Raw genomic sequence first — 72,089 nt, 5'->3', positions numbered from 1 at the left:
AGATGGAAAAAACATACTTCACTTTCAATGTAAGTCAATGGAACCAGAATTAATTTTCCCATGTCATTTTGGGTCATTTCTTTAAGGCTATTCATCATAAAATTTACAAACAGTGTAAAGAGTAACAGATACTTTCAAATTATGTGAAAAACTGAAAAATGCCAAAAATGGAGATACAAGGTTTTCTTCCGACAGCAACAATATGCAGCCAACCAAGCAATGTCTTTTTAAGGGACGTCCCTGCTTATTTCAGCAAGACAATGCCAAGCCACATTCTACACGTGTTACAACAGCATGGCTTCGTAATAAAAGAGTGCGGGTACTAGACTGACCTGCCTGCAGTCCAGACCTGTCTCCCATTGAAAATGTGTGGTGCATTATGAAGCTCAACATACGACAACGGACTGTTGAGCAACTGAAGTTGTACATCAATCAAGAATGGGAAAGAATTCCACCTTCAAAGCTTCAACAATTAGTATTCACATTTTCCAAACGCTGTGTGTTAAAAGGAAAGGTGATGTAACACAGTGGTAAACACGCCCCTGTCCCAACTTCTTTGGAACATGTTGCAGGCATCAATTTCAAAATGAGTGAATATTTGCAAAAAACAATAAAGTTTATCCGTTTGAACATTAAATATCTTGTGTTTGTAGTGTATTCAATTGAATACAGGTTGAAAAGGATTTGCAAATCATTGTATTCTGTTTTTATTTATGTTTTACACAACGTCCCAACTTCATTGGAATTGGGGTTGCAAGATTGCATGTAATGTTGGCATGGTGGCAAGTTCATTATCGCTTCCAACCTGTCTAGTTTTGATTAGCATTATGGTTCAGTTATGCAGCACAGCATTTAAATTCATTATTACGCAGCAAATCTAAACACTAACTTAAATACATTAGGTTGAAAGGGTTTTTTGCCAGTGTTCAGGTTGTTCAACCATGCAAAAGTTACAATAAGGGTACACTTCGGCGAAGCATGAATAGGTCAGTTGTATTGCTTCTAAACAGATTGTGAAAGCAGCTCATTTACACATGCTTCAATAATCTGCATAGTGTTTCTAGGTAAGGTTTTGAAGCCAGAGTCAGACTAAATCTCCAGTCCTCATGACCTGCAGGCTTATCTATTAACCTGACAGCACAGGAGCTGCCAGAATCGACCTTTGTAACCCCAGGGCTAATTATAAACCTCATTACACGCTCCTGTCAAATTAGGAGAAGGTGCTGTCGCTGGAACGCTAGAGTGGGGAAATAGTGGTGTCAGAGGCCCTCTGAACACACATACATCAGTGCTGACAAGAGGACTGTTTTGTTAGACTTGAAGGCAGGTATGTTTCACATATGCTGTCTGGTAGCACTAAAAAGTGGACGGCTGAAACAGAAGTAGTCAGATATTTGTGGGTAAGTAACAGATGTTCTGAAGATGTGAAGTATGTGATTATTGAAAACCTTATTCTGGGCACAAAAAGGAAAGAGACAGATGAACAGGCTGCCATCAGTTCAGAGAAGTAAGGAGTGCTATATATAAGCATAGTAAATATACACAGTTACATCCAAGCAGATGTTTGAATAACCTAGGCCCTTTCAGAACTTTGCACTTTTTCTCAGTAAAAGTGAAAAAAAAAAGACATTTGAAGACTTGCAAAGGAAAGAAAGCATCAGTAAGAAACATCCAACTGTGATCCAGGCTCTAATTGCACTGGTGGAGCTTTACTGATAGCTTGCTGCATCTTTTTGTCACCGGTGTTTTTTGGGGGGCTCACAGAGCTGTAGGGTGGTCGGGTACACCGAGATGGAACCAAAGGCGCTAGTCACGCTGACCACACACTCACAGCACCATTACGCAATTACCAACGTGATTTAATTATTCCTGTATCTATTTATCTGTTTCTGCGCTCGGGCTGGAACACACACAATCTAACAGGCTCGCTTCATTACCCTCCATTAGGAGCAAGGCAGAAAACAACACGGCGAGGTTAATGTCTCGCATGCTGTTCCCAAATGAGAGCTGATTGAGCGCAGAGGCTCAGTGCTGGGACGCTGCGAGTCTGGCTTGCTACCCACCAGAGTGGCACCACTACTCTTGCTATCATATACTGCTCTGGCAACTTAGACAAGGCTACCAGTATTATATACACACACAGCAATGTCACAATTGTGTACTAAACATTCATTTTAAGTGTATTTGAGCCGATATTATGTAGTATGTCAACAAATGCCAATGCGGAATATGTATTCCGAAATACTTCAAATCAGTTGATTTTTGTAGGTAGGCAGAGCGTAGCCAGTTAAGTGTGCCTGGTTTGCCCAAATGGCCAAACACATACATCCTGCCTGGTACCAAAAAGCTTGTTTCTCCACAGACGTTTAACAGGCATGACGACCTTTTCATGACAAAAGAATTTAGTTTATTTGTTTGTCTTCTTATACTGTTTTCTAGTGAGCCTCTTTAAATCATCAAACAAGCAGCTTATTTTTACAGCGTCTTTTGGCTTTAACGTCATTGTTCACACATGAGTACAGAGCACAGTTCTCACCTTGTCACACACAAGCTCAAGCTGGCATCAATCTGCACCAGAATATATTTGAAGTCTGAACCAAACCCGTAACTCAGGACCCTGTACAATACTGGCATACCTTTACTACTAATATTTTCACATTTACATTCACATTTACAACAGTTGAACTGCACTTTGCTGGGATGCACACATTTATATTTGCCATAAAAGTTCTGTTAAACAGAACGGGATGTGCTCAGCATTTATGCCTATTAGCACTTTCTTGTGCAGAAATTACCACACAACACCATCTTGAAGAACAAAAAACCCAAAAAAACTTCACCATAATAAACAAAAGCCTCACTGAAACATTCCACTTTGCCAGCATTGCTGTGCTGCCTTTGCACAACAGAAGCCACGCCCTCTAGACGTAGCACTCTCAAGTAGCATGTCACTAGAATCACAAATAATACATAGCTTATAAAATAACCAAAGAGTTTATTTTTCCATGGTAACAGAAAGAAGCCAGTAATCACTCAAAAGAGTTGTAGAATGACCTGAAAGCAGCCTGAACAACAGTCATACAGAGAGCAATAAGCAATGAACTGCACAAGTAAGGTACTACACCGGCAGATATTAGAGGGAAATTTAATCTAATCCGCCAGAAATGGGGAGAACATTAATGTTTCATCAATGACCCAAAACATACAACCAACATAAGAAGTTTCTTGTATGGCCTAGCCAATCTCCTGAGAATTTATGGAGGATTTTGATATTGAGTGCAACAGAGGCATCCTTACAGCCTTGGGGAACTGAAGACAGTTTGTGAAAAGGAATGGGCTAAAACTGAACCAAAATGCTGCAAAATGCGAATCGCTTTTTACCATGGACGCCTCAAAACTGTAGCACTACTATTGTCCGTTTGTGGTTTTTGAATCATTTTTTTTTACCTTATTAAGTAAAGTGCCCACCTCCCAGCCACTTGAATAGTGCTAAGTGGCAGTTCTCTCTTGTTGTCTTTTCAATAAAAAATAACTTGCCTTTAAAGCTCAATGTTTCCCAAGTCTTCTTCACGGACGCCAGAGCATCTGTGTGAAATAGACATGTATATGCACTGAAGGTATTTTAAGTAACAAAAATATCTGATTACTTGTTTCCCTTCACAATATATTTTATTTAAAGAAAATTTGTACCGTTTGTAAAGGAAAAGATAGAAGGTTTTGAAAATTATTGAAGAATCTAAGTCTTGCTTTTACAACCCTAATTCCAGTGAAGTTGGGACGTTGTGTAAAACATAAATAAAAACAGAATACGATGATTTGCAAATCCTTTTCTACCTATATTCAATTGAATACACTACAAAGACAAGATATTTAATGTTCAAACGGATAAACTTTATTGTTTTTTGCAAATATTCACTCATTTTGAATTTGATGCCTGCAACACATTCAAGAAGTTGGGACAGGAGCAACAAAAGACTGGGAAAGTTGAGGAATGCTCAAAAAGGCACCTGTTTGGAACATTCCACAGGTGAACAGGTTAATTGGAAACAGGTGCGTGTCATGATTGGGTATAAAGGGAGCATCCCTGAAAGGCTCAGTCATTCACAAGCAAGGACGGGGCGAGGTTCACCACTTTGTGAACAACTGCATGAGCAAATAGTCCAACAGTTTAAGAACAACGTTTCTCAACGTGCAATTGCAAGGAACTTAGGGATTTCATCATCTACAGTCCATAATATCATCAAAAGGTTCAGAGAATCTGGAGAAATCTCTGCAAGTAAGCAGCAAGGCAGAAAACCAACATTGAATGCCCGTGACCTTCGATCCCTCAGGCGGCACTGCATTAAAAACCCGACATCATTCTGTAATGGATATTATCACATGGGCTCAGGAACACTTCAGAAAACCACTGTCAGTGAACACAGTTTGTCGCTCCATCTACAAGTGCAAGTTAAAACTCTGCCATGCAAAGCGAAAGCCATATATCAACAACACCCAGAAACGCCGCCAGCTTCTCTGGGCCCGAGCTCATCTGAGATGGACTGACGCAAAGTGGAAAAGTGTCCTGTGGTCTGATGAGTCCACATTTCAAACTGTTTTTGGAAATCATGGACGTTGTGTCCTCCGGGCCAAAGAGGAAAAGGACTGTCTGGATTGTTATCAGCGCAAAGTTCAAAAGCCAGCATCTCTGATGGTGTGGGGGTGTGTTAGTGCCCATGGCATGGGTAACTTCCCCATCTGTGAAGGCACCATTAATGCTGAAAGGTACCTACAGGTTCTGGAGCAACATCTGCTGCCATCCATGCAACGTCTTTTTCAGGGACGTCCAGCTTATTTCAGCAAGACAATGCCAAGCCACATTCTGCACGTGTTACAACAGCATGGCTTCGTAGTAAAAGAGTGCGGGTACTAGACTGGCCTGCCTGCAGTCCAGACCTGTGTCCCATTGAAAATGTGTGGCACATTATGAAGCGCAAAATACGACAACGGAGACCCCGGACAGTTGAGCAACTGAAGTTACAAAGCTTCAACAATTAGTGTCCTCAGTTCCCAAAGGCTTATTGAGTGTTGTTAAAAGGTAAGGTGATGTAACACAGTGGTAAACACGCCCCTGTGCCAATTTCTTTGGAATGTGTTGCAGGCATCAAATTCAAAATGAGTGAATATTTGCAAAAAACCATAAAGTTTATCCGTTTGAACATTAAATATCTTGTCTTTGTAGTGTATTCAATTGAATACAGGTTGAAAAGGATTTCCAAATCATCGTATTCTGTTTTTATTCATGTTTCACTCAACGTCCTAACTTCATTGGAATTGGGGTTGTATACTGATATGTTAAATTTGCTTCAAGATGATGATGTGAGATTTTGTGCTAACAAAGATATCCATAATAAATGTGGCCACACAGGAGAACAGTAGGCCTTGAGCCAACAATTAAATGTGGCAAAGCTGTAGTTATCCTTAAGTGACATAACAAAGCCACAGCCACTGATCCAGAAACAGCCAACTGTATCTGTTTGCAACTACATAAGATATTTAACAGAGAACTGAGTTTGTGGTGAACAGCTTTGGATTAACAAGTTTGCAACACTGCTAAAGTGAACAACAATAAAAGTGGAACATCAAGTTATGTAAAAATCCACTGTTCGCCTCACGTGTTCCCCAAAGACTGCTCAATAAATAAACCGTCATGTTTGACTCAGACAGAATACGCTCACTGCAGCTGTTGGCTGCTTCTATTTATCAACTGCGAGGGCAGCCAGGGGATCTAGGCCATGGCTAAACCAGAGGCTTTGTCCAACCCAACCTAGACTCTAAACAATTTTTCACTTTTTTAATTCTCTGAAAACTGCTTGAATTTTTTAGGTCGTAAATCCACCTCATGCAACAGGCAAGTGACTTTTATACAGGCTACTGACCTAACATGTCATTATATGCAGTACAATGGTAATATTGGTCCAGTCCAAATGTTGCCATTAAAGTCATTTGTTTTTGTGCTGGTGCAGCACAGGGTTAGAAATTTGATTTACTTAGACATCCATTAAAGTACTCTCTTTCTTTGGAAACAGGATATTTCTGCAGTTTCCTCTGCCAGTGCTTTTGCTCATGATGCAGGCCTTGCTGGTCTGAGTGATTTCATCTTTTTCAAGGGTTCTCAGCATCATGGATCATAAAAGAAATCCTTCTAAATGGAAATGAGGGCAGCATTACACCACTGCTAATGACACAGCAGGGCAGAATGCACTAATGAGGACCAAATATGAAATAAGGGCTGATCTTATCAGATAGCAGTGTTTAGTTTAAAGAAAAACAGCACTACAAATCATTGCAAAATTTTACCAGCTGTTAAATGCTAAAAGGAAAATAGATATATGTGTTGTGGAGTCTGGCCTGGACCATACTGCTGTTAGAAGCTTTGGGCGTGTGGCCATGCAAAGTGCCTCTTGGTGGGTGCCACACTCCTGGTTTTTAGAAAGGTACTGCTGATGCTGTTATCAAAGTAAAAGTGTAAATTGTGTCCCAGGAGGATGGACTTTGCTGTTAGTTTGTGCTTAAAAATGTTTTCCCTCCTCGTATGTTGTCCTACCGCGTTACTCCCTCTCCATGTTGTGTGTTGGATGTACGCTGGACTGGGCTTTCCTGCTGCTGGGTCAAAATAAAAGACTATATTTTCCACATCTTCTCCTACTCCAATGCTACAGTATATTCATGAATGTTTATCTGTGAAGATACAGGATAGGCCTTTACTGTAAATCAAGTGCATGTGACAGAAAACCTAAAAGATATGAAAAGTTAGGAGTATAACATATATAAATCCCATCAACATTATAATATATGAAAAATGTATTACTAGATACTATTATTAGAGATGCCTTGTGATATGATCCATGTTTATGTTTCAGATTCCATTTCATGCTTGGTGTACTCTGTCGTGTTTGCCCTAGTCAAATCCCTCTCTTTGTTATTTCATTAATTTTTTATGACTGAACTGCCTTCACCTCTTGCTGGGCTGCCATTGTACATAGGAATGTGATCTTAATTAGGCCTGGTTAAATAAAAGGGAAGAAATTGATAGGCCTGATGTTACTGCAGTGTGTGAGAAACATCAGGATTTTTCTGCTGTTGCTCCAGCCTGAATCAGAATGTGGGGCAACAGCCAGACATCGGCAACACCAATTTATTCCCTTTAACCTTTGTCAAACAGCCTGTATCATCCATTTCATACAGTTATAAATACTCCATCAAAATACCATAATATAACTACAAGGCTGTAATATTCAGATATTCCCTAAGACCTTGATTAGATGGATTTGGGTGGGTAGCGCTGTTGCCTCACAGCAAGGAGGTCCTGGGTTCGAGTCCCTGGCCGGGCGACCACAGTCCTCTCTGTGTGGAGTTTGCATGTTCTACCCGTGTCTGCATGGGTTTCTTCCGGGTTCTCCAGTTTCCTCCCACAGTCCAAAGACATGCAGCCAGGCTCTTTGGACATGCTAAATTGCCGAGTGAGGCTGATAATGTGCAGGAATTCAACTTGGTCATTTAAGGTTCAGGTTGAAAATCTCACCATCTAAACATGCACATCCACACCCTGCAGGGGCCTACACCTGTGCACTTTTTGCCTTTGACTGTACGAGTGCCCTGTCGGTTGGTGTGTATAATATACGTATTTTATATTGCCTTCGCCATTCTTTAAGATCTTTGTTGGTGAGATGAGCTTGTAGGTTGGCTTAGATTGTAAAGAGCTAAATCACTCTTGGGTGCCCCCTCTTAATCACCACCTGTGGTTCTCCTCAGTTATGTTGACCTTTTATGTTGGAAAAATTCAACACTATTTTGGTTTTATTTGAAGCGATCACACAGTCTCTCTTGATAAAAGTGATTGCAACATACAGTAAATTTAATTAAATCATGTTTCCCTTTTTCCTGCCTCCCAAAATGCCTGTGCATAAGCCTGCATTCAGTGCATAACCCTATCATTAAAGCAATAGCCCTCGGCACAGGGGGCACTAAGAGGGGTCACAGAAAATCTCAGAAGTTGTATCTTTACTTATTAAGTTTATAGTTTGTCTGCTTCAGGTATATCTAAAAAGTGGCTTGTATTTAAAAGGTAGATGTTACTGAATGTTATTAAAATGAAATATGTGCCAACCAATCACAATTCAGTGCCATACCATGCCCACTTAACAAGTTATCTGTAATCTCATAAAACATTGATCATATTTCTTGTGTATACAGGGCAGCAATTGAAGTGGACAAAGTTACAAAATGGTTTTGGTAAGACATGGTCCTTGTTCACAAGGATGACAAAGGGGAGCATGGAGGCAGTTAATATAGACAAAGGGTGTCTTAGACTAAAAAGGTTTGAGAACCGCTACCTTAAAGGACCCATATGATGTAAAAAACCAAACCATCACTCTGTAAAAATGTATCTTAGAAATGGTAGCTGTTCAAGAGAATGAAAAAAAATTACTTTTGATGTAAGAGAATTTATTCCAAGTAAGCTGCCACTTTGAATACACTATCTTTATAATGTCAAAAAACCAGTGCATTTTCATATATATCTGCATCAGTGCAGGTGTGGGCGCTTAAAAGATTTCTGGATCACAAATCTGCCAGCAGTGTTTAAGCTGTGTTGAACAAACTGAGACACATAAAGGTACAAATGATTACACCATGTGGAGTTAGAGACAGGAATGATCAGCCCCAGGCCCAATGTCTCTATTAACGCTTTTCCCTTGTTATCACATTACCCAGAATTGAACTCTGTTACTCATTCATTCACATAAAGACCAACAGGCAGCAAGCCCCATTCTCTTCCCAAGTCTATTACAAGACAAGTACTCAATAAACAGAGTGCTTAGGTATATAATGCGTTGATGTTTACCTGTTTAACCATGCCAATTACTGTAAATGGAGTTTCCATGCTTGGGGAAAAAATAACTCTACAGTCAATTAAGACTAAGAACATTTGTAAGATCTCTCAATGAGCTACTGTGGCTCCTACATCAGTTTCTTTATGTTTGTCCTCAAAGAACCAGCAGTACCATAAATCTCCTTTTCCAAGCAACAAACCTGGAGTAGCTCTGTGAGGGCTGATAATTCGCTGTCAGAAACAACACAGTTTTACTTTTCAGTCATTCTGTAGTCAGCTTTTTCACGCCTTTCTTATGCTCTGAAATACCATAGCATTTGCAGGATTACTTACAAATTTGGTGATCATTCAGTGTTTCACACTTTTGAAGCTTTTTTAAAACACAACCTACCTCGTGCTTTTCACTCAAACAGTGTGAATTTCCATTTGCAAAACAGAACGCTATCTTAGAAAAAAGCTCAAATTGATTTGGACAGCAAGGGATTGAGAAAAATCCATTATAGGGCACATTTTTCTCTCCTACACAGCGAGTCATGCTCCTCACCAAGGTTTGAGTGTGTGAGTGTCACGTGCAGCATTGTATTCTGACACAGAGCTCGAGGACCCATGGGTCCACCAACAGAACCTAAGACCTCTTATCCAAGGGCACATCATACTTATCACGATTAGATATGCAAATTGAACATGTCATGCATGGACAGCGTAATGACTAATTTAGTGCTTGACTTCTCCCCACAGCTATTGACACAACTAGTACAACCAAAGGACAAAGACTTCTTTCATTTAGCCCATCCCATCATGCATGTACCACGTTGACTTCCCTTGTATCAGTGAGGAAATGGAACAACGTCAGATGAAGGGACATCATGGCAACGTTAGTGTGATCCTTATTTTCTCTTATTTATTTATTGTAATGTGTAAAACACGCTGACTATTGATATCAGAAATTCACAGTTGGTAGTATCTAAATTGCCGACACCAATTATTGTCCCATTTCTTTACAATTATTTTCCCATTTCTTAACCATGGGTAAATATAGTGAATAACATGATAGCTGATAGGGTCTGATATTGTAGGTCATCAGAGCCAACAGCAAATGTTCTGAGGCTTTTATCCAATATTTTTCCAAATTACAAAAGTAAAGCAAAGAAGCCCCAAACATTGTTTCAAATATCTATCTTTAATGTTGAAGAGTTTGTCCACCAAAAACAGTGGTTCCAGCACAAGTGCTACCTTCAGAATCTGAACAAAGGATGAGCCACAAATGTTTTCTAACACTTCAATTCTCTCAATTCTCAACAGGCAGCAGCTTAGACTAACACAATCAGAGTTGTTACTTATCGGCTGAATGACACCGAGATGATGAAGAAAGTGTGTTGTTTTCAGATATAACAACATGGTTAGAAGCATTTTCAACCAATCGTTTTAAGCAGACCAATAACTAAACCCAAAACAATGCGCAAACCAAACCTTTTTTTGAGGGCTGTTGAGGCACAACTGTAGAATCTTCCACTGTATGTAATACCATGTATATGGTATGCCATTCAATTAAGCCTTCAAGATGACCAGTCTAGTTTGTATCTCTCATCAAAGAAGCAGTGATATAACTATAATATCCAGGAATGTGAAGTTCCGCAATACTGAAAATACAGAAGGTTGTAATATGTAAATGTGCTGTCTAAACAATCCCAGTGTTTTAACTGTGTGCTGTGAACATCTTCAACCAGTTTCAAATGGATGTTTCTATGGATGTTCTGCTGAATAAAGCTATTGATCCAACAAAGGTAAATAATTCAGGTCAAAATAATGCAGGCTAATTTTTACACAATGTCACATTGCTGATTCACCATGTATCACAATCTCAGAAGCAATCAGAACAATGCACTCTTAAAAATAAAGGGGCCAAAAATGCTGTAGATGCTGAAGAAGAACCGTTTTTGGTTCCCTAAAAATCTTTCAATGAGTAGACTTTTTTGTAAATGTAAATCCACATAATGTAAAGGCTCTGCACCCAGGGTTTTGTTAGAACCATGCTCCCTAGCCAAGAACGAAGTAGGAACCTTTTTATAACCCATCACCGAACCTGTAACTGAATTCCCTTTGATCCATTTGTTGAGCTTGTCTGAGCACAATTTTTTTCTAGTCAATCAAACCACACATTCTTAGCAAAAATGGTTCTATATAGTACTAAAAAAAGGGTTCTTTGACTCATAACAGTAATGTAAGCCTTTTTGGTGCTATTCAGAATAATTTTTTAAAGGGTTCTTAAAAGAACCACATAGAACCATTTTTTCATTATAGATAAGAACAATTTGACAATGCAAAGCACTTCTATGCATCTATGCATTCAAATGGTTCTTTGATTTCTTGTGGTTCTATTTAGAACCTTTGCTTTTACTAAAGAACCCTTGAAGAACCATTTTCAACAGCGTGTTGCTAAAGAATGAGCTACTACTTAATTTATCATATTACATTCAGTCTTTTGGACACATAGGACAAAAAGTGTTTAGATTTATGACAAAACAATACAAAATCTAAAAATACTGTGTGCTGGTAGATGTTCTCCCTGGTTTTTGCAACCAGCAATCTATGAAGATGACCATCATTTCATGGATATCGTGTAGAGATCTGCCTCTCTCTGCCAATAAAACCGTGAGGTAATTGCAATATCTAGGGATTTGAAGCTAAGTTAACAGGATGCAGTAACAGTAGATTAGAAGCCCTAAAAATACAATAATTATCTGCAACCTTCCTCTCACTGCAGGGGAACAGGAAGTCTGAAGTCTAAGCCACATGGCTACAGTATCCCGCTAACATCACCTCAAAGCTAATATGTGCTCTCACATAACACACATTAGCAATCAATATGTGTGAGCGTACACGTAGTGCAAAAGAGAAAAGGAGTGAAAGAAAGGCAGACAGGCAGATAGAGTGATAGGCAGGGATATAGAGATAATAAATAGGAGGTATAGTAATGTGACAATGGCTATCTTCTGCCAGACCACAGTTGTAAAATAATGATACTATGAGAAAATGTGCCTGGTGGGTATCTTACCTAATGTGAATTTGATGTAAATCTGATGTAGATCTAATGTAAATGTAATCTCTGTATGATTTAAAGGCAATGAAGCACAGGGAGGAGGATATATTAAATGTAAATCAGCTGCAGAGAGAGCCACACAGCACCCACATACGAGTGTCATACCTGAGAGACTGCTGAATGCCAGGAATTTGTATTCCAACAATTGAAAAGGACTCTACCTAGTAGAGCCAGCAATCAACTTCAGCTGCCTTGTCCACACACACACACACACACACACACACACACACACACACACACACACACACACACACCTTCACTCCATCCCCAATCCCTCCCAGATCTGATTTCTCTGTTTTATCAGCATGATAGTGCCAGTATAAGAAGATTACATGCATGGCAGGCCTAGGGCCTGGGAAACAGGCAGGACAATTATAGTGAGGAAGTCCAACGCCACAGTGGGACTACCGACTTGACACATTTATTGGGGTCAGTGCAAAGTACAGCTAGGATATTTTTATATGAAGTTGGTAAGACCCATATTGCATTTTAACAGCTTTGACTGTCAGGCATGTTTCTTAAGCTCATATGTCAAGGTAGAATTTTTCCTCACTAATTTTCTCTTGTGAATGGACCAGTTTTGTATCGCTTGTTAAAGAACAAGTTGATGTTGGTTAGTGGTTGGTTAGTGTAGTGGGTAACACCTCTGCCCTCTACACTGTAGATTGGAGTTCAGTCCGCCACCAGGGCAAGTGCCCTACACTATACCAATAAGAGTCCTTGGGCAAGACTCCTAACACCACCTTGGCCTACCTGTGTAAAATGATCAAATTGTAAGTCGCTCTGGATAAGAGTGTCAGCCAAATGCCATAAATGTAATGTTAGAACTTGGGAAGAAAGCAGGTTCACTGTACTTTCTTAGACACTTTAAGCATTTGTTCTAGTTATTCCAAATGCAAAGAATATTCCAGGTTTTCCTTCAGGGTCATAAAATAATAAAAGAATTTGGGGAAAAAAGTGAATAGTTATAGGAATACCACTGCTGCCATGAAATGTACCTACACTGAGTCTTTGTATCCCATTTTATAAGCACTGCTGCGATCTTAGCCTGTGCCGATAGTGCTGAATTTTATAATATGAGAATGAGCCCAAAATAAAAGAGAACAACATTTTTTATGAGGTATAATCTCAATCTCAGTTCCAGATTAATGTTTCTGTAAGTGTTTTGGTAAATAAAGGTATTCATGTAATACAATAATAGCTCATTATTGTGGTCAAATCTAAAGCTGGCCAGTCTTTAACTGCACACTTAAAAATGATGGTCCTTCAAGGTCCTTTAGTAAAGAAAAAAATGGCTCCATATAGAACAATGAGCATTCAGAGAACCCTTTCCGTTATTAATTGGTGCTTTGCACTGCGAAAGTGTTCTTCAAATTGATGGAGAATGTGCTGCAGATAATTCTACATAGAACCTTTTTGAAAAGGGTTTAATGTATAGCACTAAAAAGGGTTCTTCTAATGGTTCAAGCTTGACATCATAAAAATAGAAAAACCCTTTTTGGTGCCATATAGAACCCTTTTCAAAAAGACCCATCTGCAGCACATTCTCCATCAATCTGAAGAATCCTTTTATGATGCAAAGAACCCTTTAATCAGGCAAAGGGCTCTTTGAGTGTTCATTGTTTTACATGGAGCCATGGTCTTTACTAAAGGACCTTGATAAACCATCATTTAAGGTTTGTACTATAATCACCTTTTTGATTCACCAGTACTTTTATAGTATATTACAAGGCAAATCACAATTTCAGATGGAATCACAATACTATATTCTTAAAAATTAAGGGTGCCAAAAAGACACTTGTCCAAGTAATGAGGGGAGTGGTATACCCTCCTACCTACCTAGAAAGATCAAAGTATGGACTTGAACTCCAGATTACGGATGGCTGTGGCATTATCAGGGAACAAATGCACAATCTACTGATAATATGGCCAACACTTAGACATTAGCACCATTTGGGAGCCTCAAGAACCTCTATTTTTAAAGTGTGCACTGTTTTTTGTCGATATCATGCATCCCTTTCAGCATCACATAAACCCAATTCAGCAACCAGCTCTTAAAGCTATCTTACTTAGTGAGAAAAGGGTGAACATGCCTTGATGCACTGAGCAATAAAAAACCCTCTGGTCATGTCAGTGCCTATAAATGCCCACTGTACTGGCAATGCATATCAACAATGGGTGTCATTTGAGAAAAAAAACATCTTCATACTGTCTATACGCACAACAAAGATTGGGGGAGAATAAATCCAATCTCATATCATGGCTCTGCCGAATGATCCTGAGCTCCGACACTCAAAAGAATCTGCATCTTGCTCATAATAGTGCTATCACACTATGCCACATAGCCTGCCTTTCAAGTTCCCTATATTAAGATAGCACAGTATAAGACAATGTCTGCACTTAATCTTCAGAGAACAAGATGCTTGCATTGATCAAATCGCCCCCCTCTGCACACATGAAAAACCTTTCCTATGTCATTGTTCATTGTCCTTGTTTCATCTCCCCTACCTCCATGATCTACAGCTCCCATAGAAGTCCAGTGCATTTTATCTGTTAATTCTGCCTCATCTCTCTTTTCTTTCATTCATCTGAGCTAAGCACACGGCTAAAGTCCTTCCTGTACTGCAGCTCCCTGTGATCAATGCATCAGATCAGCGCTCGTGTCAGTGCGCTAACAGGAGCGCAGGGGCTTTGATGAAGATGGATCAGGGGCCCTGCTGCAGAGCAGTGGCCTGTAATGCCTGCTGGTGGCAGGGATTTGATTGCGTGTTGTTACAACTAATATTTCTAAGTACTTTAATTCTTTTTTTCTCCGTACATGTAATCCTTAACTAGATCTCTAACTCTTTAGTAAATGCTGTGCCTGTTTTCTCTCTGATGGTCTACAGAAATAAACAAATCGATAGCACCTTGAATAATTTAATGTAGTCTCTGCTTTAATATGCCTGACCCAGCTCTTGGTAATCAGTTGAATGAGCTGCATCAGGTGCGTAGAGCCAGAGAAACCTTGTCCTGTGGGTAAAATCATGTGATAAACTTTTGCACCATTTACTTCACTACCTACCTACCTACCTACCTACCTACCTAGATCATCAATTAAAGGCCCCTGGGCACAAATATTTGGTGGACCCCTATCTGGCTACCTTTTTTGGGTGGTCAGTGATTTTTTTATGACATCACATCATTATATAAGGCCTGGGCAGCACCACAATGGAAGCATACTAACTGCAGTGTTGCATGTCATCGCCAGTCGAGACATACAATAGCAAGATCACACACACATTAATGAGAACACATGTTAACATAAACCCAACGACCAATGCAAAAGTCTTCGTTGTAAAGCATGCGCCCGCTCTTCACATGTACATGTTTACCCCAGTGAAAAAGACATATTAAAACTGGACAGCTGCACTGTAAACAAAAACAGAAAAAGAAGCAAACTTCAAATGCCAAACTGTCAAGCATCTTAGCCGAAGTATGCTGCCACAGTGGGTGTGGAAAAAGATTTTTTTTTCTTCATTTACATCTTAGCTCTTCTCCCTAAGGACAGTTCACAGATCACTTCTGAGTCTAACAAGGACAATGCAACTTTTTTCTTTCTCTCGGGAGGCTAACATTTTGTATTTGATTTAGGAAATAGGCATCTCCAACTCCGCAGAAGTATCAGGTCCTGCTTTTACAAACTCCCCAGGCACACCTTTTGAATATTTGTAGCTTTAAGTTCAAAGTACATTAATACTAGCTCAATGCTGAAAACATGACCAAAGAGCTTGTGGATAGTGTCATGGTTGCTAAGTGATTGGAGAAGAACACGAAGCGGATATGGACAGCATCAAAATTATGATGGGCTGTAACCCAATGACGGATTAATTAATTTTGCTGCAGTGTCGTTAGTAAAGTTCTCACTGCTAGTCAAAACAGTGGATTACATTTTTTAATTGTTTGCGGGAGACCCCTAGTGGCTCAGGCCCCTGGGTACATGTCCATAAAACCCATTGGATGATGCAGGCCTGACTACCTAGAACCTGTATTTTTGGAAAATATATCACGTCACTTCAAACCAACATTTTGCATTAAACCAAAATTACAGAACTGCAATGTATGCCACATACTGAATCACGCCAAAGACCTTATAGGAAAGTCTGTACATTCAACGGCTATCTCAGCCATTCCCCTGGGCACTTATTTCCTACCACACATGAGCGAGGCCTAATTATGAAACATACTTGAACGTATAGAAATGAAAAACAAATTCTTGTTACATTTTACTGCATTTATGTTTATTTGCATTTATTCTAATGATGTATTGATGAACATGTAATATTGTGTTTTTACTGCCAAAAACCAAGATTAAAGATGCATAAGACTTTTGCACAGTATTGTATATTTACATATAAAGTTATTTGGAAAAAATCTGGGTGCCCCTCATCAAATAACTTGAAATAGACATGAATATGACATGAAATAGACTTATTAAACACATTTAACTCACTTTTGGAAATTTCGACTGCAGTGACCTCTTCTTATTCTCTCTAAGGCAACCTGTAGCCACGAAATACAAACTTTATTTTCAGCTGTTCTAGTACAGCATTTGGGTATTAACAGTACGCTACATGTACTTGCATAATGTAGAGAACTATTGCCATAGCATACAAGTAAATAAAGTGTTAATGAGCTAACACCTGCTGATCACACTGAATGCCCTCTCCCTTTTGGCAGAATCCTTTCAGCTATTTCTATGGCTTCTACTAATCTAACTCCAACATTTCAATTAAGAAACGCAGAAACCGTGTCTGTCGATCACCTTGCCAAAGCATCTTTTTTGGGGGGGTTGTTTCTTTTTCAACTTCTTCCCTTGAATGCAGCGTCAGAAAGTGTCGGTGAATGACTGAGTGACTGAATGGCTTGAATTGGATTAGCATTTATATGAAAGTGTTTCTCAGCGAGGCTGGCAGAGGGAGACACTCGCTCTTGCAAGTCTCACTGTGGCTCCGCAGAGCGGGGAAGAGGGTGGGCGGGCTGGCAACCCGGCGAGAAAATTAGCACCTCTGTCGCCCCCTCCGAAAAAAAGTGAGACAGGAGCGATTAATATGCACGGTTATGGCAACATCTACGCTCCCGAGAGAGGAAGAGGAGAGGAGAAAGGAGATGGATGTACTGCACTCTGTAGAGAAGAAACAGAAGAGGTAGACTCAGAAAGACACCAAGATCCATCTTCCTTCCTTCCTTCCTTCTTTCCATTCTTCCTACTATCGCTTATACGAATGAAACATCTTCATCATGTACGCTTTATCTTAACTAATGAAACAGTGCCCTAGGCCCACTGTGCCTGGCAGACAGGCTGCTGGGAGCAGAGTGCAGGCTTTGGCTGCTTATTCCAGGAAGCATTCGAGCACACGTTTAAAGAGGTATTTACAGCGCCAAAGTGTTCTTGAATGGCAGCCCCAAATTAGCAATCGAAAATACCTTGGGAGGAAGTCTTCACTTTAGAAGCTCTTTGAAATTCATAAATGTAAAAAAAAAAAAGAGACTATGCGGGTCCACCTGGAGTGTAGCAAAGAAACACAAAGCACAGAACAAAAGAGTCACTGACGTTCCTCCGCGCTGTGCAAGAAAGCTGGTCCGTGCTGGGGAACTGTCAGAGCGAGAACAGGTTTTATCAGGGACAGAGTGTAATCAATGAATTATTCATACATTAATGCTAATACTTTTCATCTAAAACAAAAAAAGGGAGAAAGTGAAAAATGAAAAGGACCATTATCAGAGACAGAGTTTCTGAAAGGTATGATCAGAACAGTCTTTCAAGCTAAGTAGCATGTAAATTAAACGATATTAAGTTATTTAGCTTATATAAAATAGGCCTAAAATCGAGTGTATGAATAACGGTCATTCTAAAGTCTTACTGAACCCAACGATTGCATAGCTGTTCAATCCACTATGATAAAAATAAAATATGTTTATTACAACTTAAACAGCCCATGCATTATCCAAAACACATCAGAAGTGTGAAAGGCAAAAAAAAAGAAAATAGACGGCTCAATTAGGAGAGAGAGAGAGAGAGAGAGAGAGAGAGAGCGAGAGAGAAGCTTCTATAATTTATCTTTTGTAGCTTTTCTCTTCTATTGTGATTATCTAAAATTCCTCAAAGCAGCTTCTATAATGAGTAATGTACAAGACCAGGTTAAATGTTTGCATCTCACTGATTCATCATCTGGACAAACTTCAAGATCAGTAGTTCTAGACTTCAGTCTTGGCCCTACACACTTTATAGTATCCCTTGCCATGACACATCTGATCCAGCTTCTCAGGTAATTATGAAGCAGCCATTGGACTGCCAAGACTGGCAGTGAGAACCACAGATAAGACTCTGTATCAGCAGGTGACTTGTCTTATCTATCTAAATAAATGTTATTATATCCATACTTTATGTATTTGAAGAAAAGAAAGTATCATGCAAGTTAGTGATGCTCTCACATAATTCATGGAGGTCCCATATGCCATGTATTTTTTTCATTCAGACAGGTAAAATAACATGAAAATGAACAACAAAGTTATTTTATGACCAGCCAACTTTAAAAATAATAGTAGAAAACAAACAACTGCAAACCTCTGTATGTTTAACGCTTTGATATCTTTGAGAAAATCAGATTTATTTTTATGACTATACCTTGCTGTGCTAAGAAACCTTTGGCCAACTTTTCACAATGCTGACATATGACATATTACAATAGGAAATGTGAAGATCATAGCTCTGTCCCATTTGGTACACTAACAGCCCTGTAGTCCCCATTTGCACACGCCTGCAATGCAGAAGGGCGTCCCATTTCTCATTTTGGTGTTCAAAGAGGTACTGTGGCCTACAGTGGTGGCCTCTTACCCAGAGCTCTGAGATACAGGCTAGAATCAATCAGAGTCAATTTGTTTCTTTACAACTGTCTAACTCAGTGGAGAAGATATTCATGTGTCTTGCCCTTTGCATCCACACTTTGTTGATGTCACAAAGTGCAGACTTTGATGAGGACCGCAGGGCTTAGGGCTTTTTTTATGATAGGCCACATGATACCATTTGGCATGACTGAGCTGGACAAAAGCCTGTAAAGCTGGCAAAATGTCTGAAAGTCTGTCTGAGTCTAAGTTAGTGACCACTCAGGGTTCCTTTTCCTTTCTCTCAGCAGAGCGTACCACATAAAAAACCACAAAGTACCTGAGTGCTCACTCACGAGTGCAGTGAAAGAAAGTAGACAGACTTAAACTTCTCCCAGGTGCTGTGCAGTGCCTTGAAAAAGTTTTTGCCTGCATTTTTCTGCACTCTTATACGTATGGACCTACTTCTGTTCTTTGAGGTAGTGAAAGCAGGAGAAAAATACCACAAAGTTTTATGCCTTTGTTAATTGTTTGGTTGGGAAGGCAATCAAGCATTCAGTCATCAGGTGTAAAAAGTAATTGCCTCCTCGAGGGAAATTAACCCATTTACAGTGGTAATTAGGGTCAGCTGTTGGAATGCTTTGGTAAATAATCAGATCTGATTTGAGCCAGACCTACTCAATATAAAAGTGACTAACTTGACACTCATCATCAAAATGAAGTTCATCACACTTATTCACTTTCTACAGAGAAAACAATTTGACCCTTGGCATCTCATGCGTGGGTTCTTCAGCCTATTGGTTTAGGAATGGATACAAATTCAATCGTAAAACACAGAGGCTCCACTGCACTATAGTAAAACAGGGGAAACTCTGGAAGAGTACTGAAGCTTCAAAAGAGGAGCCACCCAGCCCAAAGTGAGTGGTGAGTGCCTTGAGTCTACACACTAATGATCACAAGCTGCATTTTATATTAGTGGTTTTGAGTGGGGTGACAATGCATGCGTGCATGAAATTTGAGAATCTCACTTAAACCACCTGAAAAATCTCACTACAGTCACTGTGTCAAAGTTGACAACACTGCTGTGTTGTAATAATTTTTGATTTCTTCATCTGAGGGAGCCTTAAATTTTTCATAGCCTAGGGCCACAAAATGGCTTAATCCAGCTCTGCTCAGGCATGATCACAATAGAGATGTACCCTGCTTCAGCCAACCACGTTATCATGTGGTCTCCTGGTGCGAAACTTTTTGTTCCCAATAAAATGGGGACCACGTAAAAGCAGTACAGCACACTTCATCTTAAAAATGGCCTATTAATCAGCTGATTGGTTGAAGCAAGAAAGCATATAGAAAAACACTAAAATGTGCAGAACACAGGGCCTTCAGTCCAGGGTTGAGAACAACTGACTTAGACAATCCTCAAGAGTCTGAGTTGAGTTGTTTTAACATCATCATTAAACATACTCAATCAGGCCAAAAAATTCAACTTTATCAGGCATCGTTTTAGAGGAACTGTGTATTCTGGACACTGTGACCTGAGAACCTAGAGTCTGGTCTCTCTCTCCTACAATAAGAGATATGGGAAAAGGACACAAGGTGGAGACCTACTAGAGAGACATGATGGGCTCTGCTATAATCTCTACGTGGGCACATGGAGAGATGAGAGCTCTAGAGTGAAATCCCATGCAGTGACTGCAAGTTGTGCTAATGCAGGTATCAGAGTGACATGTGCTCTCTGCTCTGACTTCACTGACTAAGAGAAGAGAGAGAGAAAGCACATATGTATTTATCTTCTGCATGATCTATAGCACTCCTAGCTCTGAGTGTTTACCCGATCGATAAGCCGCGAGAGCCCATCGTGCATTATAGAATATCCATAACTCCTCTGCTGCCCTCTGATGCATCCCGGGACATTTGTGGGTATTGTTGTCTCTGCCTTTTTCCCCCATTCCCTCCCTACAGGCTTTTCTGATCCAAGATGTTAGAAATCTAATACTGCGTCTAATTGGAGCGGACAGAGGGGACTGAAAATGCCATCAGCGACCCAAATGAGCTTTAATTAAGGCTGTTAAGCAGAAATAGCCGATCTGTCAATCTCTACACGTTCCTCTGTCAGGTGAGGGGGGGTGGGGGTCATGGGGGGGCAGAGGGGGTGCTTGATGTAAATAGTGATCCATTAATTATAACTGCCCACCAGAATGCCCCTGAGAGAAAGGAAAGGAGTGGGTGAAGGAGCAAACACTATTTAAATCATTCTGCCTAAGGCCATAGGTTAGTGTTTATAGCACACTGCTGCCCTCTATGGGTCACTTCTCTTTCTCATCCACATTTGGCCTCCATGGCCAAGCACTGGGAAGTCCTTTGAAAAGAGCTGTGGGATTGGGCGGGGGGGGCATGGAAGACCAGCATACAGAGGAGGAGAGGATTATCAGAAAGCTATAAATCTCTCTCTCTCTCACTTCTTCTGACTGCCCTGCCCTATTCTCTGTCGCTCCCAGTCCTTCTCTCTGCCATAAGGCAGCTAGAGGCATTTCATCACTCTGCCCTGACCGTTTGTTGTATTTCAGGACACACACACACACACATACACACACACACACACACACACACCTACACACACACACACACACACACACACACACACACACACACAGCTGGAGTTCACCCTAAGATGCTTTGCATGCTGTGCAGTGTTCAAAGAAGGCCACTTTCTGCTGTACACATCTACTAGATCACTGATTATGTTGGGCCAGAACAATGTTTGCAAATTCAAAGCAGTACTGTGATAGAGTTTACATTCTATATAAAAAGTTTGTTTTTTGTTGTGTTTTGTTGGGCCAACTCTAGCCTTTTGGGGGTCCCTCTTGCGAGCTCATGTATTGTAAAATTACAGACTAACTAACAACAATGACTATCACAAGCTGTCTAAATGATACAAATTTATAACGGGATCATTTGTTGATTGGTGATGATTGGATGCTCATCAAGGATTCTAATAAGTAACTATTTAAATGACAGATTTGCCTTATCAGCTTTCTTGATCCAGAGGTCTGTCTATGATGTATTTCTAGCTTACCCAGCTAACTTTAAACTTAAATAAATGTAATCCTGGTCACAGAGAAGGTTGTTAACTGCTGTTGTGAAGTTTTCATGACCCCATTTGTGTTTGTTAGGTTTTGTGAAGCTGAAACCCTTAAAGCCTGTCTTAGTTGAACTTACTTCCTTACACAGACCTAAGATCCACTACTTCTTGTCGCCAAACTACAAGCCAAAATAAATGGCATAATGTGGCACCCCCCCTCCAAAAAAAAAATCCTCATCTGCTTTTTCTTTTTTGTTCTTTTCTGGCTGCACTGTTGACAGTATGGGCTGGGATAAAACTACAGCTTTTGTCATTTCAAAATTGCACTTTCAAAGTGTGATCTCAATATAAAACCAATTCATCTTTCAGCCCTAGATACATTCACAATTTCCTAATGAGAGCATGTTATTTTAGTAAACATTAGATAACTTTTCCCACGCATCTAAGTAACTTATTTTGTATTTTTCTCTGGCTTATAAATTACCTCACTAACCTTTTCTCTGAAACTTTCCCCTCTCTTGTGAATGCTGTAATTCATTACATGTGTTATTTTCAAACATCAAGAACGGCAAACAGCTCTGGATTCAAGTTTTTAAATGAATCCCACCAGAATCAACATATTTTTAGTGTCTAATACAGAGACTACATGGAACATAGAGAAGCTTATGATACACTGTATGCCTGAAAGTTTGTAGACACCAGCTAATCCAACATTTCTTCTGAAATCAAGGGTATTAACTGAGACTTTGTTCCCCTGTTGCTGCAGCAACAGCCTCTACACTTTTTAGAAGACTTTACACTAACGTTGGAATGCTGGCACATTGCTCTGAGGATGTTGATTGCATCAGCTAGTAATGCTGGATGGTCAGTTCTGAATCACAAACACCACGTCAACTCACCTCAAAGGGTTTTGATGATGCTTCATCACTCCAGACAACACAGGTCTACTGCTCCACAGCCCAGTGCTGGAGGGTTTTTTACCCAGGGGCACTTTAACCTGCTTGTGGGTCCCATGGGTCTAGTTAAAATCAATAAAATCAGTATAACTCAACATGATATACCTCCCTGGTGTGTGGCAGAGTTTACTTTGTAAAACTATTAACATGAGCAAAACAACTGAGATCAAGACGAGGTCAATATAGCTATAGTTTACTTGTAAATTATGGTTTGATCATCTTAAAACTCAGGGGCAAATGATTACCTTATCTCAATTAAAACATGGAACAACTGTTCTTAACATAGCTTACAATTCTTTCTTTCTTCTCCTTTTCTTGGCTGAATAGTTTTAGTAATGTCCCAGTTCTTAAAATGTCACTCTCAACCCACATCATTGCCAAATAAGACAGCCGTCAGTCTGATGTTAACACAGCATCCTGGCTATGGGAGCTAACAAGTGGGCTAGCTGATGGTGACATCACCGACAGCAAACAAACAATAAAAATACCATTATTTAGAGAATTTGTAAAACAAAAGGTAAGGTACCCTTATTTTTCTTTCTGAGCATCATATTTAAGCTCGGCTCTCATACATTTGCATTCAAAAAAGCATCAAAGTTGATGGTTTGAATAAATCTGGCCAATCAACAGACATGGATATGAATGATGTATATAAGAATAATCATTGATATATATGTGTGGATTGGTAGAGGGGAAATAAACATCTTATTTTAAATTTAAAAACAAAAACAGCCAATTAGAGGCCCTGAAATACTCCTCTGTGCACCTAGGCTTCAGCCCAGGTAAGCCCATGCATGAAATTGCTCCTGTTTATACCCCTCTAGCACAGGCTTGGCATCGGGAATGGTGACGTTAGGCTAGCAATGCTTTTCTATTAAGACTACACAAGCTGTGTGCTGATTCATATGCAGATTTTAATCATGATTGTCGTCGTTGGATGACAAATTTAACGACACTGATGCTTCAGGTTGCTGACCTCTTTGAAAATATGGCAAACAGGCATACAGTTCTGAAAATACCCTGAAAATCCTTTTATATACCCAAGAAAGCCTTTAAAGGCTGAGGCATTGCTGAAAGAAAAAGAAGTGAGCACCACTGGAAACAACTTCACCGGAGATGGAAGTGCATGGAAACAACATGCTACCCTGAAAAAAAAAAAAAAAAATTTAAAAAAAACCACACACACACAACCCACTGCACATGCCAGGTCATAGCAAAGAACTTGGCACTGAAATCCTAGGCGATGGCACAGTGGAACAAAGCCAGCAATCAGTCTTGGCAGGTGCCAGGGGAGAATCAGCTGTTTTTGTCTGCCATTAGTGTTGATGAAAGAGCAGCAATTAGTCATTAGTGATGTGTCAAAAGGTCCGCTGCTGACCTGCTCCGAGGAAGCAAATGATAGCTTACGGCTGATATACTACTTCTTGCATTCGACCACATCATTTGCTGGAAGTACTAATGAAGAGCCCTTACTGCCTGATTTCTGATAATACACATACTAAAATGATGTTTATAACATCTACAATATAAGTGGATATTACAGTGAATGGTGTAGTTTTTATCCAATTACTGAAATGAATCATCTGTCAGTTTATACAACAAGCTGAGCTCCTATTTACACAATTCAGGCAAACCTTTACACCCCTTACTGCACTGTTACATCTAAAAACTTGTTGAAATTCAGTTAAAATCGCTATTGGTATGATGTAAAGAACGGGCAAACGTGCTTTTAAGTTTTCAGACCACGTTTTATAGAGAGACATAAAAGAGAAGTCCTCCCACCCACTGACTTCCTTGGCCACCGTACCATGAAAAAATATCCTCATTTGTCAGACAATTTCCTTTACAATAGGATGTTAAAAACTTCCTCCTCTGATTAGAGAACAAAAGGAAATGGTGAATTATTTTTAGATGAGGGATGGGCTCCTGTGGAGATGAGTTTAATCAATTGTAATTAATTCTTCTGGTTATGGGCAGTAGAGCTTGACAAGTCAGAGAAGGGGTGAGGTTATTGAACTGCATTGAAAACCCATTAATACCTAATAAGAGAAAAGGGAAAGAAGCAGGCTGAGATAAAAATGGGTACAAATGTGGGAATCTGAATGTCCCTACTGACTAAGCTATGGGAAAGATCGACAGACTGGCAGGTCCGCCTTTGGTGCTGCTGTCATCGTAGGTGATTGGCGTCCAGATGAAAAATGTGGAAATTAAGCAGCTTTTACTATATTGTACTGTATTGTACCTCTGTCTTGAGTTTGTTCCCATTCTGTCTATCCATCCAGAGTACAGGAAAAAGTCCGGACGGCCAGAGCTCAGCTAATTATCAAACATTTATGCTGCCTTTCAGGCTGAACAAAGAAGAATTGGCACTGTGCACGTTCTTCTCAAAGTCAGGCTGACCTCCCTTTCACTTTGTTTTCCATTAGTTCTTTTTGTTCCAAAGTTAGACGTATACTGGAAAAAACAGCGCTTGAAAACATAATTAGTCCCTCTTTAAGGAGCTAATCAAATTTTAGTTGAAGTATCTTTGATACCTTCATTTGGTTAGAGCCAGAGCAGTCCCACAATGCTCCGCAACCAAGCACAAATGAAAAGAATATCTCTAAAGATTTCAATGCAGAAGCAAACTGTTGTGAATCGCTTTGAGGGGGGTGATATTACACCAGCTCGGTTTAAGGTACATGCAAACACTGTCATCCCATCAAAACAAAACCATCTGAAGCCTTCATCTACCCCACCCCCTCTCCCCAACTCCCACACCTTGTCACATTCTTTTATCTCTCTTATTCTCTTTCAGTTTTCCTTCTCCTTTCAACCGCCATGGTCTGATCAGCCTTAGTTGGACTTTCAACCTCAGAGAGATGTCCATTTCTGTTTTCCTCCATTTCTTTTCCCTTTTCTCTGATGCAGCCTCTGTGTTGAACCATTGGATTTAGACTTCAGTACAAGGAATCAATATCTAAATGAACAATATTTAGTACAAAATGAATTTGCCCTTTGCATACACATATTTCAATCTTTTAAATGGAGTTAAATGTAATAAAAGTCAGTCAGAGTAGTTTTTCACAACCAGACATCTGAAGCATCTTAATGCTTCTAAAAATTCCCCTCATGGAAAGTTATTACATGAAATGGTTATGAGCTGCATGTGGCCTGAGACATTGTTTAGTAGGGCCCATACTCTACATTTGTGTTATTTTATGCATCAAAACCAGTTGTAATTTATTTTTACATGACCATTTTTTATTCATATCATTTAGAATTAATTTAGAATGCCTTTAAGAGTGATATATGATAAAGATCACTGTCTTGAATGTCTGTCCTGCATTGTGCCTCACTCAAAAAGCAGTCTGAGCTGAAACTGCAATGTGAATGGGCTGGGCTAGACTGAAAATGCATATATATATATATATATATATATATATATATATATATACACTATATAGCCAAAAGAATGGGCCCATCTGCCGTCACATGCATATGAACTTGAGTGACATCCCATTCTTAAGCCATAGGGTTTAATATGATGTCGGCCCACCCTTTGCACCTATAACAGCTTCAACTCTTCTGGGAAGGCTTTCCACAAGGTTTAGGAGTGTGTTTATGGGAATTTTTGTCCATTCTTCCAGAGGTGCATTTGTGAGACCAGACACTGATGTTGGACGAGAAGGCCTGGCTCGCATTCTCCGCTCTAATTCATCCCAAAGGTGTTCTATCGGTTTGAGGTCAGGATTCTGTGCAGGCCAGTCAAGTTCTTCTGCACCAAACTCACTCATCCATGTCATTATGTGCCTTGCTTGGGGGCCATCCCCAAACTATTTCCAAAAAGTTCCCAAAAAAAGCATAAAATTCTCCAAAATCTCTTGGTCTGCTGAAGCCTTAAGAGTTCCTTTCACAGGTATTAAGGAGCTGAGCCCAACTCCTGAAAAACAACCCCACACCACAATCACCCCACCTCCACCAATCTTTACACCTGGCACAATGCAGTCAGACAAGTACCGTTCTCGTGGCAGCTGCCAAACCCAGACGTGTCAATTGGATTACCAGATGGAGAAGCGTGATTTGTCACTCCAGAAAACACCACTTTACACCACTGCATTCGATGCTTTGCATTGCACTCGGTGATTTAAGACTTCGATGCAGGTGCTCGGCCATGGAAACCCATTCCATGAAGCTCTCTACACTGTTCTTGAGCTAATCTGAAGGAAAACATGAAGTTTGGAGGTCTGTAGCAATTGACTCTGCAGAAAGTTGGCAACCTCTATGTCTCTGTGCCTCAGCATCCGCTGACCCCGCTCTGTCATTTTATGTGGCCTACCACTTCATGGCTGAGTTGCTGTTGTTCCCAATCGCTTTGTTATAAAACCACAGACAGTTGACTGTGGAATATTTAGTAGTGAGGGAGTTTCATGACTGGACTTATTGCACAGGTGGCCTCCAATCATCCTGAGAGCGACCCATTCTTTCACTAATGTTTGTAGAAGCAGTCTGCAGGCCTAGGTGCTTGGTTTTGTACACCTGTGGCCATGGAAGCATAGCAAAATATACCCCAAAACAATCTATTTTGCCATGGGAATGCACAGGAAGCATGGCCTGCAGAACGGCCATGTGAGGAGGCTCTTGGGAGGAGCTGCATTCACAGTAGGACAGACATTTATCATAAATAAGCTGGTGTTGTTAGCTTAAAGATGTGCACGTGTTACTTGTGCCATTCTGTGCTGGGCTGTGGGGTAGTTGGAGCTAGTGTAGCGCCCACTGTCAGAAGAAAGTATACAGCTAGAAGTGACCTGTTTCAGCAGCACCGTTTCCTACATCTTCTACTTTGTTAACACCACAACATATGAAGACTCAAGAAACGTGGGAATGAAATCCTAATGCGTGGCCACAACTTAGTAAGGCATGATCTCCTTCTCACGACTTACTAAGTCATCGACATCGGCCAGGCCTTACTAAGGCGTTGCCACAAATTAGGATCTTGCTTCCAAGCATTAATAAAGTTGTTATTTATGGAATGTCACCAGCAGGGCTCCATAACATATGCATGCACACACACACACACACACACACACACACACACACACACACACACACACACACACACACACACACACACAAACAAACACACTTACATCTATATGCTGATTAACAGCATTCCTCCAAATTCCATTACATCACTGCAGTTATTTCAAAGCTGGGTCAAATGTGGACAAATCTACATAATATTTCTTGTCTATGAGCACCATCTAGTGGTGTGGGTCTATTAACAACCAGTATGTTCAAGGTTCTGCACCAATTCAGCACACAAAAATATTTCATATTCTTGTATTAAACAGATTCCAAATAAAGTTTCCTCTCTGTGTTGTCTTTGAAATATACACTGCTAAGGTCACTGGTCAAAGCGCCAGCTTCTATCAAATAGCTGGCTGAATTGGCTCATTGGATTAAGAAGATGTTAAATCATATCATGGTTCCTTCCTGATGAAAGATTAATGGCAGCTCGCTCTCTCTGTCTAATTTGCTCCTTTTTTTTCAGGTCACTATTCTACATAAATCAAAACCTGTCTTCAATTTTCATCTTGCCCTGTTAGCGACTCAGCACAATTTCATCATCTTTATATTAGCTGAAGAGATTTGTCCTCTCTGCTTTATACAGCACAAAGACTCCCTGGCTGGCCTGCCAGGAAAATCGCTAATAACGACAAACTGATGTGATGAGTAGCAATAAACTAGTTTTTCAGCCTCAGAAAAGAAAAAAAACATAATTACACATAAGCCCCATCAACTAAATATAATTTTTTGAGTAATGTGTCCATTTTCATGCATTTATTACAGCTTCCATTCTTTACAGGAGACTTTCAGTTTTTTTAAATAAATCTGCAGTGATATTTTTCCACACCTCAAAAGTTTAGTCTTAGAAGCTGGTTGCATTTTCTATTGACTCAAGTAATCCCAAACACATTCAATGATGCTGAGGTCTGTACTCTGGGGTGTCCAGTCCATTGTTCTCACAACATCAGCTTCATTGATTGATTTGTAACAAGTTCTCGACAGTCGTCCTTTCAGACTCATGGCACTGAGCTCTTTTCTCACAGTAAAGGATGGACAGAAACTCCTCTACCTCTCTCTCAACGAAGAAAGCTTTAATCAGAATCAGAATCAGAATAGTTTATTGATCCCAGGGGGAAATTGCAGTTATTACAGTTGCAACCATTTATGTAAAAGTATAAACACTTTAATAATTTAATACAAAAAAGAGAAATTTGCAATATGTCCACAAGATTTAAACTCTTACAAACACAGTCAAGTGGCAGTGACAGTGAAAATAAATATGAAACATACTGTTTCACACTGTTCCTCTGATGGTGACAGTTTTGGTGGTCTACCAGGCCTTGTTAAGAGTCCTATGTTCTTATCTTTAAACTCTTAGATGCTCCAGCTTTTTTTACTGGTTTTCCTTTGACTTTCCCATTCCTTATGAAAGTGGTTGTTTTATTTCTAATCTCCTAAGAAATATCTGAACCTACATATATCATCTGAGGTTTTTTTTTATTATTTAATGTTTATAGTAGTAAAACAGTGGTAAATTTTCTATGGGGACTATTTTGCCTTACAACACCCTGCATGTAGCTTTCTGCCGTGGAAAAATATAAAACATAAAAAAGACCAAAAGTTAACTAACGAAATAAATGAATTACTTAATATATATTTGTTATTTAATATAAATATTATAAGTTGATAAATATTATTTTTAATGAATAATATTTGATTTAATCATATTTAGCAGGGGGGTTTATGATTTTTTTTTCTGGAAGCCTTTCAGGAACTCTTTTAGGATAATTGCTGCAGCTTATACTTTTTAACCTGATTGTTTTTATTCATTTAGAAGACAATTGTTGATATATATGTAATGAAAATCGAAAACTGTCAGCGAAACAACGTCCCAAATGTTTAAATGTGTTTGCTGTGTCTTGCTGCGTATCCAAGATATTTCAGTCCAGGCTGTGTTAATTCCCTATAGGATAAATGCTAACTCACCTCAGACACCCTGAACCTGGCGACGGCCACTGGCCGAGCTGTAATTAAGTGCGGTTAAATATGTGACGAAGACAAACCTTATTCAGTACAAAACAACTTTGACAATATAGGGGATACGGGACGATGTAGGTTAGAAAGTGAAGCCAGCCTCTGTTCACTCGCTCTTGAGTTTATATGCAGCTTTTGAAGCTAGTAGAGTGACTACTATTTTGAAATGTCGTACTTCCGAATTTGTTCCGCTTAAATTTGCTTGCTTCCCGGTTTGTTTTTCTGGGTTTCTTCATTCAACCAGATTAAAATTTATCGTACAATGGCTTCGGTCATTGTCAGCGGTCAGAGACCTCTCCAGAATGCCATGCGACTCGTAAGGGTGGCTATTCAGTTGGATACGGGTAACAGACATAAGGTAGAAGTGTCCGTTTTCCTCTCATATGAGCTCGTATGAGATGTATTTAACAGTTCATCCTGCCACTCCTGCCTGTGCTAAACATGCTGGGGCTACACGGTCCAGCCGGAGGAGCTTCTGCACTGCCCCGGCGTGGTGTTTTCCAGTTATATGTGGCGGTTATCAGTGGTAGCCTAAATAACGTCAAGCCATTAAATTTCCTGTTGAATAAAAAACATCCGAGACGAGACCAGCCTTTGCTTATAGCTCGTTTCAGACGTTATAACGGGTCTTTGATGGTCAATGGGCTTGTCAAGCTGGGTATCCAACTGGATGCAGGGCTTGAAAACTAAGCTGATCTCCCATCTTAACCAGTTTGGCCTGACCAGGTTTTTTTTTTTTCAGCAAGCTTAGTCGCAACAATTTAGTTCTCTGCTAGTTTCTACAATGGCTTTGCGAGCAACTAACTTACGTTCAAAAGATGGCATACAAATACAACTTGTAGTATCACCTTTAAACTTCGTTTATAGTTAACTTTCACAAAGCCAGACTCATTTATTACATGATGTTGAACCAAACTGTCAGGGCTTTCTGGGAATAAAAGTGCTGCCCTGTATGCTCTCTAGGCTTTCTGCAAATGGCAACAGTAAGGTGTTTAGTAGTCAGCATGGTCCAAGTCAGAATAAGAACATGATTATTTGCGTCCTTGTTCTTCGTACTCCTCTAGGAGGCTTACTGTGAATACTTAAAAAGTATCAACTACATCTCACATGCCCTACTTCAGGATGCAGCATGTAAAGGTAAGAAAACCAATACGGTGTGATTTACCTACCTATCTTAGTTCTTTCTTAAATTCAACAAGTTCTGTCAGCAGTGTTTAAAACGTCTTTATTTCCTGAATTCTGTGTTGTTTCAGCTGAGGGAGAGATGGAGGACCTGGAAGTGGAGAAGATGGTGAAGCTTGTTGAACAATGTCTAGAGAGAGTGAAATCCTGCATAGGGAAACGGAATGACACATCTGATCCTGACTCGTCAGCCACACCGGTTCACGGAACCCCACTCACACAGATCACTGCTCATGTTTTGAATGTTGTAGCCAGTCCCACAAAGTCAGGTGAGTCTTTATCTCCGTATTCCAGATACTGTTTAACACTACACGGCAAAAATAAAGTGTATTTTATGTCTTTTCATAATGGTATCAGATGAAACAGCGATGGAGTCAAAGACCCAAAGTAAACCAAGCTCCAGACATCGCAGGGTGCTCTCAGAAGGTGAAGGGGCAGGATGCCCTTTCTTGCCCCCCGAGGTCTTCCAGAAGCTGCAAATAGTGGATTCTCAAGACAGCAAAAAGTTAGTCACTCCATGTTTCATAACAGTTCTTCTAAACAATGTTTGTAGTGCAGAGTCCCCTAAAGTGGACTGTTGACCACCTACTTAAATGTAAAACTAGTTAAGAAACTCTTGCAGGGGCCCTAAATAATACAATAGAGGGGTCTATGATAATTCAGGCTACAGTGAAATTAAAGAAAAAACAAGCTGTATATTACTATAACCAGATTTTAAAAGCTACAAACATCGTTTTTTATCTTCTGTTCACACAGAAATTAAAACTAAAAATGATCTTATTATATATTACCTCTGGATAATTTGTAAACAAAATTGCTATTGGTCTTGCAAGGTTCATTGATCTTGCCCTTAAATACTGAAATACTTAAATTCTCTGGGGTCAAAACATTGGTGATTATGCAACCTTCAAGAAGAGATCAGTTATGTAGAGTATGTACTTTCTCAGTTATGTACTTTCTTATTTCATGATGTCTGGAATCTTCTAGTGTTGTACTGTTAAATATCATCCATCAGTTTCAAACATACTTGAAACCGCTATTTAGGCGAGTAATGTAATCAAGAGTTATCCATCATTGGTTTGAAAAGAAATTGTTTTAGGAATGGGAAGTTCTTGGAAAAGACATTAGACATGTGGTTGCCTGTTGGATGTTTTGTAACACCATTGCATCATAAATCTGATTACCTTATATCCTAACAAAGCCAAAGGACATTATAGATTATAGAACACGACTGAGTTGGTGGCTGGTGAACTGTCTTCTTCCTGGAATTCAATACTTGTAAAATTGAGAGTGCACACTGAAGTATTTGGAGACGCATTTTCTTCTAGTGAAGAAGAAAATTTCTTCTCTAGTGCTTAGGCTGTGTAATTAGCAGTCATTATATGGTTAAACTCACCTTCCCAGGTTCCACAGAGAGCTACATTGGCTCTGTCTTGTTCCAATCATCACAAATGCTTGTGCTCATGTTAAAGGCACTGATACAAAAATGCCCCTCATATTGTCTTACAGCCAGTGCTGGAGGCACATTGGAGGAGTTCATGGTTGGCCAGTAGGGTTTTGGCGCAGTTACCTGAGCCAACAACATTACATTTATGAAAACATATTAACATAGGAATGCACTGACAATCATTAAATGCCAAAATCAAGTCTGTTTTGTGTAGTTGTTTAGGAAGATAAATTGGCAGCTCTTCCTCCTCTCATTTGTCACTATGTGGGAAGAATCTAGGACTGGATGACACCACAGGCAGCTTTTACCATGTGCATTCAATTTTGCATTAGAGAATGATGAAGCCCAGTTATGTGATTTATGTGAGGAGAGACAACAGCGGCAAAAAAATGAAAATGCGAAATAGATGTGAAAGCAGAGAAGAAAAAAACACTTGAAGAGAAAGCAGTGAAATGCTCAGAGAAATATATTCTATGACAGAAATATGGAGATGGGTGATGAACAACCTCAGAATTCGATTACAAACCATGAGCCAAACCATAAGTACATTTCACATGAAAATTTTATTTTTAATTCTTCCTAATTCTTTACTGTTCTGTAATGGTTCATGTATGTTTCATGTCATTCTTTAATTTTCAGAATTTATTTATTTATATATTTATATATATTTTTGGCACATTTACTTGAAAAACTTGAAAAACCAGGCCGTGTCTCTTTCAAGTCATTATATTTCATAGCTGTTTAAAATACCTTGGATGTCGAACAAGGTCCATGTATTGAGTGGTGTATTATCTCTTAACACATTTGCTTAAGCCATAGATAGAAAGAAGTGGAGATTCTTATATCTGTGGGCAAAGATATGGACATGTTCTGCTATTGACTGGAGCTCTTCTTTGTTATTTTGCTGTTTTTATTTTATATTATGTAATATTGCATTTTTGATTGCTTAAGATATTTCCTCTGGCCCTTGACCCAAGAAATTAATTGGTCACTATCAGCTTGAAGCATGCATATGAAGAACTTGTCAGTACATTATATTCTCTGATGCAAATATCATTCAAGTTTGGCCCTACTTTCAGAGTGACACTCCACTTTTTAAAAGTATATTATTGTGATTTACTATAGATACTCAATGGCAATGCTGTGTGCCCAGAAAAAGTAGCTCTTCTACACACAGGAGAAAACATGATACCCTTTTCTTTCTCAAACTGTTGGTGCTATCTTGCAACAAGAGATCTACTCAATTGGCATTACAAGCAAATATAAAAAAAGGAATAAAATTTTCAAGCAAGGATTTAATCTGCTAGCTTTATTTCCTGTCATTGTACTTATAAATGCAAGATATTACAACAAAGGTGACTGTGTGTTACAGGGAATTAACGCCTATTGAGGAGGCTTCACGTCTGAACCAGAAACTAAAGGCAAATTATGAGGCACGTCTGGCAAGGCTTGCCCCGAGTCAAGCCACACAAAAAACCTCACTAGTAAGTACATCCTCTCAAGCAAATATTTTTAAACTATTTAAGATTTGATATTAAGAGGTTTTTTTTTTCACTCCTTTGTGTCATTTTTTTATCTCACTTGGAGGTGTTAAAATGTGTTGACATTCATACTTGCGGAGGTATTCGGTTGAATTTTCTGTTAATGCAGCCTCAAATTCACACCCTCAAAAGGTTTATGCTCAGAAGACTATTTTTTTTGTCTTTAATAAGTCTCTGTGACATTTTAAAGACATTGTAAAAACTTCATATTCTCTTGTAAAAAATGTAATTGAATTCAGAACCATCAGCCAACTGTGTTTGCACACTGGAATTAGACCTCTCCATTTAACCCACCTACAACCCCAATTACAATGAAGTTGGGACGTTGTGCAAAACATAAATAAAAACAGAATACAATGATTTGCTAATCCTTTTCAACCTATATTCAGTTGAATACACTACAAACACAAGATATTTAATGTTCAAACTGATAAGCTTTGTTTTTTGCAAATATTCACTCATTTTGAATTTGATGCCTGTAACACGTTCCAAAGAAGTTGGGACAGGGGCGTGTTTACCACTGTGTTACATCACCTTTCCTTTTAACAGCACTTAAGCATTCGGGAACTGAGGACACTAATTGTTGAAGCTTTGTAGGTAGAATTCTTTCCCATTGTTGCTTGATGTACAACTTAAGTTGCTCAACAGTCCGGGGTCTCCGTTGTCGTATTTTGCGCTTCATAATGCGCCACACATTTTCAATGGGACACAGGTCTGGACTGCAGGCAGGCCAGTCTAGTACCCGCACTCTTTTACTACAAAGCCACGCTGTTGGAACACGTGCAGAATGTGGCTTGGCATTGTCTTGCTGAAATAAGCAGGACGTCCCTGAAAAAGACGTTGCATGGATGGCAGCAGATGTTGCTCCAAAACCTGTAGGTACCTTTCAGCATTAATGGTGCTTTCACAGATGTGCAAGTTACCCCTGCCATGGGCACTAACACACCCCCATACCATCAGAGATGATGGCTTTTGAACATTGCACTGAGAACAATCCAGACAGTTCTTTTCTGGCCCAGAGGACACGACGTCCATGATTTCCAAAAACAATTTGAAATGTGGACTCGTCAGACCACAGGACACTTTTCCACTTTGCATCTGTCCATCTCAGATGAGCTCAGGCCCAGAGAAGCTGGCGGCGTTTCTGGGTGTTGTTGATATATGGCTTCGCTTTGCATGGCAGAGTTTTAACTTGCCCTTGTAGGATGGAGCGACGAACTGTGTTCACTGACAGTGGTTTTCTGAAATGTTCCTGAGCCCATGTGATAATATCCATTACAGAATGATGTTGTTTTTTATTGCAGTGCCGCCTGAGGGATCGAAGGTCACGGGCATTCAATGTTGGTTTTCTGCCTTGCCGCTTACTTGCAGAGATTTCTCCAGATTCTCTGAACCTTTTGATGATATTATGGACTGTAGATTATGAAATCCATAAGTTCCTTGCAATTGAACGTTGAGAAACGTTGTTCTTAAACTGTTGGACTATTTGCTCAAGCAGTTGTTCACAAAGTGGTGAACCTCACCCCATCCTTGCTTGTGAATGACTGAGCCTTTCAGGGATGCTCCCTTTATACCCAATCATGACACTCACCTGTTTCCAATTAACCTGTTCACCTGTGAAATGTTCCAGACAGGTGTTTTTTGAGCATTCCTCAACTTTCCCAGTCTTTTGTTGCTCCTGTCCCAACTTCTTTGGAACATTGGAACAACTTCAAAATGAGTGAATATTTGCAAAAAACAATAAAAAATGTATCTGTTTGAACATTAAATATCTTGTCTTTGTAGTGTATTCAATTGAATATTGGTTGAAAAGGATTTGCAAATCATCATATTCTCTTTTTATTTATGTTTTACACAACGTCCCAACTTCATTGGAATTGGGGTTGTACATGCAAACTAGTGAACACACACACACACAAGGGAGTAGTTAGTATACTTGCCCGGAGCGGTGGGCAGCCCTATCCATGGTGCCTTGCTCAATGGCACTTCAGTCATGCACTGTCAGCCGAGGGGATCGAACCAGCAGCTTTCCGGACACAAGGCTGGTTCCCTAACCTCTAGCCCCTAAATGCCATATTGACACTTCTGAAAGTAGAAAAGGGGAGGGTAATTTTATGCCAACAATTTTAAATTTAGTGATGCAATCCACAGGCAAAATGGTATCAAAATTTCCAAATTATGTTGCAAATAAAAATGACTGTTACATCAAACTTAATGTTACAAGAAGATTACTACTCATTTTCACTTGTTTTGATAAATATTATTTATTTTGCCAGTTTTTTTGCCTCCTATGTGCTATAGGGGCAGGTCTTAGAAAAGGGCATTCACTTGCACTCTATTGGTCAACTGATTTGGAGTGACAGGTCTTCTGAACATGAACCACCCCAACATGGCTGAACACATTGTATTGAGTGCTGCCATGGGTGTTACTGGAATATCTGACATTTATGGCCTCATTCACCAATATCATCCTATGTTTTTTCTTAAATTAGTTCTTCAGAAAGGTCCAAGGAAAAAGGTCTGTCAGATTCATGACATGGTTAAACTGTAGAATTGTTTGCACCTTTCTGCTCTTGAGTGTGTGTTCTGTTCTTACGTAAGAACAAGAAAACACTGGCGAATGTCAGAATCTTCACAAAAAACTGTGTAAGTGGGTTTTAAGAAGAAAATGCTGCCTCCCCATTTTTTTTGAGTTTCAAACCTGGAATGTGGAGTAAACTAGTGCTAGATGATCTAAAAAAAAAACCATGATTTAGCACATATCAGTTTTTATTTGTAGAGCCAGAATTCCAAGTCTTTCATGCACCTTTTTTCCTCTTTAATTCACCACCAATTATAATTATGTCTGTTTTGTCTTAATTAAGTTTTTAAAACTATAAAAGCTATTTATTCAGCTAACAATGCCAGACCTATATTATGAGCTTGTCTACTCTGGTGACATTGTCTAGTGCTACAGATATATACAGTTGTGTATCATCTGCATAACTGTGAAAATTGATATCATGCATCTTGATAATCTTAATGAAAAGAAAAGTGGACCAAGTTTGGAGCCTTGTGGTATACCAAAGAGAATATCACGCATATCTGAGATGTTCACCTACAGTAACAAAATACGTTCAGTTATTTGTCATATTTATCATATAAATATGTAAAAGAACCAGTTTTACACAGTTCCAGAAAGACCGACAGTTTTCAAGCCGATATTCTGTGGTCTGTAGTATCAAATGCAGTGATTAATTTCAGAAGTATAAGTACAGAGACATCACCTGCATCAGCAATCTGGGGTCTGTTAGGAAGTACACTATATGGACAAAAGTATTGGGACACCCCTCCTAATTATTGAGTTCAGGTTTTCAGTCACATCCATTGCTAAAAGGTGGATAAAATTAAGCACATAGGCTTACAGTCTTGATAGAAACTGGCAGTGGAATGGGTTGTACTGAAGAGCTCAGGTACTTTAAACATGGCACTGTCATAGGATACCACCTCTGCCACAAGTCAGTTTGTGAAATTTCCAACCTGCTAGATCTGCCATGAGAGTCTAGGCTTGGCAAATGCCAGGAGAACATTACAGTTGTCACAAAGCGGTCAGAGTCACTGCCTTAAGCATTTTAACAGATATGGAAAAGCATTTAGTTTAGCACTTTGCTAGGTAGCTACCTAAAACACCAACTTACATTTACATTACCTGACATTTAAGGATGGTTTCAATTTGATGCATTTCCTCTGTTTAATGTCTTGCATGTAATTTTTGTAGTGTCCAGTCTGAATCTCTGGACCTATGAACTCCAGCTTCACCAGCTTTGGACTGTTAAGTGACATTCAATGAAGTGCTCAACACTGCCTTATCAGGCCTGAAAGGTTGCATGACTGCAAGGGAATAAACAACGATAATGAGAGGGGACTTTACATACTTCAATAGGAATAAAAAAAAAAAAATCTATCAGGTATGCCATTTGTTGTTCTGAGCATTTGTTTGTTTAAAATGCACCCTTAATGTCTTAGTCGCCACATCCATTTTGCTGTGAATTTAGGTTAATACCACAAGTGAACTCTTCTAAAGTCTGCATCCCAAGTAGGCCCTTTTCCAAGTTTATTCTGCATAATCCCTCTTAATGAAATGAATAGAAGTATAGACCACTGTAGTCGTGCGTCATTCTGTAGTCTTCGTTATGCCCATATTAGGAACTCCGGGTCTAAGCCCCATTTCTCTAGGGCCAGAATGAATTGGGTTATCGAAAAGTCACGCTGAGTTAAATAAAAATATTCAGAACCAGATATGTTTTGTCCTGAGTACATTTTTCTCCAGAATATCACTGGATCCTCTGAATTAAGAGGTCTATTAGCCAAATGGCCCTGTGGACTGCTTCTTGTCACATGGCAATGTGGGAGTGCCTTACCAATTAAGGTTGCGGCCTTAAAATAAGTGTTATAATGCAAAGAATGAACTTATCTAACCTAATGATATTGAACCTATGTAATGCAAAACTACGGTACCTTAGTAGGCAGCAAAATTAGGGATTTGCTCACTTAACATGTTGTCTTGTTAGAAAGCGCGGTAGATGAGACTGAGACTGAGGCCGCGGGGGCTTTTATAGCAGTAAGGGAGCCAAAGTCCCTCTCAGGTGACGCCGTTTACTTCCCATCGATTAGGAGTCGCACTCAAGGCTGTAGGGCTGTGGAGGAAGCTCCGTGGTGGGGGGAACGTTTATTTACACCGGGGTAGTTTTAACAAACTAGTGAGCTGAGATAACAATGGTAAGTTCTGTCGCTTAACTTTGCTTTGTAGAAACCTTTGAGAGTCGCGCTGGCAGTTGAGCTTGGACAAAAACGTTTTACCTTTAAAACGCCTCTGTAGTTTCCAAGAATGTTCCGGAGACACAGCGCGGCTTCGCGGGACCTTCGTACATATTGGGAAAAAATGAAAACGTTTCTGAAGGTATTTTTTAAAAGCTTAAATAATACTGTCGTTTGTGTGTGTGTGTGAGAGTGATAGGCGAGGGAAATGGGCTCTTAGCTGCTTTTGTTAGCATACTTCCACCCTCATGCAGGTAACGTTAGCGTCAGTCGCAGGGGCAGCTGGTCCGTCTCACTAACGCACCTTATGAGGTTCCTCTCATAAGGGTCTGAAAACTGGCACATCTACGACCTCTTGTCTCGTTTAAGCTTCTAATTTCGTTTTGCTTTTCCACACGATTTAGACCCTCTCTCTCCAGAGACAGATGATGGAGAACCTCATCATAGCAAGAGCCAGACAGGATGCTGTATCCTTTACATTTTTCATTTTTATGTGATTCATTTTTTCCAGGGCATCACCATGCAAACCACCTCAAATTATAACTACAACTTTTTGAAGTGAAGTCAAAATCTATAGTCTTTAAAAAGTAGATAAATGAGTTTTTATTACTTACTAACTTGCATATTCCTTTGTCTTTGGTTCAGTGAGCCTGTTGGTTTGAACATTTCAATCTCTTGTCTGCATCTTTATATAGCTTACATATATTTTTACATACATTACGTACGTACAATCATACATACATACATTCACTTCACTGGGGAAAAACTTTTAATGGAAGTTAATGGAGACATTGTCATTTTTTATTCATTGAAAATTTTGATGCAGATGGTAGCTAGAGATTTTAAAAATGACTTTAAAAAGGAAAAAAAAAAACAAGCTTTTGTCCTGACCGAAAGGATATGCCTAACAAAGTAGTTACTGAATACCTGGTGGAAAGCCTGTGGTTCATGAGTGAGCTCTCAGCTGTGCCCCCACCTTCAAGAACTCGGTCATATGCTTGACCCTTTACTCAATAGGTCACTACTGCTTTTCTTCTTTGTTAAATCATTGTAAATATTGAAGTGCTCGAAGAAGGACGTCAACCTTCTGACCTTACAGAGCACTGTCATCAAATAAAAATGACTATACAAGAGAAGGTATTTTGTCTGAAATGTGTAAATAAATACATCAGTTCTTGAGCTTTTCCTGAGTGCTTGTAGCTCCAGAGAAAGATGGAAGAGAGGAGACTCAGACTGCAGGAGCAAGCTAACAGGTGAGCCTCTTCACTGATACTGTTATTGCCAAGGCTTGCAATATGTAAGCAAACCCCTTAATCAGATCAATAAACTATTATTTGTGCTCTGAGCATCCTGATCAGTCCTTGCAATTTGGACAAGCCATCATGGGATTTGTATGTCCTTGTTTACAGGAGGTTTTCGTCTTCAGGAACGTTGACACCTGAGGAACAGGAGCAACGGGTTCTGTATGCAAATATACTGGAATATGAACAAGATAATGTGAGTGTGTGTGTATATATAGTAGTTGAGTGGTCCCCAGCCCTGCACAGTTTTGTCTTTTCCTACCAAAACACACCCACTTCAACTTGGAAAGGCCTGTTAAATAGTGGATTAGCTTGATCAGTGTGTTGAGAGCAGGGGAAACACTAAAATGTGCAGTACAGGGGGTCCTCCAGGTCCATGGTTTGGAATCACTGCTTTAGTTTACAGCTCTGAAATATGCATGGTGTGTTTAATAATGGCATTTAGTGACGGCTCTGAAATATCTTGTTGTTTTAATTTTGCAGGAGTGGCCTAAAGTTTGGAAAGCTAACCTGAAAAAGAACCCGAACGATGCAACTTTAGTTTCAGGTCTTGTCACCTACCTTTTGAGGTACAAAATAAGTTTGAATTATTAACCAAGGTTGCTTAGTAAGCGAACACAGGTCAGTAATGCCATAAGTCATTTGATTTTGTTCCTTTCCCAGCTGCCCAGATCATCCAGTAATGAAACTTTTGAAAAAGCTCCAATATCAAGTGTATAACAAGCTGTATCCTATAGTGAGCCAGAGTGTCCCCTCCAGCCCACTGCCTGGTCGCTCTCTGTCCTTAAAACCCTCCCGCAGTGCCCAGAGCCTGCTCTTCACTGACAGCCCCAAAGGTCAGCTCAAATCTGGCCTGGTCCACAGCCTGTCGGATGCATCCATTTCACTCTCGCTGGTTCACGACCTCAATACCACAGACACAGAACCTGAGCTGGATTCGGAAGAACCCGTGACTCCAGCCCCTCCAGACCGAGAGAACTCCTTTGAGGATCTGGAGCAGTTTCTGGCTCAGTTGGGCTGGAATCCTTATCAGAGTGCTGATGAGACAGTCTCATATGTGACCTGTGACTCAACCCACGGCGACTTGGAAGTTCACGTCCTGGGCCTGGAGGAACGAGCTTTGAAGGAACATCTGAAAGCCATAGTAAAAGACATTCACAATGCCATTGGTGAGTGAGCAATGTTAAGGGTAAGGGATGTGCTAACAGTGTAACATATTTTTACATAATGGTACATGAAGACATCTCTATGATAAATTACATACCAGCAGGTATTTGTTTCTTGGGTTTGCCAATAGGATGCAGTACACTAGCAAAACAATTGTTGCTGACAAAATTAGTGCAGTTTTCATATTTTAAAATGTAATGTAATAATAAACAGGAGGAAAAATATTGGTTAAAAAGAGTAGCATAATTGGCTAATCATATGAGCTTATTATTTAATGCGGTTTTAATGGGACTTGATTGTTTACATGTGCAACATTCTGTCACACTATTTGTCAGGGTTGTAGAAATACATTTGATACCTGAATGTGCTCAGAAATGTATATTGTGCCACAATTCATAATAACAATATCCTATCTTCTACCACTTAGCACTGTTAATCTTATGAATACAAAATGCACGCTCTTAAGGTGTGCATGTTGTGGTTACATCATCAATAGAAAACACTTTAATTTTCAGGAGATCATCTTAGTGTGAACAGAATGTACAGTGTATCCTATAGTTTACGAGCTGGTATAAATGTTAAATGGCTCAATCTTCTGAATGTGTGAATTTATTTTGCTCTATCTGTGTTTCAGATCGTCTGTTGTCTCTGTGCCTGCTCTCTTTTGAATGTCTGAACACCGCAAGTGCCAAAGACCACTGTGTAGCGAGCATAGAGGAGGTGTTTTTTACCCCGATCTGGAGCCCTCTACTGGCACTATTTAGGTACTATATTTTTGTAACCGACTGATAAAATAGTGGGTCAGTATTACTGCATACAATTATTATTGTGTGTGAATAGGTGGCACCTCTTCAGAATCAAATATTGGCTTCAATGACACACATGCATTGCATAGCCTGCATACTGAGGTAGGTCTGGTAGTTCATTTTTTAACATTCTGTTCTGCTGTAGCAACTTAAAAAGGTTGCCTAATGAAAACTAGAGACAAATGAGTTTCAACTGATTAATACTTGGAGCTGTTGCACCTATTACTGTGTAAGTCCTGTTCTCGTGTACCCTTGCACCACGGTCTGTTCAGGCTATTTGTCAAGGCACTTGTGAACTGAGTCACCCACTGGGAAAACACTAAGTGCAAGTGGTGTGTGCTTCAGGCATGAATAAGCACATTATGACATTTGGCTTTCTGCCTAAATATTCACCCTTTTTTTTTTTTTTTTTTTTTTTTTTCTTCTTTCAGAAGAATAGAAAAGTTATTTTAAAGTAATAAATTGTCATTGTTATATGTTAGCAAACCGAACCTTTAGAAGTTCAGCTGTGCTTTGTTGAGTCACCAGACATTATTTACCTAATCCCAATTCACCCCTTGCCACTACCATTTTGCCCATAGCCCTCTGTTTTGTGCGTTCATGTCTAGGGTTAGGGTGTCCCAATTTTTGTTGAGAAAAGGCCCAATCCCATTTCTTACTTTTACCCCTACCCCTTGTTTTTGAGTGTAACCCTCCCCCTTGAAACTGAGGTAGAAGGGGTAGTGGTTGAATTCTTCCCCCTATGAGCTGACACAATCCTTCAAGAACTGGATACATCATCAGTTGTCATCAGTGACTTTTATGTAAACAGACGAGACGAGATTTTCCATCCATTTCCAACATGCCGCCTCCAGCTGTGGGGATCGCACTTGTGTGTCACGTAACAGGACAGGTGAATCATATTTAAAAATATAAATATGAAATTAAATGACCAGGACGTGTTTCCCTGCTTTGTCTCCTTACTATAGCAATAATGGTATATCGCACTGACATTTGCCATTTATCTGAAGGAGACTGAAAAGCGTGGGCGCTCGCGATTCAGTCACAACTTCAGTTTTACGCATCAAACGAGTCACTGAATAAAAAAGAACCAAACAAAAAACCACATCACTTCATTAACTGCTACTAGTGCTGCTCTGTACGCGACCCTGCCCATCTGCAGTGACAGCAGAGGAGGGGAAAGTTCAGCTCCTCACTGCTTAAATACATTCAGGGCATCATATGCCCTTCAAAGAGGGGGGCAATTATTTATCACCACCAAGAATTCTTCAGTGACATGAAGCTGAACTTAGCTTTCTAATCGCCAGCTTCATGATCGATTTCTCGTTCCACCTTAAATGGTGCAGCAGTTATGTTCTGGTACGTGAGGTTGCCTCACCATTTAAGGTGGAACGGGAAAATTTGCCCGGTAGCGACCGAGACATCAGTGTATTACTAGCGCTTCTTATGCTATTAAAATGGTTCTCTTACAACACAACGGCTTTTGAACAGGGAAAAAAAAAGATTCTGGCTGCAGGCATGCAATCTCAGCCCCAGTGACGTCACGTGCACATGCACTCTCTGCCACAATGGCAGAAGCGGCCCAACGGAGCGGTAACTTTTGGCTGCTGCTACTTAGCGATATCATCACTTAATCCATTTTTCATCCATGACTCGGCTAGAGAGTTACATTTAATGTACGTTCCTGATGAAAAAAGATCATAGATAACATTAAAATGTCTGTTGGTTCCTGATGGTTTTCAGTAGTCGCTAATGGTTTTGTGTTTTCCTGATGGATTGATATCACAGGTCAAAGGATTCTGATTGTTTAATCAGGTGTTTTGGGACTGATTCCACATACATCATCGTTTCCTATTGGCCTCTAATGACAACCATCAAGCCAATTCCCGTTTTGAAGCAAAAAGCGTTTTGCTCCTAACGGCCCTGCAATCACAGTTACGTTGTGATGACGTAACCTACTGTTCTGGTGCCCAAAACGTCATCTGCAGTGTAAGTTAATTCCTAAGAAAGTTATGTACGTTGTCTGACAACTTTCTAGGAGGTTGTGACAACGTTGAAGAGACAGCAAAAGTAATCTGTACTACGTTGACAACTTCCTAGAGTCCCTAATAAGTACAATTTTAATCAATGTTACAGTTACTGATCTCCGACTTTGATCGTCTTCAGCATGGCTTTCATGAGTTTCAGTGGTAGACATTTTATGAATAAACCCAACATTCATGTCTTAACGTCGTGGTAGATTTTATTATAAAAGTTTCCATATTTAATTACCTCGTCACTATGGTGACGTTAATATACATTCAGTGTAGCTCTTGTTGACTAGCAGTTCGTGGTTCACTGATTTTTCTTCATAAAACCGACAAACCCTGTTGTGGCAGAGCAGCGTGCACATCATCAATAGGCTGGCAGTGCGTGTCAGGCTGTAGGTATTGTATATCGTAGCTCAATGTATTATGGTAGTTTGGTTCATAACAAGCATAAAAAAATCGCTAAACGTATGCTAATGTCTTGCTTGCTAGGTATGTTAGCTAATTTCCCCGTTCCCCCTTAAATAGTCTCAGCAGTATTGACGCCTGAAGCGCCAGAATGTAACTGCTGCACCATTTAAGGTGGAACTGGGAAATTATAACAAGAATGGCCATCTTCAGCTTTGTATCACCAATGAGTTAGTTATTTATTATTTATTAATTAGAAAGTTATTTGAGGGTTGTCTCATTTCGTAGGGTAAGATTTCAATCTCTACTCCTTGTAACTCTGTTCAAAGGGTGACACTCAAACAATGGTTAGGGGTAAAAAAGAATGAGGACTCGGTGGCCTAATCCCATGATCTTGAACATGGACTTTTGTTTCTAGGAGTATCTGAGCTCAGGGCTAGCTTTCTCTCTAACCTATTTGTAGATAGCAAAGACTTTCTCTAGATGGATAAAACACTTTTACTAAGTCACCCTGGATAAGTGTCTGCTAAATGTTGTAAATGTACATGTTTATGAATTGAACTGTCCTCATGTTAGTTACTATAAGTGTATTAAGCCTGCAGGGTTTTTAGGAATATAAATCAGAGCACAGGGCTTACAAAAGTATGCTTTAAAGAAAAACCAGTTTGAGAAGCAGCTAAGGCCAGAAAGTTATTATAAAGTTTGAACTACTAGTTTCAGAACCTCTTAAAGTCCCTATATTTGATTGTTTATAGTCAGAGAATCTCTAGATCTACTATGTATTTCCAGAGTTTAAACAGTAGATGGCGCCTTTAAGCTAGAAGCACATGGGGTCCACTGTTTTGAAATTAATCATACCCTTACAGCTGAACCTTAATCTTGCAGCTAACTACCAAAGTCTGTTCCTATGACAGTATTTCTTACACAGCACCCAATTACACACTAATGGTCTGGTGTAAACTTAATTCTATTTCCATGCATGTTAAATATTTGTCCCCTCTCTGTACTTTGGTACTTCAGGAGGGTGCACCAGGAGCGAGAGCTAGCTTTTGAAAGCAGCGTTCAACTTTACCGTAATGCCTCACCTGGTGATATTGGTGTGGCATCCAAACTGTACCCCAAAAACTCAGCTCTCCTGCATGGTTCCTACCCTTACGAGTCAGCAGTGCAGGAGTTGAGATTGCTGTGTAGAGACTACAGTCCACAGAGGAAGTTGGAATGCATAGGTGAGATTTTGAAGTAATTTGGAGTAGATTTTGTAGATTTTATAAGCAATGAAATGCCTACCTGTTTGATATTTACTTTGTGTTTTGAAGGAGTATGTTTTTAGTTTGGGCTTTGGCATGGACATGACACTAGTTTCACAGTGTGAGGCCTCATATTTTGAAGGAATTTGGGAAGATAATTTAGGTCTGGTGTTCTGAGTAATGTCTTCCATCTAGCTCACCATCCTGAAATCTTTTTGTTCTTCATTGTAGTGCGAACCCTGAGACTCATCTGTGCCTGTGCAGAGCACTACCGGCTCCTTCAAGAGAATGATCCGTCGCCCAAAACGGCTGCCATGTAAGTCTTTCAGAATATCACTGGAATAGTAGAAGCTGCTTGTGGGTGTGAGAAACTTGATGTGGAAGTGTGAGTTTAAGGGCGACCTCCTGCATGTCCCTCTGGCCCTCTGTCAGACTTCATCAGGCCCCACGATGGCCAAAGCTCAGCAGGAAGCCTGTCTTTGCCCTCAGACCCCAGCGGGATGCTCAGAGCTGGCTAGCCCACTAAGTGGGTCGCCCTGTCTGGAATACACTAGGGCCTTGATATGGCGCCAGGGGAAAGTGAGACACGGCTGTCTGAGGATTAGCCAATTAGCTGCCATGGGGAAAGTCGGATGTAAACATGGCCAAATAATTTGCTCAGTTGTGCAACCTACAAACTTTCAGTTGGACGTTACTTTTGAGTGTTGGACAGTAGAATGCATTAATTGGTGGCCAAACTACCAAATATCGTAGTACAGACTACATGCATCAGCCAATGATGTTTTACATTTGGTTTGTGTTTTGAGAGTTGTGTTGTAGGTTAGTGTTTGTGGAGTCGAATGTTTTGATAGATTATTTGTATGCAGTATTTTGAGGGTCTGTCATGGAATGTGTTTGAAATAAGAGTTTGATAGAGTATGTAAATATTGTTAAAGGCTGGCTGGTTGGGTTTGGACAATTTTTGTCAGGTTCACATCAGGATCAAAGCATACAGTTCGACAATTCTGTCAAACTCTCTCGAACTGGCTCGTCACCCACAGAGCCAGATAAAACATGACATTTCTAGTGATGGTGCCAATTAAATTACCAGGTAGATACATTACTGTCGATAGTTATTGTGGATTTACATTCTCATTTCCAAAAATGCTGTGCAAAATGTAAATAAAAATGAATGCAATGAAGTGTAAGTCACTCAAACCCTATTTCATTGAAAATGGTACAAAGACAACGTATGTTGAAACGGAGTGTTTTTTTTTTTTTTAAATAAATGCCCATTTTGAATTCGATGCCAACAACACATTCCAGAAAACTTGAGTCAGGGGCAACAAAAGGCTGGTAAAGTTGTGTAATGCTAAAAAAGAAAGCACCTTGTGGTTAATTGGCAACAGGTCAGTGACATGAAAAGAGCATCCCAGAGAAGCTGAATCTTTCGGAACTAAAGTTGGAGATGTGTTCATGACTCTGTAAAAGAATGCATGAGCAAAGAGTGCAACAATTCAAGAATAACGTTTCGCAGCGTGAAACAGCAAAGAACTTTTGCTTTTCATCTATGATGCATAACATTTTAAAGGTTCAGAGAATATGTAGAAATCTCTATCATGGGACAAGGCCAAAACCAGTATTTGCTGGCTGTGATCTTTGGGCACTTGGGCGGCGCTGCATTAAAAACTATGCATTAATGCATTAAACTATGCATTAAAAAAATGTTTCTGTAGTGGAAATCTGCTAAAATGCTGTTAAAAAACTAAATAAATCACTGTGTGGGCTCAAACACTTCTGAAATCCACTGTCTTTGAACACTATCGCTGCATCCACAAATGCTAATTAAAACTCTTAAAGGCAAAGAAGAAGCCTTACATAAAAAGGATCCAGAAACGCTGCCACCTTTTCTGGGCCTGAGTTAATTTAAAATGGACTGTGGCAAAGTGGAAAATTGTCCTGTGGTCATTTGAAATTTTTTTGGGTAATCATGGACGCTGTGTCCTCTGGGCTAAAGACCACTCAGCTTGTAATCGGTGCACAGTTCAAAACCAGTAATCACAATGGTGCAGTATTCACATTGGTGCACATGGCATGGGTGATGTGCACATCTGTGAAGGCACCATTAATGCTGAGTCATGTGCTGCCAACCAGACTGTGTTTTTTCAGGGAAGGCCTTGCTTATTTCAGCAAAATATTGTAAAAACACATTCTCCATATATTACAACATTGCTCCATTTTAAGAGTCCAGGTAGTAAACTGACCTGCCTGTAGTTCAGACGTGTTACCCATTTAAAACATTTAGAGGGATATGAAATGAAGAATACAACAAATGAGGTCCTGAACTGTTGAACAGCTGAAATCCAATATCAAACAAGAGCAGAAACATTTCAGTTTCAAAACTACAACAGTTGGTCTCCTCAGTTCCCACACGCTTTCATTCATTCACCAAGCCGCTCCTCCCTCAGGGTCGCGGGCCACATGCTTGCAGTGTGTTAGAAGAAGAGATGAAATGCAGTGGTAAACATTCCCCTGTCCCAACTTTTTTGGAACATGTTGCTACCATGAAAATGGCCATATATTTTTCAAAAACATACATTCTCAGTTTCAATATTTGATATGTTGTTTTTGTACTATTTTCCTTTAAAAATATGGTTTACATAATTTGCAGATAATTGAACTCTTTTATTTACATTCTGCACAGCATCCCAACGTTTTTGGAAATGGGGTTGTAAATTACATACTGAAGTAATCAGGTATTGAAAATAAATTCACATTTTAGTTCAACAAATTCATTCGTGCTCTGCTTTCAAACACAGTCTTAGTTTTTAATCTGGTAGAGGTTTTGTAATGCCCTGCAATTACTCTGTCCAGTGTTGGCTTTCACTTGTTTAATTCTGTGTGGTTTCTTTGTTTGGCCAAAACAATCAAACGAAAAAGTAAATGTAAAGTCCTGTTAGCTTCGCTAAACTGTACTGAAATGCATCACTGTTTTATTCCCTGCCCATCCGCTTTCTCACCAGCATGGACCTGTTGAACCTTTGTGTTAAATTCTGTCTACAGCATGAGCTGCTGACCAGTGTTTCAGATTTTAAACATGTTTTAAGTAATGGAAGTAGAGAGGAAGAGTAAAGTAAGAAGAAACACTAAAGCAGGGGAAATGCAGGGTAAAATCTATTAAAAGTGGGTGGTGGGCTGTTAGAACCTGAACACAAAATTTGAACCCAACCAAAGCTCAGTCCATATTTGTCCAGACCTGACATGCACAGCAGCTAGGTCCTGTTGGACAAATATTTTAGGCTCTACACAGTGCATTTATTTATTTATTCATTTTATCGTTTGTCTGTCTGAACACTTTTGTGGAATCTGCTAATCTCTGTGTGTACAAAATGTTCATAGAGCTGTATCTGTTTGTTAAATCTCTCTGCTGTTGCAATGGGACTTTTAATCTGTTTTCCTCAGGCGCAGCTGTAACAGCTGTAATGAGGACAGTAAAAGTGTGAGCTCACGCGAGCAATTGAAAAACCACTTTGGTAAAGGATGTTTGTAAACTACAGCCATCACCGCCCTAAACACTGGGAACCTTCAGTCTGCACTTATCTGTTCCTCTTTCAAACCCTCTGTGTCTCTCCGTATCTGTCTCTATCTTTCGGTCTCTTCCATCTATCACTCTGTCTCCGTCTTCCTTTTTTGGTTCATTGTGACCCTTAAGGTGCATTTGGGTCATTTTTGTGTGCGTGTGTCTGCTTGGATCACTGCTTGTGGTGCAATGGCACACTGGTGACGCACAGACTTGGCGGTGTGGAGCTCCATGGTCACAGCCGAAGTGGCAGTGATGTATTTCGGAGAGCTCCAGAATCCAGTGGCTGCTGGCAGCCCTTATGTAGTGAATCTAAGCTTAAGAAATGCTCCAATCCGTTTTTTTTGTTGTTTTTTTTATTTATATTTCTTGAAATCAGTCCTTCAGTTAGTACTGGATGAGAGTTTTTAGGGTCACATTTGTTGTTCCCAGAGGTGTGTGTGGATTTAGCCTGTAATGATTGAGTTGGATTCATTGAAAATGTTTAATCAAGCTTTTTCCTGCTCCCTTTCAAACTCTTCAAACAAATGTTACTGTGAAATATTATCTATCAGAGCAAGGCTTTTGTTGATCCAAAAATTGATCTACAGTTTAATTGTTTTACAATCGGTTTGTGTTTCACAGTGACTGAGTATGAATTTGCTCATGCATGCCTGCTCACGAATAATTAAACAATTCTAATCCTTTCTTTTGCTTGTTCCATTCTATTGTCTTCATCTCTTTGTCTCGCCATTACGCACACTTGCACACTCATTTACACAACTGTTTCCCTCTGAAAAGCATTCATTTCCTCTCTTTCATTCTCTCCATTTTCTTTTTCAACTATCAGACCCCAGTGGGGGGGCTCACTTGACATCATTGCTCTTTATCTAAGATGAAGCCCCCCCCCCCACCCCTTTAAATTGCCCTTCACCCACCCTGATCAATTTTTGACATTTTCTTACCTGTTTAGGACCTTTTCACCGCTGTCAACTTACAAGCTCCTCTTTTCGTATCTTAAATTATTGTTGTATGAATGCTTCTTGTGTATTTTGGCAAATGTTTCATGCCCCGGAAAGGTTGCTTCAGTCCACAGTCCAAGGAAAAACTACAGCTCAGCTGTGAGGGTTCTGATCACGTTCAATCACTTTTAATGAACATTTCTGGCAAGACTGAACATGTGGATTTATGCGTGTCGGTTGTAAAGTAATAGCTGAATAGGCCCAGTTCTCTTAGGCATTTTGCCATCACTCCACTCTGTGGAGCTTGTTGCTGGGTCCGCCACTCCCTCACCTCGGTGAAAGATATCCAATGTCCTTTGGGCCAGTAAGAAAGGGGACACCCAGCCACATTCTCACGCGAGCAGTCCTCTCTCTGTGTGTTTGCGCTTTTTGCCAAGATTGGTGACTCAGAAAGAGAATTAAGGCTGATGCATGAATGCCCCCTTAATAGTACAAATAAAATGTGTTGTCCTTTTAGACATGATAATATAGAATTTTATTACTTTCCAGTAAAAGGACTGATCTGATTACCCCCACCCCCCCTTGTCTTTTTACAGAGGAGCAGATGACCTCTTGCCCATCTTGTCCTTTGTGGCCTTGCGTACTGAACTTCCTCAGCTAGTCTCTGAATGTGCTGCACTGGAAGAGTTCATCCATGAGGGGTAGGTACCTAACATTTAGCATATAACCGCTTTCCTCAAGGCTGTATTATGCCGTTGTCTAGGATACATGGATGCACATCTACTTATAGAAAATAAATGGTGGACATGGCAGTACAGCAGGTTATTAATGCTATAGGCATGCTATGATTGGCTTATTGTTTTTAATTAAAAAGAGATTTTCTCTTTTTAATGCGCATGCAATCTGACAAAATGCATCAGTTAATGATCTCATTTATTGTAGGTGGCTGCAATTAGGGTTCAGCAAACAAGAAAAAAAATCACAATACTTACATTTTCATAACACTTGAAACATCAGTATTTTGAGATCCACGGTTTACTCAAAAACACTTGCACAAATGCATTATATTTAGTGTGTGTGTGTGTGTGTGTGTGTGTGTGTGTGTGTGTGTGTGATTAAAAATTACATTATACTACTCTCACTGGCCACTTTATTAGGTACTTAACACAGTTGCTTAACACAAATAGCTAATCAGCCAATCACATGGCCGCAACTCAATTAGGCATGTAGAGGTGGTCAAGACAACTTGCTGAAATGCAGCCTGAGCATCAGAATGGGGAAGAAAGGGGATTTAAGTGACTTTGAACGTGGCGTGGTTGTTGGTGCCAGACGGGCTGGTCTGAGTATTTCAGAAACTGCAGATCTACTGGGATTTTCACGCACAACCATCTCTAGGGTTTACAGAGAACGGTCCGAAAAAGAGAAAATATCCAGTGACTGGCAGTTGTGTGGATAAAGTGGCGTGTGTGGGTTTTTTTGTTTGTTTGTTTGTTTACTTATTAGCTTTAAAAACGTAGGCGCTACAAAAAAGTCCCCTGTTCCTGATCGTTATCTCTGCTGCTCTTGTACTACTGGTTTTCACCTCGCCCCTCCTGTCGGCTGCTAGGGTGCCATTGCGTGTCTACTGAGACCACAGCCTAGAGGTCTGTTTATCTGTGTAAAACCCTCTTTTACAGCCTGGTTAGATTGGCAGTGATGGAGGAATGTTGGAATATTCTGGTCTGGCTTTTTCCTCTCCATAAAAATACAAATAAAGTCCCTCTAGATATTTATGTAACTCAGTGGTTTGGAAGAGTACTGAGGACTACTCAGAGCATGCTAGAGGCAGCTTATACATGTGGTGACTCCTAATTATTCAGATTGTAATTATTTGTTCAGAGTTCGTGTGTTAAGTTAGATTAGTGGCATATTCATGTACAGGTAAAAAAAAATTTTCTTTCCTCTCTTCCCCCTTCTTCTTTCCCTACTAATTCATTTCCAAGTGTACAAAAAATACTGTCTTTTATAGTTGATCCCATGTGTTGTCACATTTACAGAAGGTCACACAGAGTTGACTAGACTTCAAGCACTGTGTATTTGACCTGCTTTCACCTGTTTCACTCTCCCCATCCTTCTCTTATTACACAAGCGCTGACACCTCTGGAGTAAGTTAGGCTGCTGTACTTATTCTGATTTCTTTTAATTTGTCATTTATCTGTAGGTATAAGTAATAAAATAAAGTGCCCTAGGCCATTTGAGGCCTTTCTAAAAGAACTACGGGTGAATGCGCTTGGCTTAGATTCTGCAAGTCTCTGGAACTCTACTGGACTGCTAGAAACACCATTCTATCAGAAGATATTCTCTTGGTGTTTTGATGTTGATGCTGTACATGTCTGTCAAATCTCCCATGGGAGATCTGGTGACTACAGAGACCGTTGCGTAGCGTTGCTTAGCATTTTCATACTCCTCAAACCATTTAATGACCTCTCGTGTCCTGTGTGTGGAAGTATTGTAATCCTGGAAGAGACCACTCCCATCAGGATGGAAAGGTTGTGTGTTGCTATCACAAGCTAATGATGATCACTCAAAAACTTTGTATTGACTTGCAGTGGCCCCTGCCTCTAAGGTGGCAAATGGACCCAAAATATACCAGAACGCTGCTGTTTCTTGGTGTATGCCCCACATGCATTCACCCACTCATGGGGAATATGGTGTAAGGAAAACTAATATGACCATATAACAATTTCCTATGGTTTTTGTACCACTAAACTCTCAAATCTACATTTTGTCTTTGTATTAAACTTATGCACTGTAACTACAATGTCCCTCTCTATATATTTGTGCACAGGCTGTTCTTGCTCACACAGTCTGCTCACATCCTGTATTAATATTCTTGTTTACCTGAGAAACCATTGCTCCTCTGTTTGCTGACATTAGCTCTGCACAAGCTTGGTCATTAATGCCCGAACCCACCTGCTTTCTCATATCACGTCTGCTTGCGTCTGCCTACTTCAGGTTATGGTCCTTATTCGCTTCCTTCCTTCTTTAGCCTCGTCATCCACACCTCTGGCGTAGAGCATGCCTATGCAGCCCCCATGACTCAGCAGAATAGCCTTTAGATCTATCGTACCTCCACTTACTCAACCGCAAAAATATATGTTTAAATGTTGAAAAATAGAAGGAAACCATTTTGGCTGGTTTTAGGCTACACAAAGCCATGCGATCACACATGGCACCACGCAATAAGGCTGAATTTAATCCTGTTCCGTAGCTGTTAATTTCAGTCATTTTCTGCTGCAGCAAACAAAGTTTGAATAAGGTGTGTTGGGTTAAGGCAAATAAATGTAAATAAAGCCGTAAATACTGTAAATTCATTGTGACATCAAAGGACTTGTGGAAGAAAAAAGCTATGACTTCCATCTTGGTGCTGTCTATGCTAGAAGAATGAGTTGTTTTATCTCTTATTTTTCACACTTGTGAAGAATGTATAGCTTATAGAGTGGGGAAGCCCCCCCTTCCCCAACCAAGTACAGGTTGATGCAAAGATTCCATAATGAATGACATACTTTGTTTTTAGTGTAAAGGGGTGCAATGTACCTTAAGTTATATCAGTCAGCTAAATGTAATGCATTAGTTAGCTGTGCTAAATTGGTTACCTTGGATAGAGTAGCAGCGCAGTGCAGAAGAGTAGGTTTTGTTTCACATAAGAAAAGCACTTCTGTAGAGCTCCAAGTAAACTAACCCCCAGCCCACCCTCTTTCTCAACACTATCTGTAGAACACTGAGAGCAGGAATCGCACCCAAGGCTAATTTGTTTTTGCCTGGTTAAGCTGTAGTTAAATGTCCTGTAAAACCAGACATACGCTGTTAATTTTTTTTTTAATAAGAAATATTGTTCTTTGGTGGCACTGTACCAAAAAGGCCTCTGCAGACAACTGTCTGTGACCAATGTCAAATGAAGCTGTTTCTTTCAAAGTAACATGCTGTGCTCAGAGAGAACGAGCCTGCTGAGAAACTGAGCTGGTATCGTATGTTGGTATTGGTGCCTTTGAGGTTGAGTTAGAGTAAATAAGCACAATATCAGACCATATCAATACTGGTATCAATGTATTCCTATAGTGGACATTTATGTAAGTGAGCAGAGTATTGATATGACCGTACAGCTGGTGTTAGCCGCCAAGTAAACATATCTAGTAAGTAAGGTGGCTCATCAGCCTATTTGGTTAGTTAAGGCTTGTGTTTCAGTTGTTGCAGACATTGAATAAGAAAAGATCACGATTTATATAAAAATTGTCATAACCTTTGATGTCACCATGATGGTGACAGCCTTATTTGCTACTTTACCTGTATCAACATTATCTAATTTTGCTATGAAGTGTCCACAAGTTAGTCAAAATTAAAGCCAAAATAGTAAATGGGGTTAAAAAGGCAAATAAATGTTATTAGAAGTTGTGTAGTTCATGACGTGTAATGCATTGTGTGCTAATTGATGTTTTTCTCTGTGGCACAGAGCTTATTTGTTGCCCACCCATCTACTTCTGTGAGCAGCCAGTAATTTAACAACCCTGGCCCACTCAGAATGCAGTAATGGCCGCACACTCAAGCCTGCAACCTGTTGACCTCAGAATTAATCCTGGCTACAAATAATTCTTGGTAGATCACACATTAGTCATTAAATGTGTGCTTTTGGCCAAAATCTCAATGTACTGTCTTACTGATAGACACATCACTCTTGTGACAGTGATTTAAAATGCAGACGTCACTGTTCCTGTTGAAACTCTAGCTTAAGTAGTGCAGAACGTAAGTTAATTAGCAGGTTTAGTTGACATATTAAAGCAGGGGAAATTACCAAATAGTGTTACAGTCTGGCCCTTAGTTTCCCACTGAAGCACTAGCCAGTTGTGACTGAAGCCCCTGTTGTCCATGCCCCAATAATGAACCCTTTTACAATTCAAAATCAAGGTCCCCCAAGAATTTTATTCCAGAACATAGCAGGATGTTAATTGCTTAACTGTATTGCATAGCATTTTTGTCAATGTATTTCTCCACTCATTTATTGTTTATTTTCCTTTTAATTTGTCCATATTTTACCATGTGAATGAGTTTTATAGGTTTTGTGTATGTGTTCCACAGGTATCTGATTGGAGAGGAGGGGTACTGCCTAACCTCAATGCAGAGTGCATTAACATATGTGGAGTCACTTCATTTAGGTGGAATTGTGCAGCAGGCTGCCAAGCCCACCTGAGACGGGTAAGTTCAGGGTGGCACTGCTCAACTCCTCCATCACAGGGCTCGGTAGTTGGTATAACTGAATGATGGATAGATGTTCACATGTGAACGGTATGATCTGTTTGGAATCTCGCTCATAAGTGACTCGTGTCGCTTTCATTTGTGTTTGAGCTTTCAGGCCTGGTTTCCCATGCTTAGATATCCTTCCAATGTTTGCAAACACAGCTTTCATAACCAGGTTTTAAACCAAAGACTTTGAATTTCTTTTGATTTTGTATTCGTGTTATTTAGCCATTATGAGATTATTGCCAAAAATGCATTAGAAGTTGTGTAGTGATGTTTTGGAGTGAAAGGTTTTGATGTTGTACTTGCATTTGAAAGGCTTTTTTTTTCTGATCAACTTCAACACTGTAGTCTTGCAATTTTTATGAATTTCTTTTCAAAGGAAGTAAGCATAAAAGAATATTGTCAGTTAGTGTGGGTTGTCATATGGTGGATCCCTTGGACTTTGCACACAGTTTGGAACAAGGCACAGAGCTCCTAACTCTCCCTGACATGATCATCCCACCTAATCAAAACTCTGTGTGACACAATTATCCCGTTATATCCAAACATTTAACTTTGCAGTGAGCACTATCTGTAGAGCTGTCATTTGTGCTACGATGCCCGGTGCTGAGACACTCCTCTGGTCCACATTCCTCCTAGTGATTTTAGTAACTGTTTAACCTAAGTGTCTCTATATATCTGTCACAGAGCAGCTAAAATTGAATGCTTCACATCTCTCTTGCTGTGGAAAAGGAGGAACTACGCTGTATTCCTTGGTGGTTTCTAGTTTTGTTTTTTCTTCATATTTTGTGTGCATCTTTATTTCTTTCGTTTCAGTTTCTTGGTTGAATTACTATGGGCAGCTGGATAAAATGTCAAGAAATCCAACTTAATGGAAATGGCACTAAAAATGTTCTTCTCTCATCCGCAAAGAGCCAGTGTGACGGCATTTCAAGTAGGAATGCTTCAATACTGATACTGGTATCAGCCCAGTAGTTTACTTGTACTCAGCCATGTCTGTGATGTAAGCCTCTGTATGCTGCCAGGCTAATGAATAAGCAACTCATGCTGGCAGTGAAGGAGGGTCTGCTCACACAGAAAAGCAGTGCTGACTTCACCGTTAATGTTTTTAAATTGTCTTTGGCTGTAGAGAGGCCATATTGTCCTGTGTACATTACCTGGTTTTAGTATTTGGCAGTGCTGCTGCAGCTCAGGTTCTCACTGTGTGTTTGCTCAGTGTACTGTAGGCTAAGTGGGTGAACAGATGCGAATGAGTTGGTTTTCATGACATCACAGAAACCATGAATTGGAAACGGGCTGTTTTTGCAGCGTGGTTTCCATGCATGAACTGGGTAGTGAGTGGTACATTTTGTGTTATTCACAGTTTTCTCAGTCCAAGGTTCATTAAAAAGTCTCTGATCTTTGTGGACAGGCCCCTTCATTTTAAAATGATTTTCTTAAAGTGGTTCTTTAGTACAGCATATTCTTTTCACATCTTTATCCATTGTTATAGTATCAGATTCAGATATAATATTTTGTCACAATGATGTTTGTCTTCTTTTAACAGTAATAAAGAGATGCATGTTCAACAGACCACATCCTCCTCTACTCAGTCTTTCAGCCCAGAGAGTGAACTCCTCATCCATTTCAGGGCTCTGTAAGACGTACACATCCATCTTCCGTTCTTCAGGGACTGTGGAGCAGGTTACACAAAGTGACTCGAGAGCTCACCGTCAGAGCCTGGTGAGCCCAGAGTCCTACTGTGTTGGAGAGCTAGGTCCCAAATCACTGTGAAAGACTGCTCGGGTTAGCGGAGTGGAATGAAATTGATGTTATGAGGGAATTGGTTGGAGCAGTCGTCACATTTAATGGAGACATGGAATGAAATCAAATGGCGTGCTTAATTTTTATTCTCTGTTCACCCTTTTTAATTGCCTCATAATGCCATTGTTCAGAATGTTTTAGTAAGAATGAATGGAACACTAAAGCACTGCAGGTATTTTCTGTCTTAAAACGAACTAGGTTAACATAGAGAAGTAGGACAGCAGTAGTTCTGTGAAATATGTTTTGTGCACTGATGCTTGAAGAGATTGCAACTCATGGCAGGGAGAACTTTAGTTTTAATTGAGCAATTTCCAGCAATATTTTTTGATTATGTACCTGGGCAAGAAGAAAAAGAGCCTGTTAAACATATGCCAATTAGGAACAGAGAGAGGACTTTATTTGGAATCGTTTGTCCTAGTTCTCAGTAGTAGTAAACAGGATGAAAAATGAGAGAGGTTGCATTGAACTCCTCCTGCCTTTATTCTCAAGCCAACCCTTTTCTTTCCATTTCATCACCTCATTGTGTGCTTGCAGTGCACAGTTCCTCTGAATTTTTCTTCATATGCTTTGATTAATATTAGGGAGTCAATTATGCATAGGTTGGGAAAAGACAAGATGTTTAGTAAGTGGTTTTTTGGAGCCAGCCTAGGCTTCATCCTGAACTGAAGAGTTCAGTGGGCACTTTAATGAAAAACACTGTTGTAGAAGGAGACAGATCAGCAAGCTTCAATAGCAGTAAATAAATCTCTGGGCAATATCCCACCTTCCCAGAATCAGCACTGCTGTTGATGCTCAGACCTTTTAGTACATGAAATGCTCAGCCAAGACTTTCTGACTTCAGTGCAAGGTGCTGCTGAAAACGCACTGCAGTACATTATATATGCTGCTTGTGAACTTTGCACTTTTCACCATCTTTTATTCTGTTTACTCTGGTGATAATGTGAAAATATGTTCTTTATTCCTTTAGTGTTCTAATGCACTGTTTGACTTTTAAATTTGGCTGAAGTCTCTAATGGCCTTACTATTTCATGTTTTATAGAATGTTAAGAGCCAAAACAGCAGTTTCACCATTAAAAAAATAAACCTAACTAATTTGAGTATGCCGTTTAATATCTGTTTCCTTATGGAAAAGTAAAATTTTATGCTTTTATGTGACACTATTTAGATGTTTAAATATGTTTTACGCTCTGTTTCAAAGATGCAAATGAGTTTAAAAAGAATATGGGAGGAAGAAAAAAGTTAAAGAAATTTAAACATTGCTGTACCACCTCTCTACTGTCTGTATTAACTGCAAAAAATCTTCTAGAATTGTGTATATAAATATATGTATCTATTTGTGTCCACTAATGTGACTGTTGTACTTCATGTAGACTCTACTGCAGTCTTCAAAGATGTTTGCTACTGATAAGCTTTTAATGTGTATGTGCGTATAGGAGAATGAGTGGGAGTGTATGGCCGGTGTTGGATTTTCTAACAATAAAGACTTAAGAAACCATTACCTTGGAATGCTTTATTGAACAGGTAATGTTTTTCCCCATAAGTCTCTATGTATCTATATAGGTATATGGTACTAATAAAGAAGTCAGAGTACTGCCTTTATTTAAATTCCAGTCAAAATGGCCCTTAAGTTGGTTATTGTTAAGGAGAAAGTTCAGGGGAGGTTAGATATTAAATAATATGCATATTGGGAAGAATGAAGTAATGGGGAATGTGTGAATCAAAAGTTAATCTTTTTTTTTAATCGTTTTGAAAGGAACTAATAACCTTGCAAGACCTGGTAAACCACCAAAACTGCCACCATCAGATAAACTACTTAAAGCTTTCATCTTTTGAGTGAAAGGAACAAAATGAAGCTCCACTCTTCAGATCTGGGGGGGGAATCCATAGGTGCCTTCCGTCCATCCTTCCACTGCGATAACCTTCAACAACTCAACTCAATCTTTTTAACATGGCTCTTAACAAAAAAAGAAATGTTTTTTGCCCATTGCCACATTATAATAAAGGCTATTTTAAGTGAAGTGCCATGCATGAACATTTACTTTGTGTGTGCTGTATTTAATTAGCAGCACAAACCAAAGAGGTTCAGTTTGGGTGGATTCGAGATGTTTGGGTTTCAAAAAGCAAGGCGGGATTTGAGCACTGGGGTGGCTAGCAAGCTTGAAGGGCAGATGGCGGGATTGTTACAAAAGTTTCCAGACCAGAAGAGAAAACATGCCACTGTGAATCAGTTGGAGGCTGGGCCGATAACCTCTGTCCTAGAATAGCCCCTCTCTCGCCCGTTGAGAACTTTAATAACTCCAGTAGCCCAGCTCTTTGTCTAGAACCGTCCCTTTAAATCCCTTCCAGTCCACTTGTCTTGTCCCCTACATTAGTGCTCCAGTGCATGTCTGTGTGGAGGGGCTATCAACACAAGACAGTCTGTACTTGATCCTGGAATAAGCAGAGAATCCTATAAAGCTTCTGCTCTTCCTACAGCATGGTCTAGGCTTCATTCAAACCTTCTTGACAATGTCCCTCATGCAGCTTCAGTTCAGTTATGTACCTTTTGTTTAATTCCTTAACCTGGCAAAGTGTTAAAGGACCAATATCATGGAAAACTGACTTTTCTTAATTTCTTTTGGGAAATAAGAACATTGTCAAAGCTGTGACATGTAGATGTTAATGCACAATTTCTGTTTATTTGCTGAGTTTAACTTATATAAGATGTAAAATGTGCCAAAGCTTTTGCACAGGGCACTTTTTTTTGTATTTGGATACCAAAACTTTTGTGTATGATTGTATATGGAAAGTAAGCTGCAAAAACAACCCATTTTGAATTTGTGATGACATTTTCATGATGTCATGAAAACCAGTGCATTTACATTTGGTCTACAGAGGTCATCTACATATATCAGTCTTAAAGGCTGTGACAGTAAGAAAAGCAGCCTGTTTAATTGTAAGGAACATAATGAGGTAGAAAAGAGTCATGTAAAAAAAAACATGTCACTCATTTTGGTACATAAACCCAACACAAAAAAACACACAAATGAAAATGCAAAAAAGAAATGTAGCCAATAGAACTTTTTAAATGTCTTTGTCCCCCCCCCTTTCCAAACAGAACTATAGGTCTGTTTATCTTACTTTCAAGTTAAATCTATTGCATGATCCTGGAAATGCACTCCCGTGGTAAGCTTTGTGTTTTGCCCTTTAAATAAGTCTGCAAGTCTGATGTCTTGAATGAGTTTGCAAGGTATTTGCCAGAAATAGATAGCGTGAGATGGAGCTTTTCCTCAATGTCTTTGTGAGACCTCAGGGCAGGCTAGTGATCAGATCCAAGCCTTTTGAGTGTGCTAGCAGGAATTATTGGCTTCCAATAACACCACATCCTTAATTGTATTCTAGTGCATATAACACAGGCTAATCCTATCATTAGGTATTCAGGTTTTGATGTATCTTTGTCAGTTTGGCCTGGTTAAGTAAGATATTTATTCGTTTTGCTGTCTGCATGGCAGAGGCCTCCTGCATTGTTCATTATGTGTTTTTCAGAATTAACGAGCAGTGATGCTCTTTTGGCATCCACACTTCACTGTCTCACGAAAAAGGGACTGTTGCGTTGCCAAGGCTGACGTTTTGTTTTTAAATCTGTTTCAATATTTAAATTCCCTTGCCTCAATGAGAGGGAACAGCTCAGATTTAATGGGATCCAGAGGAGGGGACTACAGTAGAGATCGCACCCTCTGTGTTCCGAGGTCCATGTTTATCATGGTTTCCATTTCATTAAGTTCAGGTGACTCACTCCCCTTGAGACTAAACAATTTCATAGGCCTGCAAGATGAATCTGGTAAAATATGCGCATTTAGTCCATTCTGTTGGTCTGTTTTCAATGTTGGTGACAAGTGCTTTATGGTGACAAATTAGCAGATGGGAACAGATATTGTTGACCTAAGAAAGTTACACAGCACTGCAGTAAAAGTCATCGTGGCTTATCCAGAATGTAACAAAATGCTGGTTTCTCAGGCAGTATACAAAGCCAGGAATTAATTTCTAAATTATATGTTTGCACAAAATGCTGCCTGAAAAATTTCCTGTTGGTTGATTTTTTTTTTTTTTTTTTTTAAATAGATTTTATTTTGGACTCAATTAGCCAGTGTAGTCCTTCAACATTCACACTAACAGCTATGTAATTCCATCTAGCTGGTGTAGCATAGGGTAACTAGCTTTTCATTGGCAAATGTAATGGCTACGTTATTTTTGATTGTTGTGATTTTAAGATTTTATTTCTGACAAGAAATAGCCAGTCTAATTATTGATAAGTTTGCAGTGTTGTGGTACATGTTTGTGTGCAGTTTTAAAAGGGTGGCCAGTACTGTCCCTGAAATCTGGTTAACCACCCAGGTGTTGGTGAGTGTTTGTGCCTTTTAAGAGGAGAGTTGTTTTGCTATTGGTTAATCAAGACTTTAATTGATAAACCAAAAATGAAAGAATGAAATATGTCTGTGGCTACATTCAAAGTGCACCCCCTACATGTTCTCACAGTTCATTAAATTTGTGTACAATTGTGCTGTGAGTCTTAATAAAATAGTCCTGACAAAGGCCCTTTCTTCCTCTGACATCCTCCATCACCCTCAATCAGCCACTCCTGTGAATTTGGATGTCTTTATTGGCATGGCAAATATACATTCATGTTGCTAAAGCATATATGCAAATGAGACAATGACAAACAAAATTGTAGCAATGCCCTCAGTGACTTCGTTCCCTCTCCTGCACTGGGCCACTGATGGACCTCCCAGCCTATCTCACAGCTCTGTTTATTTTTGGCCAGCGTGGCCTGGATAATTGGAGCCAGATAAGCAGGAGTGAAGAGAAATGAAGGATGTTTGTGAACAGGGCAGGGAGTCACGCTAGGGGGACTCAGAGCAACCGCCTGGACCTCTCCTCCCTTCTTACCGCTCTCCCAACAACCCACAGGCATGGTAAAACTCTAAAGCCAGAGTACGGTCCAAGAACATTTTTTTCTCTTATTCTCCTGTTCCCAAGCATGCCTCTCCTCCAGCCTCTCTTAATCTCTCACCCTGGAGTCAAGCTGCTCTTTCTGTCTCTTTTTTAGACTAAGGGCATGTGCACCCTGCTGCACCCTGCACTTTTAAAAAGAATGCTTCCTGGCTTGGATGAACAGTTCTAGCATTTAATTGGTGCAGAAGCTTGACCCTATGGTCATGTCCTTCAAACTTTAATATGTTCTCCACCCTCACACGTCTCTTTTACAACAATGACTCTAAAGAACGTTTTCCACTAAAAGGTTCTTTAGGGAACCCAAAATGGTTCTTCTGTTGCGATTCTTTGAAGAACCCTTTCTGGCACCTTTATTTTCATGATTGTATATTAACTATTTGAAATACATTGGGAGTGTATGAACAATTACAACAAAGCTTTCTGCTCTCCTTACAAAAACAGTTGACATGCAAAGAAAACAACACATACATGGACAAGCTAAAGTGGATGCAGAGTATAAATCAGAGAATCTGAATGGTTTTATGGTGTTCTTCGGTGGCTGAAGGGGCTCTACAGATTGCCCTCCAGGATGACAGTTTTTAGGTCAGAGGGGGAGTTGATAGTGAAGACAGTATGAGATGTGTTCCTCCTCTCCACCAGAGTAGCCACAGCCTCTCCTAAATCCACATGATTTAGGTACCCAGGTGCCATGCGCTCCGGAGAGGCAACACCCGTGTTGATCTTCACCTGCGGGAAAAGGTCAATACTTAACACACAGTTGCAAATGGAAGGGGGGGGGGGGGGCGGGGGTTGCACCTATCTTGCCAGATTCCTGTGTTCCCAAACTGTTTCCTTTCTCTATATGATGGGTCAATCTCAGCATTATACATTAATGAAACATATGAAATTGGTTCATAGAAATAGTTTTCAAGAAAATTGCTATCAGCAAACAAAGGGCCCTGGGAATATAGAACTGTTTGCAAAATACTAATGAAGAAACTCTGGGTCTGGGGTGTACATCCCCTAGAAACATACAGCTGTTTTCTACAAGCTTAAATGCAAATTAAAGGGCTTTGTGAATGTAACAGTGACTCAAAAGACCAAGAGAGACTGGCAGGAGTTAGTCATTAGATATAACTATACTTTTTTAGTAGAGGGATATTAGCATTCTGTGATATTTTTATACCATGGAATCCAAATGGAATAAGCAGGACAGCACTTTTACAAAGGTTTTTTATCTTTTATTTTTTAGTTTGACTGGGGTGATGATTGCCCTTGTACCCCCACCCTTCTCAAATTGAGCCCTGGTTAAAACTTTGGCCTAGATCTGAAGCTCAGTGTAATTCCAATGAAGAGAATAGGTACAGCTTTGAAATACTGTAAGGCAGACCTGATTGAGTTTGCAGGGCACCTCCGGGTACTCCTCTCTTAGGACCTGGCAGAATGCCAGTGTACTGGCTGCCCCCACCGTCAGGAAGCCTGTGCCTGGCATCAGCAGTTTCTCACCGGCACCCCCTGCAGGACATAGAATGTCCTTCAAATTGCTGAAACTGGTAATGTACCTTTCAACTCAAATGAGGCTTTCTTAAATCAATAAATGAAGAGTTTCATTTTAAATTGCTGTGTATTTGTAACAATTTTTAACAATTTAGATTGAACATGTTTTTGAAAAGAATAAGTTATGTAATATTAAACACATTTTATTTCTCTAATAATGAAATTTTAAACATAATATAGCATTGATATTTGTGTGTGTGTGTGTATGTGTGTGTGTGTGTGTGTGTGTAAAGCCCACTCCAAACCACATATATCATGAAAAAGAGGAGAATTCTTGAAAGTGGTCTATGATGCATTTTGAAGCTAAAAACAAAATAAGTGCTTTCAATGTAAGATGGTTCATTTGTGCAATGATTCTGTCTGCTCATTGTTGCTGTCATATATCCATATTTGTTGGAAAGCATAAGATATCCTTTACGTTGTGAGAACATTCCATGACAAATAGACCAACAGAAATCCAAAATTACTTGGGATAAAATCTCTTTATGGTAACATTTGTTACATTTAAGAGGAACCACTGGTCTCTATGACCTAACTACATGTCAGTCGCTAAAACAGGCTGCCACATTCTTATAATTCTTATGTTCACATGCGTGCGTATTGTATGTCCCACCTGTAATAAATGTGTAGGTGCAGTTGGGGTCATCTCTCACCAGAGGGAAGAAAGCTTTCCAAGACACAAAGGTGCTGAATAGCAGCGTCTCAATAACCTGATGAGCAAAGTGGAGGAGGGTCAGTAGAAGACAAATACAGTGTAAAAGATGCTGAATCAGCCGTGGAGGTAAACTGAAGACCTTCACAAGTTTCACAAGACTGGGTTAAACAAAAATGGCATTGGGTAAAGGAACGATGATGTGTGCACTGGCAGTAGAAAATTAATGAATGCTTGGCTGATAAACAATGATTATCAAAAGTCTGGGGACACCTGGCTTTTCAAAATGTCTATATTTTCTTTGTCAGTATGTAGTAACTTAATATATTAAAGAGTAACCAGGCTTATTTTTGTGGAAAATAAAATCTCACATGGAAATATTTATGACAATAACTAAAACAAGTAAAATGTGAAAATTGTACATTTGTCTAAAAGACCCACCCAATGACCGCTGGGATAGGCTCCAGCAACCCCCTGTGACCCTGAGGGAAAAGCAGCTAGTAAATGAGCTGTTAAATAATAGTTACCTGCATTTAGATACTATGTGCATATATACATGTGAGCGACTAGGATGAGAAGGTTCTTGCAACAGCTCACCCAGTGCAGTTCTTTAAGTGACTGGGTGTGTGGTGGTCCTCCTTGCCACCAGCTGAAGCCCAGAGAGGACACCACATCCGTGACCTTCCCCACAGAGCGTAGCAGGGCCTGCTTTGCCTCCTCAGCTCCCTCCTCTGAGCCTGCGGACACACATACACACTTTGCTTTCGAAACAAAATCCCTCACGATGAACAGGGACATCCTGTAAGGAAGGACCAGTGAAGAAGAGGACTTACCAACATTTCCCACCAGGGTGGTCAGGTTGCCTTTGGTGGCAGGTGAAACAAATGCTTTGAGCTTCTCCAGCTTGTTACTGTCTCTGGAGATCACGGCAACTTTAAAACCTTCAGGATACATTCAAAATTTTAAATCAGGTAACTTAGGCATCAAATTACATTTTATTGGTATTCTATTGATTATTTTAATTTGAAAGCAAGTTAACATATTCTCTATGGAAAATGTAATTGTCATTTTTATGCAAATTGTAGAGCGCAATTTCTAATTATTTGCTGAATTTAAAATAACTGCTGAATAATAATATATCTGTTTTATGTTAAATTCAGCAGGTAAACAGTAATATATATATATATATATATCCATCCATCCATCCATCCATCCATCCATTTGCTAAGCCGCTTCTCCGTCAGGGTCGCGGGGGGTGCTGGAGCCTATCCCAGCAGTCATCGGGCAGAAGGCAGGATACACCCTGGACAGGTTGCCAGTTATTTATATATATATATATATATATATATATATATATATATATATATATATATATATATATATATATATACACATTTATATATTAAATGCATTAAATCCATTCTCTAACCAGTCAATGAACTCTAGAAGTATCATTTGGTAAAGTGAAACCTATTGGTCTTTTACAGCTTGGTAAATGTGTGAATCTTTGATTAGTGGAAATGACAAATTAAAATTTGCCTGCCTACCTCTGTCCAGCAGTGCCTTCACCAGGCCTGAGCCCACCGTGCCTGCTCCTCCAAGTGCCAGAACCAGCCTGTCCCCGTTGGCCATCACGGTAGGTCCACTCCTCTAACACAGCACAACAGCTTGTGAGTTTTTGGATGAGACACAGAGTGTGGAGACATGGAGACCTTTAAACTAGTCGCAGGGAGCACAGGTCCGCCCTTCTGTCACTGTCACTGTAGCCACGCCTGTGCAGAGGGCTGGAACTGCTTTTTCATTTTCACCCCTCCACTTTTGGTAACAGAAGGATAAGGTCTTATCACTGAAAGAATGTCAGAGGTGTTCCACAAACATTTCTAATGTAATGCTGAACAAATTATTTTTCCTGTCTTTAGACATGGTCATGCATAAACAGAATTCAGAGGATCTCCAGCCTAAAAGCATAAACGTTTTTTGGAGCATGAGTAAAGCATAGGTAAACTCTTCTGTGTTTTGGCACCCTCTTGTGGATTACTACTACAATGTGTACTTTCACTCCTGAGGATGAGTACATGAATGCAGTAGAATATATTAAAAGCATTTATAGGCTTTGTTAGCGGCAAACAGATATAGGATTGTCTGTCATTTCTAACTAGGACTGTAAAACAACATAGATAACTTCTATAGCTGACACTGATCAGGCTGCTACAGTTATTTGTGCAAGACAAAGTATCCTTTCACAGTGCATTACTGGAAAAAATCCATAGGATCATACTGGAATACCTGGACACTTTATTAGGTGCCGTATCTACACTCATTGTTCATTTTATCAGATCCACTTGGCATGTAGGTAAAATTACACACTGTAGTCCATCTGTTTCTCTATATGATCTGTTAGTTTTTCAATTATCAGGACCATGACAGAGCAGATATTAATTGGGTGGCGCATCATTCTTAGCACTACAGTGACACTGACATGTTAGCATGTGTTTGGACTGCACAGATGGCATCACACACAGTAGTGTTTCTGGAGTTTTTAAAGAATTCAGTGTCACTGCTGGACTAAGAATAGGCCACCAACCCAAAATATCCAGCCAACAGTGTCCTATAACCAAAACCTAACCACTAATGAGGGACTAGAAGATGGCTAACACAAACTGTGCAATACCAGATGAGCTGTCATCTCTGACTTTACATCTACTAGATGGACCACCAAGACAGGAGAGTCTAATAAAGTGGACAATGAATGGACACAGTGTTTTAAAACTCCAGCAGCACTGCTGTGTCTGATATACCCGTACCAGTGCAAAATACACTAACACGCCACCACCATGTCATTGTTGCTGCAGTGCTGAGAATGATCCACCACCCAAATAATCCACGTTCATCCCGTGGGGGTCCTGACCTTTGATGAACAAGGAAAGGAGACTACAGCTTGTAATTGTAGAACTACAATATGCACATAAATGGTATGTGGGCCTGATAATTTGGATAATGTCTGTAAATGCAAGGTAAGTGTATCTAATAATTTTTAACTTGCCTTTTTTCCATATATTCCGTATACATATTTCCATGCCGCTACACCTGTGAGAGTGTGTTCTCTAATTTGCATAGCTGTCAGTCCCTACAGCTGCCTGTAATTGTGTTCATGCTGTTGCTTAGCTGGAGTAAACGTTTGCTGTACAAAGGAGAGAAGCAGGAGACTGACAGGCAACTGTTCCATGCCAGTTTAACTGTATTGGCACACTATTCTGATTTTGTACATGCTCATCATCAGGAGACTAACAGGTTTTGTTTACCCCTGCCGGTTTCCCCTAGCCTTTAGTCCTTTTGCGTAACCATCAGATGTAGAGCGCAATACATTGTAAATGTTTACTAACAGACCACAGATAAACTTCCACTCCAAAATATTTCTTGGTTTTTCCTTCCTCACTGACATCACACTGGTATCAGAAGTGGGATTGTCCAAATACTCAGAGAGCCACGACAGAGGATGGCAGAAAAGCTCTACGGGGCTCAGATACAGAATGCCATGATGAGCTGGCTCGACTTGATGGAGTAAGCCAGCCATTGCACCTGGCATAGAGCAGCCAGTGGGAAGAGGATCCCAGCTTCAGTGGGAGTGGCAGAGGTGGCTGCAGAATGTGAGCAAGCCCTGCAGAAAGCCATCAAAACTGGCCAGGGGATTGATAGGATTTCAAAAGTGGCATCTTTTAACATAAATCTAGGCTATATTTAGGCTTTGCTTACCTTAAGCATGTCTTGAAATAGACATGGACAGTAACCTTTCAGTGAGAAGATCGTCGACAAACAGGAAAACACTAGTTTTCAAAGAGGCAGGTGAGTAGGCTTTAATGATCTTCTAGTTGAGCTTGACACATTTGCATGTCTATTAAAGGATAATTTCACTAATTTTATTAAAATTTCACCAGAATTCAGTGGTTAAGATGAGAAAGTTATTTCAGAGTGGTTTGATGTCAAATGTTTAATTGACGGCAAACTTTCTGACTTTCTTTACAGTGATGATGATAGGAACTAGGGGTCACAATGTCTACAGCACAGATTTAGCCATTTTATTTGCTTTTAAAAACCACCTGTGAAACTATGTGCCGTCTAAGTTTTTATATGTAATGTTAATGATGGTAAAACAGTGCATTGCAAAATGTTTTCTTAGGGGAATAATTTGGCTAACAACATTCAGTATGTACCCCTCCACCATGAATGGGTTTTTAAAAACAATTCAAAACTATTATAAAGCAGTGTTTAAGACATCAGACAGCATATTAATAATGATTTCACATAATACCTTCCCTTGAGGGAGAATTTTAAAAACTGAGTTTCAAAACTCAAAACTAATAAGCAGTGAGTTATAAGGTAGTATTCTTTGTTATTCCTCTGTATAATGGAATGTGCATTATACAACATCATTTATGTCTATGCAGTATTCAGTATGCATTATTATGCAGTACATAATATTCATCTGTAGAATGTAGTAACCAGTGTGCATCTGCAGTAGACAGTATGAATTTTGACACTGCTTGTGTCTGTGGTATGTAGCATGTATTTATGTTTAGGATATAGCATGCATGTATAGAATGAAATATGTGTAGCATGTAGTAAGCATATGTAGTATTTTTATGTAGCACATACATATGTCGTAGCCATTTATGTCTATGTATTTTTACTGTAATGTATTTTTACGCATGTGTCTGACATGCATCTATAGCATGTAATCTATGCATACTTAGTTTTGTTACATTACAAAAAGTTAGCTCAGAGCTAAGCTGTTAGAGGGCAACTGGAAGGGGCACCACTGGCACCTGTAGGACAGAACTAAAGAGTCCTGCTCTACCACTTCCAGGAAGAGGAAACCACAGAGAGAAGGTTTGTGGCCTAAGTGGGAATGTGAAGTATCTTGTAAGACATTGGTTAACTTAAAGGGGAATTTCACAGATTTTTCAAAAAGTCTGCTTAATTCAATTGTTAAAATGTAAACAAAGTTAGTCGGAGTGGTTTGGTGTGAAATGCTTTGTTCTAGAGAAACCTACCGCGTCAGAACTGTTCACAATGGTGGTGATAGGAACCAGATGTTTAATGCTTAAAGTTGTTTGAAATTATACATGAAGTTGGATACATGCAAGTTTTTACTAACAAAGTATAAGAACACATGACGCAAACTATGGTGTTAGAAACTTACAGTAACTCTTCTATTATGTAAGTGTTTTCACGGGCTTGAGAAAAAACAGCTTTAAGAAAAACTACTAACTTGGTAGAAATATAAATTGGAGAATGGTCTGACTGCAGAGCCGGAGAGTTACAACCGCTGTTTCACTCCGGCGGCTTCAAGCTAGTGGAGCGCATGCGCAGCAGGACAGAGCGGTTGTGCTGCATGAAGACCTGACAGGAAAGTTGAGAACGACTGAAGTGTTGACCAGCGCGAAACGCGCTAAGAGAAAGCGCAACAAGCGTCGGCAGATGCGCACAACGCTACTGGATATATATATATATATATATATATATATATATATATATATATATATATATAATATTGTATATTGTATGCCAATGGGAGGCATATTTCTGACTTTGCTATTTCTAATGATCTGGTGGTTGCCATTCTTTTCTTTTAGGGTGGTTTACTACACTCCAAACGACTCTTCTTGTCTATAATAATTCTGATATATTCATGTAAAAGGGAATTCCATTCTTTTTTTCCCCAAATTTCTGCATAATGCAGTCAATAAAAGTCGTTTACGGTTTCATGTGAAATGTTCATTTGTACTGAGTCTGAGCTGCTCTCATTGGTGGTGATAGGAACCAGGCGCCTGAAGAGTCTTGTGCCTTTAAAACCCCTTTCACAGAAATGTATTAAAGTTGTGAAAAGGCTGTGAATACGTTGGCTAATAATAATAACTGAGTCATTTTTCGACAGTTGTGCCCTACTGACAGATAACCAGTTTGGTTACAGTGAGAACAGCTTTTGGCCTAAAACGTATTTTTAAAACCCGTATTTGTGTTGTAGACATGACGCGCCCTGGCTCCTGTCACCACTATTATAAAGACAGTGGAGTTGGTAAGCTCCAGAAGTTACAATGAACCGTTTCACATTCAACTCTGAGGGACTGATGACGTATCAGCGGCTGAATTATGGACGCATTTCGAAAAACGGAACAGTGGAATTCCCCTTTAAGAAACAGCGCGGTGAGTCTCCGCCGCAGGGGGGCGCTGTTTCACCACACCGCTCTTCGCTCCGTCCTGCTTTGACGTCCACTGCGGAAGCTGCGTCCAAAACTTTTTTCTTGTTTTCTCTTCAGCTCGTTCGCTGTCTGGCGACTTGCTTTTCGCAGTTTTTATGTTTCTGACAGCGGTGCTGCTCAACTTCTGACGCCGAAGTTAATCTACGCATCTCAGGTTGTTGGGTTTATTTGACGTATTTACAGTTTTACCTTTTTAAAACGTTTACGTGTTCAGTGTCGAGCAGCTTGCTGGGTTTAGCAATCTCGGTTAGCCCCTCGACTAGCAAGACAGCTAACCCGCTTTTTTAAGCTTTTGTTTGAACGATTTTACGGCTGGTGTTTTGTGAGTTGGCTCTAACTGCCACCCTAAACAGTGTTTTAGTTACCCAGCTAGTTGTTAGTAAGTATATTAGCGAGCTCAGTTTAATCTCGAAAAAAATAGACTTTCGTTTTCACTTTAGTCTGCTGGCTAGTTATACTGGCTAGCCTACATATTGAGCTGTGAACACAAACTTAATGTTTTAATTATTTGGGTGGAATTTATGTATCTAAGTTAGCAACCTGTCAGCGACAGTACTAAAGCTGGTAAATTCATTTTTAAGCCAGTTGAGATTAATTTGAGTCAGGTTTAGTGACTCTATGCCTACATATCAACATTTTGATTATAAAGAGCCTTAACCTACATATCTAACTTGTATTCTTTTTTTTTTTAGGATGAGTGCTGGAGTTAAGAAGAATAGGGGCGGTCTCATGGAGATGTACCAGGCCAACTTGGAGCGAAGGATTCAGCAAGGTGACTGGAATCTGGTGTGCAGAGATGAAGACCTGTGCAAAGAAGTGGAGGGTCTTCTTTCCAAAGGGGCTGCCCAGGACACCCATTCCCCACTTGGGCTAGACCCGCTATCAGTGATGGAGACTTCGCTTGAAGCGTTGCCCTCCACATCAGGGCAAACTGGGCTCGAAAGACTTGCAAAGGCCTTTGAAGTGCTTGAGCTCGCAGCGCTAAACCTCTATCTTTGTCCGTGGCGGAAGGAGTACAGAGTGGTGAAGGTATGATTTTTTATTTTTTTATTTTTTTGGCTTAATCTTGGTCAAAGTTAGAAAGTCACACAAGCATCCTATCTGAATACACACCATGTCAGTGTTACTTCTGATCATACTGGATTCCTGACATTTTTCTCCCAGGTGTTTAAAAAAAAAAAAGCTGTGACAG

The 72,089-nt window shown here is 39.8% G+C and overlaps 3 protein-coding genes across 3 annotated transcripts in view; 2 read left to right on the top strand and 1 right to left on the bottom strand.

The window, feature by feature from the left end:
• The first annotated feature begins 30,163 nt into the window (after positions 1-30,163).
• On the top strand, positions 30,164-58,952 carry vps9d1 (VPS9 domain containing 1). The gene is made up of 16 exons (XM_017689295.2): positions 30,164-30,315; positions 31,022-31,094; positions 31,211-31,408; positions 31,497-31,644; positions 33,959-34,070; positions 39,329-39,391; positions 40,125-40,177; positions 40,334-40,421; positions 40,709-40,794; positions 40,889-41,394; positions 42,027-42,156; positions 45,654-45,859; positions 46,112-46,196; positions 50,977-51,081; positions 55,493-55,609; positions 57,201-58,952. Exons 1-15 carry the CDS (start codon positions 30,220-30,222, stop codon positions 55,602-55,604), a joined length of 2,061 nt encoding a protein of 686 aa, XP_017544784.2. The 5' UTR covers positions 30,164-30,219; the 3' UTR covers positions 55,605-55,609; positions 57,201-58,952.
• A 3,126-nt stretch (positions 58,953-62,078) lies between these two features.
• On the bottom strand, positions 62,079-66,347 carry si:dkey-238o13.4 (uncharacterized protein LOC560780 homolog). The gene is made up of 6 exons (XM_017693427.2): positions 66,185-66,347; positions 65,471-65,578; positions 65,235-65,374; positions 64,599-64,695; positions 63,819-63,943; positions 62,079-63,175 (listed from the first exon to the last, which is right to left on the bottom strand). Exons 1-6 carry the CDS (start codon positions 66,267-66,269, stop codon positions 62,999-63,001), a joined length of 732 nt encoding a protein of 243 aa, XP_017548916.1. The 5' UTR covers positions 66,270-66,347; the 3' UTR covers positions 62,079-62,998.
• Positions 66,348-70,318: 3,971 nt separating this feature from the next.
• Positions 70,319-72,089, top strand: part of spata2l (spermatogenesis associated 2-like) — a 3,695-nt gene continuing 1,924 nt past the window's right edge. Inside the window, exons 1-2 of the mRNA XM_017689365.2 lie at positions 70,319-71,051; positions 71,590-71,926. Of these exons, the coding sequence (XP_017544854.1) occupies positions 71,591-71,926 (336 nt within the window). The 5' untranslated portion in view covers positions 70,319-71,051; position 71,590. The remainder of the gene's footprint in view (positions 71,052-71,589; positions 71,927-72,089) is intronic.

This window comes from Pygocentrus nattereri, chromosome 7 (genome assembly GCF_015220715.1).
Source record: "Pygocentrus nattereri isolate fPygNat1 chromosome 7, fPygNat1.pri, whole genome shotgun sequence".
NCBI classification, from domain to species: Eukaryota; Metazoa; Chordata; class Actinopteri; order Characiformes; family Serrasalmidae; genus Pygocentrus; species Pygocentrus nattereri.
This window is presented reverse-complemented; position numbering and strand designations above follow the sequence as displayed.

Excerpts from the sequence above, each read along its gene's own strand:
- si:dkey-238o13.4 (XM_017693427.2), bottom strand. The coding sequence starts at position 66,269 with ATGGCCAACGGGGACAGGCTGGTTCTGGCACTTGGAGGAGCAGGCACG. Across the intron at positions 65,579-66,184 it reads GAAGGCACTGCTGGACAGAG|GTTTTAAAGTTGCCGTGATC; the intron begins GTAGGCAGGCAA and ends TGTATCCTGAAG. Across the intron at positions 65,375-65,470 it reads CACCCTGGTGGGAAATGTTG|GCTCAGAGGAGGGAGCTGAG; the intron begins GTAAGTCCTCTT and ends GTGTGTCCGCAG.
- vps9d1 (XM_017689295.2), top strand. The coding sequence starts at position 30,220 with ATGGCTTCGGTCATTGTCAGCGGTCAGAGACCTCTCCAGAATGCCATG. Across the intron at positions 41,395-42,026 it reads AGACATTCACAATGCCATTG|ATCGTCTGTTGTCTCTGTGC; the intron begins GTGAGTGAGCAA and ends TCTGTGTTTCAG. Across the intron at positions 51,082-55,492 it reads GAAGAGTTCATCCATGAGGG|GTATCTGATTGGAGAGGAGG; the intron begins GTAGGTACCTAA and ends TGTGTTCCACAG.